The 70,655-nt window shown below is 52.5% G+C and overlaps 3 protein-coding genes across 8 annotated transcripts in view; 1 reads left to right on the plus strand and 2 right to left on the minus strand.

Moving 5' to 3' along the window:
• psme1 (proteasome activator subunit 1) overlaps positions 1 to 4,600 on the plus strand; it is a 15,768-nt gene extending 11,168 nt beyond the window's left edge. For both annotated transcript variants that reach the window (XM_063060115.1, XM_063060114.1), the window contains exon 11: positions 4,388 to 4,600. In XM_063060115.1, coding sequence (XP_062916185.1) covers positions 4,388 to 4,468 — 81 coding nt within the window. In that variant the 3' untranslated portion in view covers positions 4,469 to 4,600. The remainder of the gene's footprint in view (positions 1 to 4,387) is intronic.
• Positions 4,601 to 8,476: 3,876 nt separating this feature from the next.
• LOC134353250 (fat storage-inducing transmembrane protein 1) lies at positions 8,477 to 13,838 on the minus strand. The gene is made up of 2 exons (XM_063061283.1): positions 13,409 to 13,838; positions 8,477 to 10,203 (listed from the first exon to the last, which is right to left on the minus strand). Exons 1-2 carry the CDS (start codon positions 13,645 to 13,647, stop codon positions 9,126 to 9,128), a joined length of 1,317 nt encoding a protein of 438 aa, XP_062917353.1. The 5' UTR covers positions 13,648 to 13,838; the 3' UTR covers positions 8,477 to 9,125.
• Positions 13,839 to 29,395: 15,557 nt separating this feature from the next.
• On the minus strand, positions 29,396 to 60,058 carry dcaf11 (ddb1 and cul4 associated factor 11). 5 transcript variants are annotated; one of them, XM_063060119.1, is made up of 14 exons: positions 59,923 to 60,058; positions 58,275 to 58,402; positions 56,338 to 56,456; positions 54,306 to 54,370; positions 51,241 to 51,341; positions 50,651 to 50,797; positions 48,493 to 48,547; positions 44,505 to 44,573; positions 43,995 to 44,052; positions 43,644 to 43,829; positions 41,813 to 41,966; positions 40,834 to 40,986; positions 40,345 to 40,451; positions 29,396 to 30,039 (listed from the first exon to the last, which is right to left on the minus strand). In XM_063060119.1, the coding sequence occupies exons 1-14, from the start codon at positions 59,964 to 59,966 to the stop codon at positions 29,917 to 29,919; spliced, it is 1,509 nt and encodes a 502-aa protein (XP_062916189.1). In that variant the 5' UTR covers positions 59,967 to 60,058; the 3' UTR covers positions 29,396 to 29,916. The 5 variants fall into 5 exon arrangements, with proteins under 5 accessions (XP_062916189.1, XP_062916191.1, XP_062916187.1 ...); XM_063060121.1 differs by lacking the exon at positions 59,923 to 60,058 and adding an exon at positions 59,232 to 59,563; XM_063060117.1 differs by lacking the exon at positions 59,923 to 60,058 and adding an exon at positions 59,209 to 59,449.
• Between the last annotated feature and the right edge of the window lie 10,597 nt (positions 60,059 to 70,655).

The raw sequence follows: 70,655 nt of genomic DNA on the forward strand, positions 1-70,655 counted from the left end.
GTTAAATCTGTGCATTGCTGGGTGGTTTTACTCTCCTTCAAAATAAAATGAAGTACTTCTGACGCCTCTGTCAGAGAACCGTATTCTTATACTGCAAGGTCCCCCTGTTCTACAGCACACCTCAGGGCCTTACCGTTGACTCTGAAAGCCCTACGTTGGTTTGACTTTACAAGCTACGTACAACACCTTGTATTTACCTGAACCAAACTCCATTTGCCTTTCCCCGGCCACTGACCCAGCTGATCAACGTCCCGCTGTAAATCCTGATAACCATCTTCACTGTCAACGACAGCACCGATTGTAGTGTCGTCCGCAAACTTACTAACCCTGCCTTGTAGCTGCTTGTACAGATGACAAACTTACTAACCCTGCCTTGTATTTGCTCGTACAGATGACAAACAGCAATGGGCCCAGCTCCGAACCCTGGGGAACACCGCTAGTCACGGGGTCTCCAGTCCGAGAAACAACCTCCCACCCTCTCCCTCTGATTCCTTCCATCGAGCCCGTTGTGTGTCCAGTTGTCCGGCTCCCCTGTGACTGAACCTTCCAGAGCAGCCGGCCATGTGGGACCTCAGCAAAGGCTTTACTGTGAGCTCCATAAGATATAGGAGCAGAATTAGGCCATTTGGCCCATCAAGTCTGCTCCATTTCATCATGACTGATCCAATTTTCCTTTCAGTTGTAATAACCATTTAACAATTACAGCACGGAAACAGGCCATCTCAGCCCTTCTAGTCCATGCCGAATGCTTACTCTCACCTAGTCCCACCGACCTGCACTCAGCCCATAACCGTCCATTCCTTTCCTGTCCATATACCTATCCAATTATATAGTCCTTAACTTCCTTTGTCAGCCGCGGTAGCCTAGCCCCGCCGTTTGAGAACGACTTCTGTGGGACATATCTGTCCTGTACATTATGAACTATTCCCAGAACTGTCAGCCATTTCTGCTCTGACGTTATCCCCACCAGTATCCTTCTCCAATCCTCCTGGGGAATCCCCTCTCTCATGCCTCTGTAATTCCCTTTATTCCATTGCGATACTACGCATGTGACCTATGCTTCTCCCTCACAAATTGCAGTAGGAATTCAATCATATTATGACAATCTCCTGCCTTCTCCCAGTATTCCTTCATGCCTTGACCAATCAAGAATCTATCAACTCTGCCTTAAATATACATAAACACTTGGCCTCCACAGTTACCTGTGGCAAAGAATTCCACAGATTCACCACTCTCTGGCTAAAGAAATTCCTCTTCATTTCCATTCTAAATGGATGACCCTCTACTCTGAGGCTGTGTCCTCTAGTCTTAGGCTCTCCCACCACAGGAAACATCTTCTCCAAATCCACTCACATCAAGGCCTTTCACCATTCGATAGGTTTCAAAGAGGTCATCCCTTATTCTTCTGAATGGTAGTGAATACAGGCCCAAAGCCATCAACCATTCTTTGTATGAGAAGCCATTCAATTCTGGATTCATTTCGTAAACCTCCTTTGAACCCCCTCCAGTTTCAGCACATGCTTTCTAAGATAAGGGACCCAAACCTGCTCACAATACTCCAAGCGAGGCCTCACCAGTGTTTTATAAAGTTTCAACATTACATCCTCGCTTTATATTCCAGTCCTTTTCAAATTAATGCTAACATTGCATTTGCCTTCCTCACCACAGACTCAACCTGCAAATTAACCTTTAGGGAATCCTGCACAAGGACTCCCACGTCCCTTTGTGCTTCAGATTTTTGTATTTTCTCTCCATTTAGGAAATAGTCAACCCTTTCATTTCTGCTACCAAAGTGCATGACTATACACTTCCTGACACTCTATTCCATCTGCCGTTTCTTTGCCGATTCTCCTCATCTGTCTAAGTCCTTCTGTGGCCTCTCTACTTCTTCAAAATTACCTGCCCCTCCACCTATCTTCAGATTGTCCGCAAACCCAGCAACACAGCCGTCTATCCCATCATCCAAACCATTGACATGTAACGTAAACAGAATCGGTCCCAACACAGACCCCTGAGGAACACCACTAGTCACTGGCAGCCAGCCAGAAAAGGCTCCCTTTAGTCTCACTCTTTGCCTCCTGTCAATCAGCCACTGCTTTATCCATTCTAGAATATTTCCTGTAATACCAAGCAGCCTCATGTGTGGCACCTTGTAAAAAGCCTTCTGAAAATCCAAGTGCACAACATCAACTGATTTTCCTTTGTCTTTCCTGCTTGTTATTTCTTCAAACAATTCCAACAGATTTGTCAGATATGATTTTCCCTTGAGGAGTCCATGCTGACTAAAGCCCATTTTATCACGTGCCTCCAAGTACCCTGAGACCTCATCCTTAATAATCGACTCCAACATCTTCCCAACCTCTGAGGTCAGACTAACTGACCTATAATTTCCTTTCTTTGGCCTCTCTCCCTTCTTGAAGAGTGGAGTGACACATTTGCAACTTTCTAGTCTTCTGGAACCATTCCATAATCTAGAGATTCTTGAGAGATCATTAATAATGCCTCCACAATCTCTTCAGCCACCTGTTTCAGAACCCTGGGGTGTAGTCCATCTGGCCCAGGTGACTTACCCACCTTCAGACCTCTAAGTTTCTCAAGAATCTTCTCTCTAGTAATGGTAAATTCACACACTTCATGACCCCTGATACTTGGAACTTCTATCGTACAGCTAGTGTCTTCCGCTATGGACTGATGCAAAATTCTTACTCAGTTCATCTGTCATTTCCTTATCCCGCATTACTACCTCTCCAGCATCGTTTTCCAGTGGTCTGATATCCACTCTCACCTCTCTTTTACACTTTATGTGTCAGAAGAAACTTTTGGTATCCTCTTTAATATTATTGGCTATTTTACTTTCATATTCCAACTTTACCTTCATAATGCCTTTTTAGTTGCCTTCTGTCGATTTTTAAAGCTTCCCAATCCTCTAACTTCCCACTAATTTTTTGCTCTATTGTATGCCCTCTCTTTGGCTTTTATGTTGGCTTTGACTTGTCTTGTTAGCCACGGTTGTGTTGTCTTTCCTTTCGGATACTTATTCCTCTTTGGGATGTATATATCCTGTGCCTTCTGAATTGCTTCCAGAAATTCCAGGCTTTGCTGCTCTGCCGTCATCCCTGCCAGTGTTCTTTTCCAATCAATTCTGACCAACTCCTCTCTCATGACTCTGTAATTCCCTTTACTCCACTGATACATCCTTCTCAAATTTCAGGGTGAATTCGATCATGTTATGATCACTTTCCCTAAGTGTTCTTTTACCTTAAGCTCTCTGATTAATTCCAGTTCATTGCACAACACCCAGTCCAGAATGGCAGATTCTCTAGTGGACTTAACCACAAGCTGCTCTAAAAAACCATCTCTTAGGCACTCTAGAAATGCCCCATCCATAAATCCAGTACCAACCTGATTTTCCCAATCTTCCTGCATATTGATATCTCCAAGACTATTGTAACACTGCTGTTTTGGCATGCACTTCCTATCTCCTGTTGTAATTTGTAGGCCACATCCTTGCTACTGTTTTGGGGGTCTGTATTCAACTCCCACCAGGGTCTTTTTACCCTTGCAGTTCCTTAGCTCTATCCACGAATCTTCAACACTTTCCCACCCTATGTCACCTCTTTCTAAGGATTTGATTTCACTTTTACTAACAGAGCAACTCGACCCCCTCTATCTGCCTGTCCTTTCAATGCAATGTGTGTCCTTGGACCTCGAACTCCCAGCTATAATCTTCTTTCAGCCACGATTCAGTGATGCCCACAATGACATACATGCCAACCTGCAGCTGTTACAAGTTTATTTAGCCTATTCCGTATACTGTGCACATTCAAATACAACACCCTCATTCCTGTATTCACCCTTTTCAATTTTGTCTGGCTCTGGTGTTGCAACTCACTTGCCCTGTCAACAGCCTCTCCTCACTACACATTGCCTCTGTTTGTAAACCAGCTGCCTCGTCTTCGGCGCTATCATCCACTTTTTGTACGATACTTCCGTGTAGAAGTCCATCGCGTCTACCGCCCTGCCCTTGTCGACCCTCTTGGTCACTTCTTCAGTAATCCACATTCAGATGCTCGACCCATGATTGCCCCCCACACATGGTGTTGGGCTGACTGTCTCTGACCAGCCCCTATCTTTCCAGATGCTTGTAGGCCTTATCCCTCAGAATTCCCTTCAGTAACTCCCTACCACAAGGATCAGTGTAGGCGGGTGTGTGATTAGCCAAAGGGCACATCGCCCTTGTTCTTGTGATGCTGAAGAGGGAAGGGAAGAGGTTGGGACCGGTGTGGTGGGTTGGGTTGGAGGGGTGAGATACTTTGGGGGGGGGGTTGCTGAAAGGTGATGGATTACTGATCCCCTTCCCTGTAATATTCCACCCCCCCCTTCCCAGGCTCTGCTCTACGACCTCATCAGCAAGAACTTCGACAAGATCAAGAAACCTCGAGGCGACTCGAAGGCGCTGATCTACTGAGGGAGGGGATGGTCCCCATCCCCTCTGATCTGCCACATCCTCTCCCCCCATGCTGTCTACTGTGGGTCAAATATACCCGCCCCTGGGTGAGAGTACTATGGACTTAACTTGTTAATAAACGCTCTAGGTTTATCTTTGTTGGATTCCTCCATTCGTTCTCCCCTCCCTCCATCTGCCCTCCTCTCTTCCCCCTCCATCCCTCCGCTTCCCCTCCCTCCATCCCTCCTCTTCTCCTCCTGTCCTCGCCCTCCATCTCTCCTCCTCTCTCCTTACCATCCCCTTCATCCATCTCTTCACCTTCCCTCCTCCTCTCCATTTCTCTTCACTCTCTCCCTCCTACCTCTTCCTCTGCATCTTCACCTCCCCTCTCCCTTCACCTCTTCAAAACCCTTCCTGCCCTTGCGTCTCTCCCCCCGCTCCCTCGCCCCCTCGCCCCTCTCCCTCTGACCTCTCTGCTATTTTTCGGATGGAATTCTGTCGCCTTCACTCCAGAGCAGCCAACGGGAGTTGGAATCCCGGACCAAAATATCAGAACCAGGAGACCAGGGGACCAGGGGGAGGGACGGCCGGGAAATCCTCTCCACTGACTGAGCATCTGATTGGGGGGGGCATAAAGTGAGTGGGTGATGTGGGAGGAGTGGTGAGATGGGAGAGTATGCAAGAGAGGATGGGGTGGGTGGGGGCAGCCCAAGTGGCACAATACCTCCCTGCCACCACCCTCCCGACATCACCCTCCCCTCCCTGACAACACTCTCCCCCCATACTACCACCACCCTCCCCCATACCACTCCCCACCCGACATCACCCTCCCCCCATACCACCCCCCATACCACTCCCCTCCTGACAACACCCTCCCCCCATACAACTCCCCTCCCGACATCACCCTCCCCCCACCACCCTCCCGACATCACCCTCCCCTCCCTGACAACACTCTCCCCCCATACTACCACCACCCTCCCCCATACCACTCCCCACCCGACATCACCCTCCCCCCATACCACCCCCCATACCACCCCCCATACCACTCCCCTCCTGACAACACCCTCCCCCCATACAACTCCCCTCCCGACATCACCCTCCCCTCCCTGACAACACTCTCCCCCCATACTACCACCACCCTCCCCCATACCACTCCCCACCCGACATCACCCTCCCCCCATACCACCCCCCATACCACCCCCCATACCACTCCCCTCCTGACAACACCCTCCCCCCATACAACTCCCCTCCCGACATCACCCTCCCCCCACCACCCTCCCGACATCACCCTCCCCTCCCTGACAACACTCTCCCCCCATACTACCACCACCCTCCCCCATACCACTCCCCTCCCGACAACACCCTAACACCCTCCCGACATCACCCTCCCGACATCACCCTCCCCTCCCTGACACCACCCTCCCGACATCACCCTCCCCTCCCTGACAACACTCTCCCCCCATACTACCACCACCCTCCCCCATACCACTCCCCTCCCGACATCACCCTCCCCCCACCACCCTCCTGACATCACCCTCCCCTCCCTGACACCACCCTCCCGACATCACCCTCCCCTCCCTGACAACACTCTCCCCCCATACTACCACCACCCTCCCTCCATACCACTCCCCACCCGACATCACCCTCCCCCCACCACCCTCCCGACATCACCCTCCCCTCCCTGACAACACTCTCCCGACATCACCCTCCCCTCCCTGACAACACCCTCCCGACATCACCCTCCCCCCATACCACCCCCCATACCACTCCCCTCCTGACAACACCCTACCCCCATACAACTCCCCTCCCAACCACACCCTGCCAACATCACCCTCCCCCCACCACCCTCCTGACATCACCCTCCCCCATACTACCACCACCCTCCCTCCATACCACTCCCCTCCCTGCCACTCCCCTCGAGAACAACACCCTCCCCTCCCTCCATACCACTCTCCCATACTACCACCACCCTCCCAACATCACCCTCCCCTCCCTACCACTCCTCCCGTATTCCCACTCCCCCATACTACCAGCACCCTCCCGACATCACCCTCCCCCTCATATCACTCCTTTCCCCATATCACTCCCCTCCCGACAACACCCTCCCACCATACCAGTCCCCTCCCAACATCACCCTCCCTCTCCCCCTCAAATCACTCCTCTGCCTTTCTCCCTAATAATCCACACCTACCACCCCTCTCCTTCCCTACCAACCCTCGAACTCTCCGTAATCCCTCACTGTCTCCACACTTGGAAATGAGACACTTGATCCTGCCCCTCCAAACATTGGGTCCCAACTGCCAACCTTCTCTGCCACTGCATGCTGGCCCATCTCCACTCCCACCCACAAATCTCCTTGATAGTGACTCCCACCCGACCAACTACACACACCCTGGCCGTGCCCCGATCCCCAGCTCCCATGACACCGATTTACTGCTGAGAGTGGCTCGGTACCTCACATTGACAGGGTCACCTACATTGATCCTCACAAGTAGTAGTGTGTCTCAGTCCCTGACCAGCTCCACTCGCACCCCACACTCTCACACACTCCTCGCCCTGAGTAACGATCCCCCCACGCCCTGAGTAACAATCGCCCTGGCTCTGAGTAACAATCCCCCCTCGCCCTGAGTAACGATCCCCCCACGCCCTGAGTAACAATCGCCCTGGCTCTGAGTAACAATCCCCCTTGCCCATAACATCCCCCCTCACCCAGAATAACAATCCCCCCTCTCCCTGAGTAACAATCCCCCCTCGCCCTGAGTAACGATCCCCCCTCGCCCTGAGTAACGATCCCAGTCACACTGAGTAACAATACCCCCTCACCCAGAGTAACGATCCCCCCTCGCCCTGAGTAACTATCCCCCCTCGCCCTGAGTAACGATCCCCCCTCGCCCTGAGTAACAATCCCCCCCTCACCCTGAGAACGATCCCCCCTCGCCCTGAGTAACGATCCCAGTCACACTGAGTAACAATACCCCCTCACCCAGAGTAACGATCCCCCCTCGCCCTGAGCAACAAACCCCCTCGCCCTGAGTAACAAACCCCCCTCGCCCACAATACCACTCACCTTCAACAAACCCACTCATCCTCAACAACTCCCTCTATCCCCGAACAACACTCTCACCCTCTGCAACCTCCCTTTACCCTCAACAACCGCCCCTCTCCCTCAACAACCCTCCCCATCTTCAACAAACCCCTTGACCTCAACAACCCTCCCTGCCTTCAGCAACAACCCCCTCACCCTCAGCAACCTCTCCTTTGCCCTCAACAACCCCCTCTTTTTCTACCACCCCACTCTCCCTCAAAAAACACCTCAACCTCAACAACCACCTGACCCTCAACAACTGTCCCCGCCCACAATCCCCCCAGCCTCAACAACCCCCTCTTGCCTGCAAAATCCCACCTCACACTCCGCTGCAACCCCCCTCTCTCCCTCAACAACCCTCTCACCCACTATTCCCCTCTCTCCCTCAATAACCACCTGTCACTCTTAACAACTCCCTCGCCCTCAACAACCCTCACTCTCCAGCAATTCCCCCTTTCTCCCTCAGCACCCCCCTCGGCCTCAACAACCCTCCCGCCCTCAGCTGCAGATCTTCCCTCACACTCAGCACCCTCCCCTTTTCCCTCAGCCACCCCCCTCTCCCTCAAAAACCACCTCGGCCTCAACAACCACCTTGCCCTCAGCAACAATTCCCCCGCCCTCACCCTCAGCATTCCCCTCGCCCTCGGCACCCCCCCTCGCCCTCGGCACCCTCCCCTCACCCTCAGCACCCCCCCTCACCCTCAGCATTCCCCTTGCCCTCGGCACCCCCCTCACCCTCGGCACCCTCCCCTCACCCTCAGCACCCCCCCTCGCCCTTGGCACCCTCCCCTCACCCTCAGCACCCCCCTCACCCTCAGCATTCCCCTCGCCCTCGGCACCCCCCCTCGCCCTCGGCACCCTCCCCTCACCCTCAGCACCCCCGTTGCCCTCAGCCACAGAACCCCCCCACCTTGCCCCAGCACAAACACCAGGCAGTAACAGGTCGATCCCAGCTTTAATTTCGGTACATTGCGTGCTTCGGTTCTGTTGGGCAGGTGGGGAACAGGTTTTTGCTCCGCGTCCACCTCCTTGTCTGTTCCAGCTGGGCGAGGGAGGTGTTGGAACGGGTGGAGCCCTCTGTCCTCGGGAGGGACTTCGCTTGGCTGCTCGTTGAGTTTCAGGGTTCTTGTGTCCAGAGTTTGAAGCCTCCCCCGGGTACATGTTAGGGTCACTCGTTCCCTGGGGTCCACTGGAGATCCGTGGGTGCCTACGTCCCACGTCTGGGGCTGTGGCCTCCTGTGGGTCTCTCAGTCCCATGTCTGGGCTCGCTTTGGGTTGGACGACCCCTGTGGTCCAGTCTCTAGTTGCCTCTGGGGTTGTGTCTGAGGCCAAAGCCTTTCAGATGTCCCTGGGTTCTGATGTGTGGGCCGCTGTGATCCAGTGTCCACATCCGACTCACAAGGGTCTGCTGCCAAGATCCGGGGGTCCCCATCGTCCAAGTTCTGCAGCCTCCTGTGTGTCAGAGTCCAAGGCCCTGTGATGCTGGTCCACGCCTCCTCTCCCCCCCAACTCGCGGTATCACAGGGTTTGGCAGCTCGTCGATCCCGAGGGAGGGGGGGGGTTAAAAATCCTGTTCCCTCTCCTCCCCTCCCCTCACTCCCGATAGCACATGGTCTCTGAGGCCGGATCCCACCTGCTCTGCAGCGCCCCACAGATGCACCTGCGGCCCACCTGTCGGTATCCGGGCCCAGGCCCAGGCCCCGCTCCCCAGTCCCCTCTGAGACCACGGTCCTCTAGGACCCTCTCCCTTCCGGGAACCCAGGCGCACGGGATCCGCTCAGACCCAGGATCCCAGTCCCCAGGGGCCCTGTCCCTCCCTGGGCCCAAGGACCACGGCCCCGGCCCCCAGCTCCCTGTCATCCGTGCCCCTCCAGGACCCCTATCTCCCGGGCCCTTCCCTGCACCCGGACCCCAGGACCAGGGGGCTGTCTCCCCTCCTGAACTCCAGGCTGCCGGACTCCAGTCTCCAGAGACCCTCCGCACCCCGGGACACCACTCATCCTGTCCCCAGCTCCCAGGGCACTTCTCCTCCGAGCCCCTCCTCGGCCTGGTGTCCAGCTCCAGCCCCAGGCCTTGCCCGGGCGGGCCCGGCCCCCACAGCCAAGGGTACCACAGACGGTAGGTGAGCCGCCAGCAGAGCTGAGCGGCGCTGGCGCCCGCCAGCTTCTCCGAGTAGCGGTGGAAGAGGGCGGCGGAGAGGACGAGCAGGCCGCTCCACAGGCCTAGCAGGGTGGCGGCCAGCAGGAAGAGGAGCCGGAGGGGGGCCGGCGCCGGGCGCCCGGCTCGCAGGTAGGCCCGGAATGGGGCCAGCTCCTCGGCCAGCACCAGCGAGCTGTAGCTCAGCAGGAAGCAGGGCGTCGAGACGGCGTAGCCGCGCCACTGGCGGCCCGGCTGGGAGAGGCAGGCCGCCTGGCCCAAGGCCCCGGCCTCGGCCTCCGGCAGGAGCAGCAGCAGGCCGCCCTCGGCCGGCGCCAGGCAGGTGCCACTGGCGTCGCGCAGCAGGCCGAAAACCCGCAGGCAGACCAGCTGCAGGCCGCTGGCCAGGCCCAGGCGCAGCAGGGGCCGCGGGGACGGAGCCGCCCGGCCTCTCTCCCGGCTCAGCACTGAGAGCGGCAGCAGGAACCCGGCCGACAGCAACAGCGTCCAGCCCCAGGCCGAGTCCACGAAGCGGCTGTGACAGTGGGGGGGGGGTGGGAAAGGAGGGGAAGGACAGGGAGAAGGAAGGAGGAAGAGGGGTTGAATGGAGAAGGGGACAGGAGAGAGAAAAGAGACAATGGGTTGAATTAGATGAGGCAGCAAAGGTTTCAAGAGTTTAGCTTCAGTGAGAGGGGAGGGTTTGCAGGGGCCGAGGGTGAAAATACAGGTCAGACGGGCTGGGGGTGGGGGGGGTGAGGATATCACAGGTCAGACGGGCTGGGGGGTGACGATAGCACAGGTCAGACGGGCTGGGGGGGTGGGGTGACGATATCACAGGTCAGACGGGCTGGGGGGGTGGGGTGACGATATCACAGGTCAGACAGACTGGGGGGGTGACGATAGCACAGGTCAGACGGGCTGGGGGGTGACGATATCACAGGTCAGACAGACTGTGGGGTGACGATAGCGCAGGTCGGATGGGCTGGGGGTGTGACGATAAGCCAGGTCAGACGGGCTGGGGGGGGTGAGGATATCACAGGTCAGACAGACTGGGGGGTGACGATAGCACAGGTCAGACAGACTGGGGGGCGATGACATCACAGGTCAGACGGGCTGTGGGGGTGAGGATTTCACAGGTCAGACAGACTGGGGAGTGACGATAGCACAGGTCAGACAGACTGGGGGGTGACGATAGCACAAGTCAGACGGGCTGGGGGGGGTGAGGATTACACAGTTCAGACGGGCTGGGGGGGTGACGATATCACAGGTCAGACAGACTGGGGGGTGACAATAGCACAGGTCAGACGGGCTGGGGGGGGTGACGATTACACAGGTCAGACGGGCTGGGGGGGTGATGATATCATAGGTCAGATGGGCTGGGGGGTGAGGATTATACAGGTCAGACAGACTGGGGGGTGACAATATCACAGGTCAGACGGGCTGGGGGGGTGACGATTACACAGGTCAGACAGACTGGGGGGTGACGATATCACAGGTCAGACAGACTGGTGGGGTGACGATAGCACAGGTCAGACGGGCTGGGGGGGTGAGGATTACACAGGTCAAACGGGCTGGGGGGATGACGATATCACAGGTCAGACAGACTGGGGGGTGACAATAGCACAGGTCAGACGGGCTGGGGGGTGGGGTGACGATACCACAGGTCAGACGGGCTGGGGGGGGGTGACAATATCACAGGTCAGATGGGCTGGGGGGGTGATGATATCACAGGTCAGACAGACTGGGGGGTGACAATAGCACAGGTCAGACGGGCTGGGGGGGTGGGGTGATGATATCACAGGTCAGACGGCTGGGGGGGTGACGATATCACAGGTCAGACAGACTGGGGGGTGACGATAGCACAGGTCAGACAGACTGGGGGGTAACGATTACACAGGTCAGACGGGCTGGGGGGTGATGATATCACAGGTCAGATGGGCTGGGGGGGGTGAGGATTATACAGGTCAGACAGACTGGGGGGTGACGATAGCACAGGTCAGACAGGCTGGGGGGGGTGGGATGACGATATCACAGGTCAGACGGGCTGGGGGGGTGACGATATCACAGGTCAGACAGACTGGGGGGTGACGATTACACAGGTCAGACGGGCTGGGGGGTGATGATATCGCAGGTCAGATGGGCTGGGGGGGGTGAAGATTATACAGGTCAGACAGACTGGGGGGTGACGATAGCACAGGTCAGGCGGGCTGGGGGTGGGAGGATTACACAGGTCAGACGGGCTGGGAGGGTGAGGATTACACAGGTCAGACGGGCTGGGGGGGTGAGGATTACACAGGTCAGATGGGCTGGGGGGGTGAGGATTACACAGGTCAGATGGACTGGGGGTGGGAGGATATCACAGGTCAGACGGGCTGGGGGGGTGAGGATTACACAGGTCAGATGGGCTGGGGGTGGGAGGATATCACAGGTCAGACGGGCTGGGGGGGGTGACGATAGCACAGGTCAGACAAACTGGGGGGTGACGATAGCACCGGTCAGTCAGACTGGGGGGTGACAATAGCACAGGTCAGACGGGCTGGGGGTGGGAGGACATCACAGGTCAGACGGGCTGGGGGGGTGAGGATTACACAGGTCAGACAGGCTGGTGGGGGTGAGGATATCACAGGTCAGACAGACTGGGGGGTGAGGATAGCACAGGTCAGATGGGCTGGGGGGGTGATGATATCACAGGTCAGACGGGCTGGGGGGTGGGAGGATATCACAGGTCAGATGGGCTGGGGGTGGGAGGATATCACAGGTCAGACGGGCTGGGGGTGGGAGGATATCACAGGTCAGACGGGCTGGGGGTGGGAGGATATCACAGGTCAGACGGGCCGGGGGGGTGACGATAGCACAGGTCAGACGGGCTGGGGGTGGGAGGATATCACAGGTCAGATGGGCTGGGGGTGGGATCACAGGTCAGATGGGCTGGGGGGGTGAGGATTACACAGGTCAGACGGGCCGGGGGGGGGGTGACGATAGCACAGGTCAGATGGGCTGGGGGTGGGAGGATATCACAGGTCAGATGGGCTGGGGGTGGGAGGATATCACAGGTCAGACGGGCTGGGGGGGTGAGGATATCACAGGTCAGATGGGCTGGGGGTGGGAGGATATCACAGGTCAGACGGGCTGGGGGGGTGAGGATATCACAGGTCAGACGGGCTGGGGGGGTGATGATATCACAGGTCAGACGGGCTGGGGGGGTGATGATATCACAGGTCAGACGGGCTGGGGGGGTGATGATATCACAGGTCAGACGGGCTGGGGGGGTGAGGATATCACAGGTCAGACGGGCTGGGGGGGTGAGGATATCACAGGTCAGACGGGCTGGGGGTGGGAGGATATCACAGGTCAGACGGGCCGGGGGGGGGGTGAGGATATCACAGGTCAGATGGGCTGGGGGTGGGAGGATAGCACAGGTCAGACGGGCTGGGGGGGTGAGGATATCACAGGTCAGACGGGCTGGGGGGGTGATGATATCACAGGTCAGACGGGCTGGGGGGGTGAGGATATCACAGGTCAGACGGGCTGGGGGTGGGAGGATAGCACAGGTCAGACGGGCTGGGGGGGTGAGGATATCACAGGTCAGACGGGCTGGGGGTGGGAGGATATCACAGGTCAGACGGGCTGGGGGTGGGAGGATATCACAGGTCAGACGGGCCGGGGGGGTGACGATAGCACAGGTCAGACGGGCTGGGGGTGGGAGGTGGGATAAGAGGTTGAACGGGGGGAAGACTCACACGTAGAAGTAATTGTTCCTGTTGGCGAAGATGATCCGCGGGCTGATGTGAAACTGCAGCAGCGGCCCGAAGACAACCAGGGTGGCCAGCCAGAGGTGGTAGTGCGACAGCACCCACGGGTGCCCCAGGAAGTTTGCCAGATGGTCGGTGCCCACCACCAGAGCCGCGCCCAGCACCCTGGCAGCCGTGGACAGTCCCGGGAGCGGCCAGAGCCGGGCCGGCCATTTGCCCTCCCACATTGCCAGGACCCTCTCAAAGCCCAGTTACCCTCTCTCCCCTGACCCTTTCTCTCCAGTCTCTCCTGGCCCTCTCTGGCCTCGCTCAGTTTCCCCCTCACTCTCCACCAGCCTCCGTTGCCCTGTCACTGCTAGGCCTGTCCACCAGCTCCGGTTGGCCACAGACTGCAGCCCAAAATAGCAGCCGCAGGCCCGGCAGCTGTTGTCATCCTCCCGGGACGTGGGAGGGGGTGGGAACTCTGCCCGGGACACGGGAGGGAGGGGAGAGAGAGAGAGAAAGAGAGAGCCCCACTCGAGTTCCACCCCTTCCCCCGATAGGTCGCGAGTGAGGGAGGTGAGGGGTTTGAGGGTGCAAGGACTGCGGAGAGCAGGGAGAACAGCGGGGGGTGGGGGGAGGCCAGACAGACCCATCCTCTCGTTCAAACGTCGAAATCTTCACTGGGGCGTTCAATATCCCGCTAGAGCCCCCGTCCCTGCCCCCACCCCACCGTACTCCATAAAACCATCAGATAGAGGAGCAGAATTAGGCCCTTTGGCCCATCGACTCTGGTCCGCAATTTCGTCATGGGCGTCCATCTCTCTCTCTCAGTCCCAAACTCCCGCCTTCATCCCAGATCCCTCCATGCCTTGACTAAACCTGAATCTATCAAGCAACGACTTGGCCTCCACAGCCAGCTGTGGCAATGAATTCCACAAGCTCACCACTCTCGGGCTAAAGAAGATCCTCCTCATCTACTGTTCTAGAGGAGGAGAAGATGGCGACACGACGGCAGCGTGCGCGGCCTCTCCGGTGAATGATGTCTATTATCTGTCAAGTAGGGGACCGTGCACAATCCTGATTTGATGGAGACGGACGTGAGAGTGTGGAGGAACATCTGGAAAACTTCTGGAATGCCCGCTTTGCTGCCGCTGCTACTGTGTGGTAACCGGAATCTCCGGAGCAGAAGGCCCTGAAATCCTCGGCTTTGCATGTTTCAGTGGCTGGGGAGAGGTCGAAGGCGCTCGGCAGGCTGTATCGGAGGGGCTGGTCAGAGGCTCGAAGTTTTCGGACGGATGGACTCAGTGTCTGCTGTGGTCGGCTGCTTCCAAGGCATCGGCAAGTTGACGGTGCCTGGAGGTTTATGGCAGGGAGTTTCTCCCTTTTGCCGCCTGCTATTGGGGACTCGGGAGTTGATCAACTCGGGGACTTTGAGACTTTTTTTACCGTGCCCATGGTCTGTTCTCCATCAAATTACGGTTCTGTTAGTGTTAGTCTTTGGTTTGTCCTGTTTTCTGTGATATCACTCTGGAGAAACATTGTATCATTGCTTAATGCATGTATGCATTTCTAAATGACAATAGAAGAGGACTGAGTGTCCTCATAATCTAAAAGGCCCTCTATTCTGAGCCCGTGTACTCCGGCCTTAGGAAACATCCACTCTATCCAGGCCTTTCACCATACCACGGGTTTCAATTAGGTCACCCATCATTCTTCTGAACTGTGGGGGCTCCTGTCCCAGCGAGCCTTCCACCCTCCCCCAAAGGGCAGCAGTTTTCAGACACAGTTTGTGGGGTGGGGCCGGGAGGGGAGGGGGACACAGGTAAAAGGGGAGAGGGCTGGGGGGAGGGGGACACAGGTAAATGGGGAGAGGGGTGGGGCCGGGAGGGGAGGGGGACACAGGTAAAAGGGGAGAGGGCTGGGGGAGAGGGAGACACAGGTAAAAGGGGAGAGGGCTGGGGGGGAGGGGGACAGGTAAATGGGGAGGGGGTGGGAGGGAGGGGGACACAGGTAAATGGGGAGAGGGGTGGGGGAGAGGGGGACACAGGTAAATGGGGAGAGGGGTGGGGGAGAGGGAGACACAGGTAAAAGGGGAGAGGGGTGGGGGAGAGGGGGACACAGGTAAATGGGGAGAAGGGTGGGGGAGAGGGGACACAGGTAAATGGGGAGAGGGCTGGGAGGGAGGGGGACACAGGTAAATGGGGAGAGGGGTGGGGAGAGGGGACACAGGTAAATGGGGAGAGGGGTGGGGGAGAGGGGACACAGGTAAATGGGAGAGGGGTGGGGGAGAGGGGGACACAGGTAAATGGGAGAGGGGTGGGGGAGAGGGGGACACAGGTAAATGGGGAGAAGGGTGGGGGAGAGGGGACACAGGTAAATGGGGAGAGGGGACACAGGTAAATGGGGAGAGGGGTGGGGGAGAGGGGACACAGGTAAATGGGGAGAGGGGTGGGGGAGAGGGGGACAGGTAAATGGAGAGAGGGCTGGGAGGGAGGGGGACACAGGTAAATGGGGACAGGGGTGGGGGAGAGGGGACAGGTAAATGGGGAGAAGTGTGGGGGAGAGGGGACACAGGTAAATGGGGAGAGGGCTGGGAGGGTGGGTTTGGGGCGGGGGAAGGGAGACGCAGGTTGGGGGGGAGGGGACGGAAAGGAGAATGTAGGAGCCATAGATCTTTTATTAAAAATCTGTATTGTATTTTGTGGCGCGTTTATCTGTCACGGGGCATGGTAGAAGCAAATGAACATAGTTGCATATTGACGCTTATCATTAGTTAGGTTAGAGTAGTCCAGTTGAGAGCCACGGGGTGATATCTTCTTTTGTTGACCACTAATTATGTCCAACTTCGTTACTTCGCTAATTTGATCGCTATATCGATAACCTAGTTTCATTAGTTCTTTCATGGCTGCAAGGTTGTTCGTCTTTGCTGGTTCCGTAATAAAGGATTTAACTTTTCAACTTTAGAACTTGGTTATTTTTGGAAGTGTGTCACACAAGTCTGTCAATCTCCTGCCTTTAGTCTCTCGGTGGTTTCGGGGTTGTTTTAAAGTGACGGCCACATCTTGCCAACAACAAAAAAAGGAGTTGTACCAAACGAACGCCAGGACTGCCTCAGACCCGCTGGTGAAGTTGCAACCAGCACACAGAGAGCGCGTCGGAAAGTGAAAACGCAGGATTATCTGTGACCTTTCCTTGGTTCGGGCTGTGTGTCTGCGGTCTGAACCCGCGCACCTGGGCACCGCCGCTCAATCGCGCCGTGTTGCCCCACCGGTTCGTTCCTTTCTGTTACTGAAGTGTTGAAATATTCTGGCTGCCGACGTTTGAACTGAAGGCTGGCTGTTTAAGCACTGTGGATGCACGGACAGTTTATGGAATCAAATATCACCGGTGCTGCGGGCGAACAAAGAGTTAATTGCCAGTCTCACGACTAGAGAAAGTAACACGCGTGGATTAAGCGTGGAGCCGGCGCCAACGAGCCTGCAGCCGGGGCTTGCAAAAGAGAAGCTAAGGTTATTAAGTCTTCAAAAGGAATATGAAAAATGTGACCAAAATTAACGTTTAATACCGACCATCAGTATGTGAAGCTGTTGCCAAAGCGACATCACACGCTGCTCTTATTACTTCCCAAGGTCGAGCAGGAAAGACAAAAGGGTTGTTTTTCAAACACGGATCGCTATGGCAGTGTATTCATTGAGAATACAAAACAATGGTTGACCCAAACACGTTATATTAAACATAAGAAAGAGTAGGCCATCCGGCCCATCGAGCCTACCCCGCCATTCAATAAGATCATGGCTGGTCTGTCCGTAAACTCAGCTCTGTCTACCAGCCTTTTCCCCATAACCCTTAGTTCCCTTACTATGTAAAAACCTATCTAACTGTTTCTTAAATATATTTAGTGAAGAAGCCTCGACTGTTTCCCTGGGCAGAGAATTCCACGGATTCACCACTCTCTGGGAAAGAACGGTTTCTCCTCATCTCCATCCTAAATCTTCTCCCCTGAATCTGGAGGCAACGTCCCCTAGTTCTAGTCTCACCTACCAATGGAAACAACTTTCCTACTTCTATATTATCTATCCCTTTCAAAATGTTGTATGTTTCTATAAGATCCTCTCTCATTCTTCTGAACACCAGAGAGTATAGTCCCAGGCGACTCAATCTCTCCTCATAGGTTAACCTCTTCATCCCCAGTATCAACCTGGTGAACCTCCTCTGCACTGCCTCCAAAGCCAGTATATCCTTCCTCAAGGAAGGAGACGAGAACTGCACACAGTACTCCAGGTATGGCCTCATCAGTACCCTGTATAGTTGCAGCATGACCTCCCTGCTGTTGAATTCAATCCCTCCAGCAATGAAGGCCAAAATTCCGTTTGCCTTCTTAATAACCTGTTGTTCCTGCAAGCTAACTTTTTGCGATTCATGCACAAGCACTCCCAAGTCCCTCTACACAACAGCATGCTGCAATCTTTCACCATTTAAATAATAATCTGCTCTTCTATTATTCCTTCCAAAGTGGATGATCTCACATTTACCAACGTTGCATTCCATCAGCCAGACCTTGGCCCACTCACTTAACCTATCTATATCCCTCTGCAGACTCTCCACATCCTCTGTACAATTTGCTTTTCCACTCAGTTTAGTGTCATCAGCAAATTTTGCTACGCTACACTCAGTCCTCTGTTCCAGATCATCAATGTAAATGGTAAACAGCTGCAGGCCCAGCACCAACCCCTGCAGCACCCCACTCACCACTGACTGCCAACCAGAGAAAAACCCATTTATGCCAATGCTCTGCCTTCTTTTGGTTAACCAATCCACTATCCATGCCAATACACTTCCTCCAACTCCATGCATCTGTATCTTATTTATAAGTCTCTTGTGCGGCACCTTATCGAACACCTTCTGGAAATCCAAGTGTACGACTTCCACCTGTTCCCCTCTATCCACTGCACTCATTATGTCCTCAAAGAACTCCGGTAAGTTTGTCAAACAGGACCTGCCCTTTCTGAATCCATGCTGCGTCTGTCTAATGGAACCACTCCTTTCTAAATGTTTCGCTATTTCTTCCTAATGACAGCTTCAAGCATTTTCCCGACTACAGATGTTAAGCTAACTGGCCTATAGTTGCCCATCTTCTTCCTACATCCTTTTTTTAAAAAGTGGCGTGACATTTGCTGTCATCCAATCTGCTGGGACCTGCCCAGAGTCTAGAGAATTTTGGTAAATGATTCCCAATGCATCTACTATAACCTCCGCCAATTCCTTCAGTACCCTGGGATGCATCCCACCAGGACCAGGGGACTTATCTACCTTCAGGCCCTCCAGTCTTCTCATCACTATCTCTTTAGTGACAGTGATATTATCAAGGTCCTTCCCTCCCATTTCATCCATAACATCCTTCTTTGGCATATTAGAAGTGTCCTCCACTGTGAAAACCAACACAAACTGGTCATTCAATGCCTCAGCCATTTCCTTATCACCCAATATCAATTTCCCCTTCTCGTCTTCCAAGGGACCTATGTTGGCTTTAGCCACCCTCTTCCACTTTATGTATTTATAAAAACTTTTGCTATCTGTTTTTATATTTTGTGCTAATTTACTTTCATAATCTATCTTCCCTTTCCTTATTTCTTGTTTAGTTGTTCTCCGTTTCTTTTTACAGTTTTCCCAATCCTCCAGTCTCCCACTACTCTTTGCGACTTTGTTCACATGAGCCTTTAATTTGATAATATCTTTTATTTCCTTAGTTATTTAAGGCTAGCTCTCCCCACATTTACTGTCCTTACTTTTGACTGGAATATATTTTTGTTGAGCACTGTGAAAAATCTCTTTGAACGTATTCCACTGTTCCTCAACTGTCCTCCCAAATAGCCTGTGCTCCCAATCCACATTAGCCAACTCCTCCCTCATCCTGTTGTACTCTCCCTTGTTTAAGCATAATACACTAGTTTTCGATCTAACTATTTCACCCTCCATCTGTATGTGAAATTCAATCATACTATGATCACTCTTTCCAAGAGGATCCCTGGCTACAAGATCGTTAATCTTACCTGTCTCGCTACACAGGACTAAATCTAAGGTAGTGTTTTCCCTTGTAGATCACTAACATGCCGCTCAAGAAAGCTATCACGGATGCATTCTATGAAGTCCTCCTCAAGACTTCCCTGACCAACCTGATTCACCCAATCTATGTGGAAGTTAAAATCCCCCATGACAACTGCCGTTCCGTTCTTACAAGCCTCAGTTATTTCTTGGTTGATCACCTCTGCCACTGCAATATTTTTATTAGGTGGTTAATAGACAACACAACCAGCGATTTTTTCCCTTTACTATTCTTAATCTCTACCCAGATGAACTCAACATTCTGCTCCGTAGTTCTTATATCGTCTCTCACAATCACCCTGATCTCATCCCTAATCAACAGCGCCACCCCACCTCCTCTGCCTTCCTGCCTGTCTTTCTGTATTACCTGATACTCTTGGATATTTAATTCCCAGTCATCTCCACCTTGCAACCGGGTTTCTGTAATGGCCGCTAAATCATATGCCTTGGTACTGATCTGTGGCACAAGTTCACTAACCTTGCTTCTAATACTGCGGGCATTTAGATAAAGAGCCCTTATACTCACTGTCCTTTTAGAATCTAGAGCCCTATGCGATTTTTGCTTTATACTTTTATGCACTCTACGCTTACTTTTTTCTTCGGTAACTCTAGTTTGGGTCTCTGCATCACTTCCCTCTTCTTTTCTATGTGGGTTCCCATCCCCCTGCCATATTAGTTTAGAGCCTCCCCAACAGCACTAGCAAACAATCTCGCTAGGACATTAATCCCAGCCCTGCCCAGATGTAGACCGTCCGGACGGTACTGGTCCCACCTCCCCCAGAAGCGGTTCCAGTGCCCCAAGAATCTGAAACCCTCCCTCCTGCACCACTGCTCAAGCCACATGTTCATTCTAGTCATGTTGCTGCAACAAGTGAATATATGTGTCTCTTCCACCATCAGATAACGTGTCTCAAATTCCAGGGCATGTTTTCACTACGTGTATAGCAGGTGTGAAACCGAACAACGATGTGTCAAATGTGAGCACTCGAAGTTCTGTTGCAGGAAGAAAATCTTCTGTATTTACTACCTCCTCTGCACACATTAAAATAGACGCTGATTTAGCTACGTTATGGCACATCAACAATTATTGAAGGACAAACATGCACTGGAAAACGGCAACAAAATAGGAAGGAACAGCTTAGGTTGGAGGAAAGCAATTGTCGCACAGACAGCTGAAGTTAATATGTTAAGGGCTTCAGGTGTGGCGAGTGCAAGAGGCGCTGCAGTGGGACGGTCCTATGGTGTGAGTTTGTGTATTGAAAAGGCACAGAGAAAAACAAAAACACTTTATTATCAAAGTTTGCATGCAGTATACAACCCTGAGATTCTCCTTCCCCGCAGACAGCCAAGAAACACAGAAAACCATGGAACCTGTTCAAAGAAAAACATCAAACCTCTCCCCCCGCCACTCGACATATGCAAAAAACAAACAAATTGCACAAACAGCAAGAACAGCAACCCCTCAATGTGTGAAAAAAACAACTCAAGCAGACGGCAACAAGAAGGAATAAGCGAAACACAGAATGCAAGTACAAAATTGGAAAAGTCCATATTCAGTTCGACAGTGTTCGTTGTCTGCAGGTCTCCAACAGCAGCATAGGGGGAGGGGAGAGGAGAGAGGGAGAGAGGAGAGAGGAGAGAGGGGAGGGTGGAGGGGGAAGGGAAGAGGGAGGGGGTGGAGGGGAGAGAGAGGGGAAGGGAAGAGGGAGGAGGGAAAGGGAAGAGAGGGGAAAGAGAGAGGGAGACAGGGGAAGGAGAGAGGGAGGGAGACCCCTATGTACCAGACCCCTAAGAGGTAGTTCAGGGTCTTTGTTCTCTGCCTGCACTAATGAGGCACTCTGAACTCATGTCTTATCTAACGTCACCATTTTACACTGTCTACACAACTTTCATGAGGGATGTCATCTCCAAAGATTATGCCAAAAGAGTGCTCGTGGGGACGTCAATTTACAGCACGGGAATACTCTTGTTTTGGATGATAAAAGTCAAAATTGATGTAATGAGAAAGCAAAATGAAATAACAGTGTTATTGGTACAATAGTAGCACATTTCATCTTTGCCTAAATTCAAATATTCAACACAGATCTATTGCTGTATCGTGTGTTCATGAGGGCTTTTGTAAACAGTGTTGGAGGCAAGACGAACAGCTAGACAGACTACCTCTATTTCCTTGAATAGAGCACTAGAGGCCGCCCTAGAGAACTTGTCGGAAGTTGTCAGCACGTTGACCCTAAGGAAGGATGTCTAAAGGCTAAGGCTTTACTACAGGAGCATTTTGGCGGTATTTCACGTGAAGCTTGTGCATGTGCCGGAGATTGATTTAGAAACTGAGCTGCTAATAGGGGAGCGTGTGCCTAACGCATTGGAGCAGTTGCAAGTGATTTACAGTGTTGATGATGCACCCTATGCAATTGGAACAGAGTTGGGTTGGAGTATGAATAGACTACTGAAAGAGACCATCGTGATGGAACAGACTGTGCACAGCCAGAGCGGACAGTTAACAGGATGCCCATTTTGAACTTGGATGCGCTGTGGCAGCAGCAGTTCAACGCAGACTTCCCTGAATGCAGTCAGGATGAACAACCAAGAGAGGATCACAAGCTCATGGAGCTGAGAACAAACTCTACAAAACTGGTGGATGGCCGCTACCAGATTAGTTTACCTTTGAGAAAGAAGGAGGTTAACATGCCAAATAATAGGAAGCTTGCTGAATGACGTGCTGTAATTCTAAGGAAGAGGTTTAAGGATTTGTTATTTCACATTGAATACACAGCTTTTCATGAAGGATGTCATCCCCAAAGATTTTACCAAAAGGGTGTCAGTGGAGGATCTGGAATGCAGTGATGAGAAAATCTGGTATATTGCACATAGAAACATAGAAACATAGAAAATAGGTGCAGGAGTAGGCCATTCGGCCCTTCGAGCCTGCACCGCCATTTATTATGATCATGGCTGATCATCCAACTCAGAACCCCGCCCCAGCCTTCCCTCCATACCCCCTGATCCCTGTAGCCACAAGGGCCATATCTAACTCCCTCTTAAATATAGCCAATGAACTGGCCTCAACTGTTTCCTGTGGCAGAGAATTCCACAGATTCACCACTCTCTGTGTGAAGAAGTTTTTCCTCATCTCAGTCCTAAAAGGCTTCCCCTTTATCCTCAAACTGTGACCCCTCGTTCTAGACTTCCCCAACATCGGGAACAATCTTCCTGCATCTAGCCTGTCCAATCCCTTTAGGATTTTATACGTTTCAATCAGATCCCCCCTCAATCTTCTAAATTCCAATGAGTACAAGCCCAGTTCATCCAGTCTTTCTTCATATGAAAGTCCTGCCATCCCAGGAATCAATCTGGTGAACCTTCTTTGTACTCCCTCTATGGCAAGGATGTCTTTCCTCAGATTAGGGGACCAAAACTGCACACAATGGTCTTTATCACCCCAGAAAAGGGAAAAATTTGTGTTGTGTTTGACTGTGGAGCAACTTTTCAGGGAATATCACTTAATGCTCAACTTTTACAGAGATCAGATCTCACTAGCTCACTGACTGGAGTCATAACCGGATTCAGAAACGATCCAGTGGTGATCATGCAGATATGAATCAATGTTTCATCAGGTTAAAGTGCCAGCAGAAGGTACAGATCTGCTGACAGTCCAGCTGCGAGATGGTGGATAAGGTTTTGCTTCTGTGTTGATGTCTGCCTTGTGTCAGCGTCCTCTGAGGAAGAAGCGGTGTCTCTCTATCGTGACCTTGTATGCATTTGTGCTAAAGGTGGGCTTTCGAGTCACAAGGAGGATAAGCAATCTGAGACAACAGAGGAGCAGTGAGTGAAGGATATGAGTGATTTGGATTTGGATTAAGATATTCCTTCAGTGGAGGGAGCACTGGGTGTGCAACGGTACATTCAGTCCGATACTTTCAAGTTTAACTTCACTTATCAGTAGGGAGATCCCCTCCACAGTTGGTTCCATCTATGATCATTTAGGAATCCTGAGTCTGGTGGTGCTATCTGCTATGAAGACCCAACCAGGTCTATGTAAGAATGGGCTTGGCTGAGCTGACGTCAGTTGCTCAGTCCTTCCAGGTGAGGCAACACTTCACTTGTGAGTCTGTTGGGGTCATCTATTGCATCCGGTGCTCCCGGTGCGGCCTCCTCTAAATCAGTGAAACCTGACGCAGATTGGGGGACCGCTTTGTCGGACACTTCCACTCTGTCCGCCACAACAGACATGATCTCCCGGTAGCCACCCACTTCAACTCTGCTTCCCATTCCCATTCAGATATGTCCATACATGGCCTCCTCTACTGCCATGATGAGGCTGAACTCAGGTTGGAGGAGCAACACCTTATATACCGTCTAGGTAGTCTCCAGCCCCTTGGTATGAACATAGAATTCTCCAACTTCCGGTAATTCCCTCCCCCTCCCTTCCTCTATCCCTATGTCACCCTACCCCCTCCCCCAGCTCCCTCATGGTTCCGCCTCCTTCTTCTACCACCCATTGTTTTCAGGGCTATGACGTCAATGCTTCCCCTCCCCCACCCCTTTGTCTTTCAAATTACTGGTCTATCAACTGAAGCTACAAGCATTCTTCAAATCCTTCCCCATCTTTCATTCTTCATTCCTGATGAAGGGTTCCAGCCCGAAACGTCGACTCATCGTTTCTGACTGATGCTGCCCGGCCTGCTGAGTTCATCCAGCGTACTGAAAGTGTTGCTTTGATCACAGCATCTGCAGATTATTTTGTGTTTACGATCAGTTGCTCATGAGTAGACAAGCTGGCTGGAAGACTTTAAACTTGTTAGATGTTGGAAACCCATGGGTTTTGGGGGAACTATGCTGCACAGGTGCAAGCGAATATGGTTATGGAGCTGTGACCTGCCTATTGTTGCACAACACGAGCTCTCAGCTGCACAGAGCTTTTACCCATGGGAAAATCTAGGGCAGCTCTGTTGAAATCAGTTTCCATCCCTTGTATAGAGCTCACTGCTGCTACGAGGCAGGCTGCACGGAAACCTTGTGGAGGAAGGAACTGCACGAGCTTCGAGACTCAGTGTTTTGGACTGATAGTACAGTGGTACTGGGAAGTTTGTGAACCCTGTAGAATTTTCTCTATTTCTACATAAATATGACCTAAAATGTGATCAGATCTTCACCCAAGTCCTAAAACTAGCTAAAGAGACCTCAATCAAATAAGTAATACAAAAAAATTATACTTATTTATTTATTGGGAAAAATGATCCAATATTACATGTTTTTTTTTCAGAAAAAGTACACAAACCTTTGCTTTGAGTAACTGGTGCTTTCAGGAACATCCAGGAGGTCTTTTGCAAACTTGAGATGTGCAGCAATGTTTTTTTTTTGAAGAGCAGTGGTTTCCTCCCATGGTGTTTTTCTTATAGTGATTCATGAACTGAGACTTTAGCAAGTTCTAGAGATTTCTGCACGTCTTTTGCTGTTAACCTTGGCTTCTTTCTCACCACCTTTAGCATTGCACGTTGTGCTCTTGGTGTGGCTTTTGCAGGATGGCCACTTTGAGGGACAGCAGCAACAGAACTGAATTTCCTTCTTTCTTTCAGACAATTTCCGTTACTGTGGACTGAAGAACACTCAGGTCCTTAGAAATGCTTTTGCAGCCTTTTCTTGCTTCATGCATCTCTACAATTCTTCTTCTAATGTCCTCTGAAAGTTGTTTTGACTGAGGCATGGTGCACCTAAAAAGATCTTTCCTGATAAGAGCGGGCTCTGTCAGTAACCTAACTTTGTGTGACTTTTTAATATATAGGTCAGGGCACCTCTACAACCCACACCTCCAATCTCATCTCATTGATTGGAATACCTGACTCCAAATAGCTTTTGTAGAAGGCATTAACACAGAGGTTCACATACTTTTTCCAACAAATACATGTAATATTGGATCATTTTTCTCAATACATAAATGAATACGTATAATGTTTTTTTGTGTTACTTAATTGGGCTCTTTTTATCTAGTTTTAGGAGTTATGTGAGGATCTGATCACATTTTAGGTCATAGTTATGCAGAAATAGAGAAATTTCTCTACAGGGTTCACAAACTTTCTAGCAGCACTGTACTTCCGTGCTGAAGAATATCAAGAATTAAACTTCTAGATTCCAAACTTTCGTTGCAAACAGAGCTTCAGAAATTCTGAAGGTGTCACAAGCATCTCAATGGAGCCTTGTAAGCACTTCACACAACCGGGTTGAAGCTTGAAAGCATTTCCAAGGAATGGGACATGGGTGTCACGGCCTCAGTATCTTCTTTACCAGCCTGTGAAACCCTATTGTTCTGGAGAGCTCCTGCTAGATGATCCAGGAGTCAAGAGGAGTTTTACAATGAATGCCATGCAGACTGAAGAGGAGTTAGACCCAGGAACATGTATCATCCATCACTTCTCATCTTAGATCCATTTGAGAAAGACGACAGCCTGGATCCTTAGATTTAAGGACCTGCTCTTGTTTCTCAGAAGAGGAAGCTAGTCAACATCTCCCTTGCTCAGTTTGACTTGGGTGAAGAACAAGGGTATTCTTTGGAGAGAGAGTCTTGAGAGTTGGTGGACTGGCTCAGTAGGGCAGCCATGCCTGAAGAGTCTAAACATCCTGTTATGCTGGCAAAGCAGCTTCGTATCTCAGCCCTCATTCTGAGGCATGTGAGAGGTGGGACATGGTGGCCGTAACCACGTTAACCAGGTTGCGTGGAGTATACCGGATTCCCAGTGCGAGTATAGCTCTAAGAAGAATCATTCTCTAGGTGCTGTTTGTCGATGGTCACGCGCAGCTTCAGGATGCCAGCACGTGACAGATCTACCTCTGGACAGGGTCTCTCCAGATGAACCTCCATTTACATGTGTAGAAATGGACTACTTTGGACCTTTTGACATGAAGAGCAGAAGCAGTCCAGTGAAGACGTGTAAGGTCATGTTTCCCTGACTAGCTATACGAGCTGTTTGGATTGAGGGGGAATTAAGGGTTACGGGGTGGAGATGAGTCCATGGCCAGATCAGCCACGACCTTATTGAATGGTGGAGCAGGCTCGACGGGCCAGATGGCCTCCTCCTGCCCCTATTGCTTATGCTCTAATGAGATGGCATCTGCTTTGGACACAGATTCCTTTGTTAATGCACTTTGATGCTTCATAGCAAGACGAGGACAGGTTCCTGAACTGTGCTCTGATAATGGGACAGGCTTTGTTAGAGCTGAGTGTGAGTTCTGAGAAGCCATTGGGAAGTGGAATTGTTAACGGATCAGTGACGTCTTTCTTCAGAAAGGAATTAAATGGACTTTTAACCATCCAGCTGGTTCACATCATGAGGAACACAGTGGACATTGATCAGGTCTCTGCAAAACGTCCTCAATTCCACCATGAAGGTACAGGATATTGACAGAGGATTTCCACACAGTCCTTTGTGTAGTAGAGGCTGTTATCTATGGTTGTGAAATTCCTAAAGCATCCTCCGATCTCAGTGATTTGGAAGCATTAACACCCAACTATCTGTTCCATTTGAGGCCTCAGCATCCCTAACACCAGGAGAGTTCCAAAAGGGAGACAATTATGCTCATCATAGATAGAAACAGGTCCAATGCATGTCAAACCTGTTTTGGAAATGGCAGGTCAAACAGTATTTAGCAGAGTTACAGAAGTCAGAACTGGTCAGGTATAAAAGGCAATCTCCTCCCAGGAGACATTGTGCTTTATAGTAGATGACACAGCTCCTCAAAACTAAGGCCATAAGATGAGATATAGGAGCAGAATTAGGCCATTTAGCCCATTGAGTCTGCTCCACCTTTTCATCATGGCTGGTCCATTTTCCTTCCCAGCCCCAACGTCCTGACTGATCAAAAATCTACCAACCTCCTAAATATACCCAACAACTTGGCCTCCATAGCCACCTGTGGCGATGAATTCCACAGATTCACGACTCTCTGGTTAAAGAAATTCCTTCTCATCTCTGTTCTAAAAGGACACCTATCCTGAGACTGAGTCCTCTGGTCTGAGAGTTTCACACCAGTGAAAACATCTTCACCACATCCACTCTACCGAGGTGTTTCACCATTCAACAGGTTTCAATTAGGTCACTCCTCATTTTTCAGAAGTCCAATGAACACAGGCCCAGAGCCATCAAACGCTTCTCACATGACAAGCATTTCAATCCCAAAATCATCTTTGCAAACTTCCTTTGAACCCTCTCCAATGTCAGCACATCTCTTAGATGAAGGGCCCAAAACTGCTCACAATACTCCAAGTGAGGCCTCACCAGTGCTTTATAAAGCCTCAACGTTACATCCTTGCTTTTATATTCTCGTCCTCTCGAACTGAATGCTAACATTGCATTTGCCTTCCTCACCACCAACTCAACCTGCAATTAACCTTTAGGGAATCCTGTGTGAGGACTCCCAAGCTCCTTTGGACCTCAAATTTTTGAATTTTCTTTCCATTTAGAAAATACTCTTTGCTTTTATTTATTTTATCAACGTTTATGGTCATACACTTCCCGACACTATTCCATTTGCCACTTTTTTGCCCATTCTCCTCATCTAAGTCCCTCTGTAACCTCTCTACTTCCTCAGCACTACCTGCCCATCCATCTATCTTCATATGGTCCACAAAGCCATCAATTTCATCATCCAAATAATTGACATATAACGTAAAAAGAGGCGATTCCAACACCTGTGGAACACCAGTCACCAGCAGCCAAACAGAAGAGGCTCCCTTTATTCCTACTCTTTGCCTCCTGCCAATCATCCACTTTACCCATGCTAATGTCTTTCCTGTAACACCAATGGGCTCTTACCTTGTTAAGCAGCCTCATGTGTGGCATCTTGTCAAAGGCCTTCTGAAAATCTAAGTACACAATATCCACCAATTCTCCTTTGTCTATCGTGCTTTAGACCTTCAAAGAATTCCAACCGATTTGTCAGGCATGATTTGCCCTCAAGGAAACCATGCCTACTATGGCCTATTTTAATAAGTGCCTGCCTCGAAGTACCCCAAAACCACATCCTTAACAATAGTCTCCAACATCTTCCCAACCACTGAGGTCAGACTAACTGGCCTATAATTTCCTTTCTTCTGCCTCTTTCCTTTCTTGAAGAGTGGAGAGACATTTGCAATTCTCCATTCCTCTGGAACCATTGATTCCTGAAAGATCATGCATCGTGAGAAGTGCCATTCCAAGTCTTTTCAGACAGAAGTGTGGTAGGTGTGCATCAAGGCCAATACCAGCTGTCTGGACAGGCCTGTAACCAAGATCTGTCTTCTACAGAAGGTGGAGGTTTGAGGGGGCACAGCTCGAGAAGATTCATGACTTTGACTAGAGAGAGAATGGTGGTAAAGACCACTCTGTACTGGGGTAAATGCTGATAACTTCTGCCACAGGTGACTGCTGCACGACTTGACTGAAAGAAAGAGGCATTTGTATAAATGTTAAAATATTTGTCCTTGAAGGTTTCATGTCTGCTATTTTAGAAGTATCGAGTTGTAATTATTACAGGGTAATAATTAGGGGCTGGGATGTTCTATTTTCTTTCAGTATTGTGTTTTGTTATGCATTTCTTATGGCAATATATTCGTGCTTGGGGTTAGTTAGTTTAGTCTAGTTGATTCTTTTTGTTGACTGCTAATTTAGTTCAGCTTCTTTACTACTCAAATTTGAAAGCCATATTTAGTTTCGTTAAGTTTTTTATCGCTACAAGGTTGTTCATCTTTGCTGGTTTAGTAATAAAGGATCGAACTTTGGAACTTCGTTATTTCAGAAGTGCGTCATACAGTCTCAATCTGCTGGCTGAGCCTCTCAGCGGTCTTGGTTTTTGCTACGGGGTGGAGGAGGGATTTGCACGGGTGGGGGTGTAAGAAAGAGCCACACACTGAGACATGCATAGAGGTATAAAACTTTAATACACTGCCCTGAGTCTGGGCTGCCGAACTGCGCATAGACTGGAACACGCTGAGTGGGGTGGGCGTTCACTGAGGAGGGTTGGAGAGGTGAGGGAGGCAGGGACGAGAGGTGGGAGGAAGGAGCAGGCGGGGAATGCTGGCAGAATACTGTCTGGTACGCGGTGCAAAATGGGGTCTGGAACGGGGAGGAGGGATCATCTCCAAGCCCCTCCACCAGCAGTCGATCCCTGGGGATCAGAGACACAGGAAAGATACCCCACCCCACAAGAGAGCTGTGGGGGGGTGGGTCTAGAAGTCCAAGACTGGGTGAAAACCCTTCCCTGGGTCTGCAGCTGGACCCAGCAGAGAGGGGAGGGGTGCGTTCACTCCCGCTGGGCCGCGAGTGAGGGGGAGCAAGTCGGGAGAGCCAGGATTCTTCTTTCTTTCCACAACCCCACCCCCAATCTGTGGGTCGGGGTGGGCGTGTCGCAGGGGAGGGGTTGTGGGGGGGGGCAGGTGTTGATCAGGTTTCCTTGCCGGTCTCCAGGTTCCTGCGGCGGGTGTATCGGGAGGTCACTTGATCTGGGAGATCATCAGCGAAGTACTCGGAGAGCTGGTAGTCCCACTGACACACCGCTCCGTCCCACTGTGGGGTGGGGAGACAGGAAGACATGGGGTCAGCAATGGAATAACACCCCTGTTCCCCACCATCTACTCTTCCTCTCTCCCCAACCACCTTCACCACTCACCTCCACCCCTTCGCCCCACCCTTCCCCTCGCTGGTAGGCTGATCTAGACCTTGCGATCCATGTTGGGCTGGCCACTTGGATCCAGAATTGGCTTTCCGGCCGGATGCAGAGCATACCGGTGGATGGAACTTTTCATGGGGGGAGGTCCGTGACCCAGTGGTGTTCTGCACTGGGGCCTCTGCTCTTTGTGACAGACTGGTGGGATGGGTGGGATGGGTGAGATGGTAAGTTCACATGGAGATTGGTGGAGTTGTGGACAGTGTAGAGAGCTGTCAGTAGATAAGAAATGTGAATGATTGTGTAGGTAGTGCATCACACGGTTACCGTACCATGGGACGAGCGAGAGAAAGGAAAAACAACCCACCAATCAATCTCCGGCACTGTATATCGGGCTCAGTGATTGGTCGATAAGTATTCTTTTCTGTCTTTCGCTACCCAGAGTCATAGAACACCACTGTTTCTAGCCCCTGCTGAACTAGTAACCTGTCTACTCTTGTTGGTCTGCAACGGGACGGACCCCAGCCCTTCCTACCCCTCCCACCCATGTACTTATCCAAACTCCCCTTAAATGCTGAAATCAAACCCACATCCACTTCTGCTGCCAGTTCATTCCACACTCTCATAACCTTGAGTGAAAAAGTTCCCCTTAAACCTTTCACCCTTAACCCATGACCTCTAGTTCTAGTCTCACCCAACTTCAGTAAAAAAAAAGGCTGCTTGCTTTTACCTTATCTAAACCCCTTATAATTTCATATAGCTCTATCAAATCTCCTCTTGTTTTCCTACATGCTAGAGTGTAAAGCCCTAATCTATTCAATCTTTCCCTATAACTCAGGTCCCCAAATCCTGGCAACATCATTGTAAATTTTCTTTGTACACTTTCAATGTACACTTTGTACACTAACAAAGTTCCAAAGTTCGATCCTTTATTACTAAACCAGCAAAGACAAACAATCTTGTAGTGATAGGTGACCAACACTGCACATAATACTCCAAATTACGCCTCAGCAACACCTTCTACAACTTCAACATAACATCCCATCTCCTGTACTCAAAACATTAATTTAGAAGGCCAATGTGCCAAAAGCTTTCTTCACGACCTTATCTACCTCTGATGCCATGTTTAAGGAATTATGTATCTGTATTCCCAGATCCCTCTGTTCTACCACACTCCTCAGTAGAAGGATAGTATCAAAGGTCAAAAGGTTTAAGTTCCTTGGGGTCAATATCACAAATGACCTGACTTGGTCCAGCCAAGCAGAGTTCACTGTAAAGAAGGCCCACCAGTGCCTTTACTTCCTGAGAAAACTAAAGAAATTTGGCCTGTCCCCTAAAACCCTACTAATTTTTATAGATGCACCGTAGAAAGCATTCTTCTAGGGTGCATTACAACCTGGTATGGAAGTTGTCCTGTCCAAGACCAAAAGAAGCTGCAGAAGATCGTGAACACGGTGCAGCACATCACACAAACCAATCTTCCGTCTGTGGACTCACTTTACACTGCACGCTGTCAGAGCAGTGCTGCCAGGATAATCAAGGACACAACCCACCCAGCCAACACACTTTTTGTCCCTCTTCCCTCCAGGAGAAGGTTCAGGAGCTTGAAGACTCGTACGGCCAGATTTGGGAACAGCTTCTTTCCAACTGTGATAAGACTGCTGAACGGATCCTGACCCGGATCTGGGCCGTACCCTCCAAATATCCGGACCCACCTCTCAGTTTTTTTGCACTACCTTACTTTCCATTTTTCTATTTTCTATTTATGATATACAATTTAAATTTTTAATATTTACTAATTTTTACTATTTTTAACATTTAATATTTGTAATCCAGGGAGCAGGAAGCACAGAATCAAATATCGCTGTGATGATTGTATGTTCTAGTATCAATTGTTTGGCGACAATAAAGTATAAAGTATCTTACAGTCTTTTAAAAGACTCCTGGATAGGTACATGGAGCTTAGAAAAATAGAGGGCTAAGGGTAACCTGAGGTAATTTCTAAAGTAACGACATGTTCGGCACAGCTTTATGGGCTGAAGGGCCTGTATTGTGCTGTAGGTTTTCTATGTTTTCCTACCACTCACTGTGCAAGATCTATCCTTTAGGATTCTCCTTCAGCTTGCCTGCTAGAGCAAACTCATGCCTTCTTTTAGTCCTCTTAATTTCCTTCTTACCACCAAGAGGCCCAAAGCCTTCCCGTAGAGGCTGGAGGCTTGTGTGCCTCAATGACCCCGACAGCTATGTCGGGGCTATAAGCTTTGGCTCTTGGGAGGGTCACCCAGGTCAAAGGGTAGAGGCCAGAGTAAGAGAGGTCCACCAGTCCTCCAGGTTTGGGGGTTCACCTCAGGGCTAACGGCCCCGACTGGCCGAACAAACTGTTACGGAAACAGCAGTGAAGAATCCTTCTGCATCTGAGTGCAACAGTATTCCTGAGTCTGCACCCGGGACTTGCACGACTGACAGTAGTGAGAACTGGGAGGAGATTCTGACATGATAAAGGATGCCCTGAACACCAGCAGAGATGGAGAACCTTCACTGCTACCCAAAACAGGCAAAAGAAGAAGAAGAAGAATTTCCTTCTTAAATGTTCTCTTGCATTTTTAATACTCCTCCAGTATCTTATTTGCTCCTTCCTGCCTATACCTGCTATGCATCTTCTTCTAAACTAGAACCTCAATATCTCTCGAAAACCAAGGTTCCTGCACCTGAAATCCCTGCCTTTTATAACCTGATATCCTTGCCTTGTATTCTTCATTCATTAATTTTCTTTCTGTATTTTATTCTTTATATTATTCTAATAAAGCAGTCTCTAAAATTTGAATATAGGTGGATGAGCTTAGAGCATAGGTTGATACCTGGAAATATGACGTTGTAGCGATTAATGAAACATGGTTGCAGGAAGGGTGTGATTGGCAACTAAATATTCCAGAATTTTGTTGCTTCAGGTGTGATAGAATAGGAGGGGCAAGAGGAGGAGGTGTTGCATTGCTTGTCAGAGAATATATAACAGTGGTGCTCTGGCAGGATAGATTAGTGGACTCGTCTAGGGAGGCTATCTGGGTGGAATTGAGGAAAAGGAAAGGTGTTGTGATGCTTATGGGGGTGTATTATAGACCACTTAATGGGGACCGAGAACTGGAGGAGCAAATTTGTAAGGAGATAGCAGATATTTGTAGTAAGCACAAGATTGTGATTGTGGGAGATTTTCCACACATAGACTGGGAAGCCCATTCTGTAAAAGGGCTGGATGGTTTGGAGTTTGTCAAATGTGTGCAAGATAGTTTTCTGCAGCAATACATAGAGGTGCCCACTAGAGAAGGGACAGTGTTGGATCTCCTGTTCGGGAATGAGACAGGGCAGGTGATGGAGGTATGCGTTGGGGAGCACTTCGGGTCAAGTGATCACAATGCCATTAGTTTCAGTGTAATTATGGAGAAGGATAGGACTGAACCTAGGATTGAGATCTTTGATTGGAGAAAGGCTAACTTTGAGGAGATGCGAAAGGATTTAGGAGGAGTGGATTGGGACAATTTGTTTTATGGGAAGGATGTAATACAGAAATGGAGCTCATTTAAAGGTGAAATTTTGAGGGTTCAGAATCTTTATGTTCCTATTAGGTTGAAAGTTTGAGAGAGCCATGGTTTTCGGGGGATATTGGAAGCTTGGTTCGGAAAAAGAGAGGGATCTTCAATAAAAATAGGCAGCTTGGAGGAATATAAAGAATGTGAAAAGAATCTTAAGAAATAAATTAGAAAGGCTAAAAGAAGATACGAGGCTGCTTTGGCAAGTAAGTAAGGTGAAAATAAATCCAAAGGGTTTCTACAGTTATGTTAGTGGCAAAAGGATAGTGAGGGATAAAATTGGACCCTTGGAGAACCAGAGTGGACAGCTATGTGCAGAGCCAAAAGAGATGGGGGAGATTTTGAATAATTTATTTTCTTCGGTATTCACGAAGGAGAAGGATATTGAATTGTGTAAGGTAAAGGAAACAAGAAGGGAAGTTATGGAAAGTATGACAATTAAAGAAGAGGAAGTACTGGCGCTTTTAAGGAATATAAAAGTGGATAAGTCTCCAGGTCCGGACAGGATATTCCCTAGGACCTTGAGGGAAGTTAGTGTAGAAATAGCAGGGGCTATTTCAAATGTCATTAGAAACGGGGATGGTGCCGGAGGATTGGCGTATTGCCCATGTGGTTCCATTGTTTAAAAAGGGTTCTAAGAGTAAACCTGGCAATTATCGGCCTGTGAGTTTGACGTCATTGGTGGGTAAATTGATGGAAAGTATTCTTAGAGATGGTATATATAATTATCTGGATAGACAGAGTCTGATTAGGAACAGTCAACATGGATTTGTGCGTGGAAGGTCATATTTGACAAATCTTATTGAATTTTTTGATGAGGTTACTAAGAAAGTTGACGAAGGTAAAGCGGCGGATGTTGTCTATATGGACTTCAGTAATGCCTTTGACAAGGTTCCACATGGAAGGTTAGTTAGGAAGGTTCAATCGTTAAGCATTAATATGGAAGTAGTAAAATGGATTCAGCAGTGGCTAGATGGGAGCTGCCAGAGAGTAGTGGTGGACAACTGTGTGTCAGATTGGAGGACAGTGTGTAGCGGTGTGCCTCAGGGATCTGTACTGGGTCCAATGTTGTTTGTCATATATATTAATGATCTGGATGATGGGGTGGTAAATTGGATTAGTAAGTATGCAGATTATACTAAGATAGGTGGCGTTGTGGATGAGGTAGGTTTTCAAAGCTTGCAGAGAGATTTAGGCCAGTTAGAAGAGTGGGCTGAAAGATGGCAGATGGAGTTTAATGCTGAAAAATGTGAGGTGCTACATTTTGGTAGGACTAATCAAAACAGGACATACATGGTAAATTGTAGGGCATTGAAGAATGCTGTAGAACAGAGGGATCTCGGAATAATGGTGCATAGCTCCCTGAAGGGGGAATTTCATGTGGATAGGGTGGTGAAGAAAGCTTTTGGTATGCTGGCCTTTATTAATCAAAGCATTGAGTATAGGAGTTGGGACGTAATGTTGAAATTATATAGGGCATTGGTAGGCCAAATTTGGAGTATTGTGTACAGTTCTGGTCACCGAATTATAGGAAAGATGTCAATAAAATTGAGAGAGTACAGAGAAGGTTTACTAAAATGTTGCCTGGGTTTCATCTCCTGAGTTACAGAGAAAGGTTGAAAAAGTTAGGTCTTTATCCTTCGGAGTGTAGAAAGTTGAGGAGGGACTTGATGGAGGTGTTTAAAATTATGAGGGGGATTGATAGAGTTGACATGAATAGGCTCTTTCCATTGAGAGTGGGGAAGATTCAAGCAGGAGGACATGAGTTGAGAGTTAAAGGGCAAAAGTTTAGGGGTAACATGAGGGGGAACTTCTTTACTCAGAGAGTGGTAACTGTGTGGAACGAGCTTCCAGCAGAAGTGGTTGAGGCAGGTTCGATGTTGTCATTTAAAGTTAAATTGGAAAGCTATATGGACAGGAAAGGAATGGAGGGTTATGGGCTGAGTGCAGGTCGGTGGGACTAGGTGAGTGTAAGAGTTTGGCACGGACTAGAAGGGCCGAGATGGCCTGTTTCCGTGCTGTAATTGTTATATGGTTATATGTGCAGTGCCTCCTTTGTTTGCAGAAACATCCCACTGTTGAATTGGGAAGGAGTAAGGATCGAATTTCAAAATATTTATGTTACATGCGGGATGTAGATCAGCTTAACCCGGGCAAGTGTGAAGTATCGTACTTTGGAAGTGTCGATTCTGGAAAGGTATAATAATAATGGGGTTGTCGTAGTGGGAGATTTTAATTTCCCAAATATCAATTGGCAAGTCCCTAGAGCGAGGGATTTAGGTGGGGTGGAGTTTGTTAGGTATGTTCAAGGTGGTTTCTTGACACAATATGTAGATAAGCCTACAAGAGGAGAGGCTGTACTTGATCTGGTATTGGGAAATGAAACTGCTCAGGTATCAGATCTCTCAGTGGGAGAGCATTTTGGAGATAGTGATCACAATTCTATCTCCTTTACCATAGGATTGGAGAGGGATAAGAACAGACAAGTTAGGAAAGTGTTTAATTGGAGTAAGGGGAAATGTGGGGCTATCAGGTAGGAACTTGGAAGCATAAATTGGGAACAGATGTTCTCAGGGAAATGTATGGAAGAAATGTGGCAAATGTTCAGGGGATATTTGTGTGGAGTTCTGCATAGGTACGTTCCAATGAGACAGGGAAAGGATGGTAGGGTACAGGAACCGTGGTGTACAAAGGCTGTTGTAATTCTAGTCAAGAAGAAAAGAAGAGCTTATGAAAGATAATGACAGAGATCCAGAAGATTATAAGGCTAGCAGGAAGGAGCTTAAGAAAGAAATTAGGAGAGCCAGAAGGGGCCATGAGAAAGCCTTGGCGGGCAGGATTAAGGAAAACCCCAAGGCATTCTACAAGTATGTCAAGTAAGAGGATAAGACGTGAGAGAATAAGACCAATCAAGTGTGGCAGTGGAAAAGTGTGTCTAGAACCGGAGGAGATAGCAGAGTTACTTAATAAGTACTTTGCTTCAGTATTCACTACGGAAAAGGATGATTTACAATGGACTGAAAAGTTTGAGCACGTAGATATTAAGGAAGAGGATATGCTGGAGCTTTTGGAAAGCATCAAGTTGGATAAGTCACCGGGACCGGACGAGATATACCCCAGGCTACCGCGGGAGGTGAGCGAAGAGATTTGCATCATCGATGGGGATGAGAGAAGTTCCAGAGGATTGGAGGGTTATGGATGTTGTTCCATTATTCAAGAAAGGGAGTAGAGATAGCCCAGGATATTATAGACCAGTGAGTCTTAAGTGGTTGGAAAGTTGATGGAGAAGATCCTGAGAGGCTGGATTTAGAAACATTTGGAGAGGCATAAAATGATTAGGAATAGTCAGCATGGCTTTGTCAAAGGCAGGTCGTGTCGAATGAGCCTGATTGAATTTTTTGAGGATGTGACTAAACACATTGATGGAGGTAGAACAGTAGATGTAGTGTATATGGATTTCAGCAAGGCATTTGATAAGGTACCCCATGCCAGGTTTATTGAGAAAGTAAGGAGGCATGGGATCCAAGGGGACATTGCTTTGTGGATCCAGAACTGGCTTGCCCACAGAAGGCAAAGAGTGGTTGTAGTCGGGTCATATTCTGCATGGAGGTCGGTGACCAGTGGTATGCCTCAGGGATCTGTTCTGAGACCCCTACTCTTTGTGATTTTTATAAATGACCTGGATGAGGAATGGAGGGATGGGTTACTAAGTTTGCTGATGACACAAACATTGGAAGTGTTGTGGATAGTGTGGAGGGCTGACAGAGGTTACAGCAGGACATTGATAGGATGCAAAACTGGATTGAGAAGTGGCAGATGGAGTTCCACCCAGATAAGTGTGAGGTGGTTCATTCTGGTAGGTCAAATATGATGGCAGAATATAGTATTAATGGTAAGACTCTTGGCAGTGTGGAGGATCACAGGGATCTCGGGGTTCGAGTCCATAGGACGCTCAAAGCAGCTGCGCAGGTTGACTCTGTGGTTTAGAAGGCATATGGTGCATTGGCCTTCATTAAGCATGGAATTGAATTTCGAGCTAAGTGGTAATGTTGCAGCTATATAGGACCCTGGTCAGGCCCCACTTGGAGTACTGTGCTCAATTCTGGTTGCCTCACTATAGGAAGGGTGTGGAAACCATAGAAAGGGTGCAGAGGAGATTTACAAGGATGTTGCCTGGATTGGGGAGCATGCCTTATGAGAATAGGTTGAGTAAACTCAGCCTTTTTTCCTTGGAGTGACGGCGGATGAGAGGTGACCTGATAGAGGTGTATAAGACGATGAGAGGCATTGATCGTGTGGATAGTCAGAGGCTTTTTTCCCAGGGCTGAAATGGCTAACACGAGAGGGAACAGTTTTAAGATGCTTGGAAGTAGGTACAGAGGAGATGTCAGGAGTAAGTCTTTTTACGCAGAGAGTGGTGAGTGCGTGGAATGGGCTGCCGGTGACGGTGGTGGAGGCAGATACAATAGAGTCTTTTAAGAGACTCCTGGACAGGTACATGGAGCTCAGAAAAATGGAGGGCTATGGGTAGCCCTAGGTAATTTCTAAGGTAAGGACATGTTCTGCACAGCTTTGTGGGCTGAAGGGACTGTATTGTGCTGCAGGTTTTCTATGTTTCTGAATGTAAAGGGACATCACACAGTTAACGGCAGGACCCTTCACCGTGTTGATGTACACAGGGATCTTGGAGTCCAAGTCCACGGCTCCCTGAAAGGGGTCGCGCAAGTGGTAGGATGGCAAAGCAGTCTTTATTAGCCGAGGCACCGAGTTCAAGAGTTGGGAAGTTACGTTGCAGCTTTGTAAGACTTTGGTCAGGCCAGACTTGGGAGTATCGTGTGCAGTTCTGTTTATCCCATTACAGGAAGGGTGTGGAAACTTTGAAGACGGTGCAGAAGAGGTTCACCAGGATGGGTTCAAGCTACAGGGAGAGGTTGAACAAACATGGGTTGTTTTCTCAGGAGCACCAGAGGCTGCAAGGAGTCCTGGTAGAGGTTTATAAGATTATGAAAGGCTTTGAGAGCCCTTTTTTTTGCCAGGCAGGTGATGTCTACATACAAGAGACTCTGCAGATGCTGGAAATCCAGAGCAACATGCACAAAATGCTGGAAGAGCTCAGCAGGTCAGGCAACATCGATGGAAATGAATAAACAGCCGACGTTTTCAGGCGAGACCTTTCTTCAGGACTGGAGAGGAAGGGGGAAGATGCCAGACAAGCTAGGAGGTGATAGGGTGAAGCCAGGTGGGTAAAGGACTGGAGAGGAAGAAATTCCCCTTTCTCAGTTCCTTCATCTCTGCTTCCTTTCCAGGATATCAGAGATGTTCTCCTTCTTCAAAGTATGGGGTTTCCTTTTCTCCACCATTGATGCTTCCCTCACCCACATCTCCTCCATTTCCCAAACATCTACACTCACCCCATCTTCCTGCTGCCTTATCAGTGATAAGAGTTCCTTTTGTCATTACCTACCACCCCATGAGCTTCCACATCCAACACATCATCCTCCGCAACTTCCGCCATCTCCAAAGGGATCCTATCCCAAACGTACATTACCTCCCCCCCAACTCTGCTTTCCATTCATCCTTCCCTACTAATCTCCCTCCCGGCACTTACCCCTGCAAGTGGCAGAAGTGCTCCACCCGCCCATTCACCTGCTCCCTCACCTCCATTCAGGGCCCCAAACAGTCCTTCCAGGTGAGGCAACACTTCACCTGTGAATCTGCTGGGGTCACCGATTGTGTCTGGTGCTCCTGGTGTGGCCTCCTCTGCATTCGTGAGGCCCGTTGTAAATTGGAGGACCAGTGTGTCCAGCATCTCCTCTCCGTCTGTCAAAGGCGGAACTTCCCAGCGGCCCAACATTTTAATTCCAATTCCCATCCCGACATGCCAGTCCATGGTCTCCTCGTGGCGAGATGAGGCCACCCTCAGGTAGAGCAGCAACACCTTATATTCCGTCTGAGTGGCTCCAACCTGATGAGATGATATCCATTTCTCCTTCTGCGAAAAGGAATTCTCCCTCCTCCTCCTACTCCCTACTCTGGCTTCTTACCTCTTCTCACCTGCTATCACCTCCCCCGAGTCCTCTCTTCCTTCCCTTTACCTTTACCACCCATCTGGTTTCACCTATCCCCTTTCCCTACCCCCATCTTTCTATTCTGGCCTCTTCCCCCTTCCTTTCCAGTCCTGAAGAAGGGTCTCAGCCCAAAACGTTGACTGTACTCTTTTCCACAAACGCTGCCTGACCTGCTGAGTTCCTCCAGCGTTTTGTATGTGTTACTTTGTAAATATCAACACCAGAGGACGTGTATTTCAGGTGAGGGGGGTAAATTCAAAGGAGATGTTCAGGCGAGCTTGCTTTTTTTTTTACACAGAGTGCTGGGTGCCTGGAATGTGCTGCTTGGGGTGGCGGGGGAGGCTGTTATGTTAGAGGCTTTTAGGCACACAGACATGGAGGGGCAGAGGGGTTAGATATGACTGGAGAATACTCCAAACATGGAGGGGCTGTGCAGGTAGAAGGGACCGAGTTTAAATCAGCAGCGTTGTCCGCCAAAGGATCTGTCCCAATGCTGGATTGTTCTGCCCTCCATCACCCTCACCCCCACCCTTCCTCCTCCGCGTCCCCTCACCGAGGTGCTGATGATCCTCTCCTCAAATGGGTGCCAGCTGACGTCACGGACGCAGGCCCGGTGTTCTGACAGTTTGCTCACGATCTTTCCCGTTAGGACGTCGTAAACTGGTGGGAGAAAGAGAGAGAGAGAGAGAGAGAGAGAGAGAGGCAGCCAGGCTGGGGACCCGTCCTAGATCACCTCCTCCCCACCCCTACACACACCCAACTCCTCCAACCCAGTCTGGGACCCCTCAGGCAAAGGGGAGTCAATGATAGTCCCCTGGGTACAACCTGGTACCCATCCCCGCAACATCTCAGTCAGGGGACCCCACTTACCCTCAGCCTGCCCCAGCCCACTCGGGGTAGCGGGGAGAGGACAACCCCTCCCCCGTCCCTCCGTCCCAGCTCGCTCTGGGAGGCGGGGTGGGGTTGGGAGGTGAACACGCCAAAGTCCCTCCCTCTCTCTGTCCCATTTTGCTGACGGCTGGGTGGGGGTGATGACACTCACTGACAACGCTGCCGGTCGAACAGCCGCTGTAGATGAACCGCTGGCCGGTGGTGAAGGCGGGTGAGAAGCGACAGCGGATCAGGGTGTGTAAGACGCCGTGGCCCCTGTATGTCATCAGCGAGGTGTCTCCGGGCAAGCGGTGCTTCTTGAAGGCTGTGGAGGGAGGGGGGAGAGAGTCGACACCCCTGTCAGACCACCAGCCACACCCCCAACCCACTGTGGGGAGAGATCTCCCTCCCCTCCCTTTTCCCCTCCCCAAACTCCCACCCCTCTTCCCTACACACGCCCATCCCTTCCCTCTATTTCCTCTCCCTTTCCCACCCTATCTTCCCCTACCCCTCTCTCCTTTTCCTTGTTTCCCCTCATCTCCGTCTCCTACCTCTACCACTTTCACTCACTCCCACTCCTCTCTACTGCCACCCGCCCTTCCATCTCGCCCTCCTACCCTCCCCATCTCCCCCATCATCTCCTCCCCTCTTCCCCTTCCTTTCTTCCAACTCCCCCTACAAACCAACCACCTCTACCTCCCACCTCTTTCCCCCTTCTCCCTTGCCCACACCCCTCTCATAAATACCCCCTACCCTCTCCTCTCTCACATGCTCTGTCTCCCTGTCCCTTTCATTCCCTCTTCTCCTACGTTCCTCTCTCCCTCACTGCCTACCCCTACTGCTGGAACTGGATAACTCAGGCCCCGTCCTGCCATGTGAGACTCTGGCACCAGGCTGTTGTAGGGAGGGGGCCGTTCTCCCCACCAGCCAGGCAGGGACGGGGGAAGACCCCCGGGCTCGGCCATAGGCTGCCGGGGGAGGCCGGCCATCCACAGCAGTGCCCCTAGTGGCTGGAGGGCTTCACCGCACTGTGGTGGTGTTGTAGGATTTTCCCAGTGCAGGGGCCAGATAGATGTTTCTCCAGCTGCTGGGGGTTGGGGGTGGACAGTAGCCCTGCCCTCTGCCCTCCAGCCAACCCAACCCCACCTCACCTCTCTTGGGCACCTGCTGCCACCGGTAGTCCCAGTTCTGTTGGGTGACGGCCTGCCGCGAGGCATCGAGGCCCTCTTTCGGGGAGAACCGACGGACGTCCCACAGCTTGATGGTCTGGTCCTTGGAGTTAGAGACCAGGAAGCGGGCGTCACCCTGGCAACAGAAGGGAAGGGGTCAACGCACAGGGCTCCCTCAGCACACCCTCCCTCCTCTCACACCCTCCCACACTCCTCTCTGTCCCTCCTGCCTTCCAATTCTCCTCACTGCCCCTCCCAGAGTGCTCCCCACCTCTCCACCCTCCCATCCTGCCTCGAGACCCCTCTCACTGTGCTTCCTCTCTCTGCTCCATGCCCCACCCTTCTCAATTCCCCTCCCCCTTCCTTCTCTCTGTACCTCCCACGGCGCTCCCTCCTGCACCTCTGCCCCACCCGCCCCTCCCCTCATCTCCTCCCTCCTCATGCGCCCCTCCCACAGTGCCCTGACCTAGGGAAGAGGAGGTGAAAGAAAGACAGTTCTTTGTGATGTCCTGGACGAATTTGTGGGTTAGTAAGATCACAGATGGGAGGGCAAGTTCGCAGATGACACGAGGATTGGTGCAGGATACAGCGGGATAGGGTGAGAAGTGGTAGGGACAGTTTAACCTGCCAGAACTTTGGAAAATCAAATGTCAGGGGACCCTTCACAATATTGATGTACAGAAGGATCTTGGGCTCCTAGGAATAGGAAGTCATTCCTACCTGTGGCCATCAAACTTTACAACTCCTCCTTTGGAGGGTCAGACACCCTGAGCTAATAGGCTGGTCCTGGACTTATTTCCTGGCATAATTTACATATTACTATTTAACTATTTATGGTTCTATTACTATTTATTATTTATGGTGCAACTGTAACAAAAATCAATTTCCCCCAGGATCAATAAAGTATGACTATGACTATGAGTTCTTGACACTGGCTGCACGGAGCGATACGCTTTACAAAACTCTAATTCGGCCACATCGGGAGCATTTCGGGCAGCTCCGGTCGCCCATCGCAGGAAGGGTGTGGGGGCTTCGGAGAGGGTGGGGAAGAGGTGGATTAGAGGGCAGGAGCTACAGGGAGAGGCTGGACAAACCCGGGTTCTCTGGAGCAGCGGAGAGGTTTTTGAGATTTTCAGAGGCACAGATGGACAGCTGGAATCTTTCCCCCCAGGGTGGAAATGTCTAATACTAGAGGGCGTGTATTTAGAGCGAGAGGGGGCAGGTTTATCATGGAGAGAATGGGTGGCGGGGACCTAGAATGTGCTGTAGGGCTGCTGGTGGAGGCAGATGTGTTAGACAGAGACATGAACGAGCAGGGAATGGAGGGACGTGAATCACGCGCTGGCAGAAGGGATTAGATGTTATTAATAGCTTTCTCAAAACGTTGCCTGGACCTGGGGGCCTGAGCTAGATGGTTGTGTAGCTTCGGGCTGTATTCCCTGGAACACTGGTGATTAAGGGGTGACCTGACAGAGGGGCGGGTGGGTGACCGAGGGGTTTTTCCCCCGGGAGGACAAGAGGTGAGAGGTTTAAAAAAAGACGCCAGAGGCAGCTTCTTCAGGCAGAGGGTGGTGCATATTTGGGATGAGCTGCCAGAAATAGTGGCTGAGGCAAACACGTGAGCAACATTTAAAGCTGATTTAGACAAGTGGACAGAGAGCGGAGGTTTAGAGGGCTGTGGGCCAAACAGGGCTGGGGGGGTGGGGGGGGGGGTGAACGAGCTCACTGGGCAGCGCGGTCAGCAGGGAATGCCTGTTTCCCTGCTGTGCGACAGCCGCTGTCCCCGATCGTTGCGCGATGCCCGTCGGCGCACCTTGCTGTCGATGAAGGTGATTCCGTCGCGGTGGCCCGCCAGCACCCCCACGGGCTGGGGGTAGTCCTCCCGCAGCGTCCGCCGGTCCCACACCTTGCACAGGGCGTCGTCGCCCCCTGAGAACAGGATCTGGGAGCCCAGGTCCGCGAAGGAGACCGCGTTCACGTCGTCCTCGTGGGAGTCGATCTGAGCCGGGTGGATAGAGACAGAGGGGTTGGCGTCAGGGAGACGGGGAGAGAGGCACAGGGGAGGGTCGGGTTGCACGGGAGGGGGGAGTGGGGGTCTCGGAGACGGTGGGGTAGGGGGAGACAGTGGGGGTAATTATTGGAGAAGGGACATAGGGGACGGTACCTTCAATGTCCGTTTGTTGTGTTCCAGGTCGTACACGTACAGGCAGCCGTCATTCGCTCTGGGAGGGGGTGAGAAAGAGAGGTGAGTGGGGGGGGGCATGAGAGGGAGGGGGGAGTGAGGGGGCAGCTCCGGCCAATGGGCAATCCATGGGACTGTGAAGGTCCTCCTGGGCTCCCTTCCCACCCACGAACACATCCCCTCCACTCCAACCCCTCCCTCCCCATGCGCAGAGTGCGATGACAGTGCTGTCAGTGTGGGGCGGGCCACCCTTCACAACCCCCACCCCTGTAGAGATGCCCACTCCTGACGAAGGACGGTGCAGTCAGAGGCCAACCCTCGCCAATCCGTCAACTCCTGGCTCCGGGAATCATACCCACCCCCACTGGCACCTTCTCTCCGTCTCCCCCCCCCCGTACCCCTTAATCTCTACCCATCCCCCCCCTCACCTTCTCCCAGCACCCCCCCACTACCCTCCCCCACCACGCGCCTTGCACCCCCGCTGCTACCTACCCGCCCAGTACCTCCCGTCCGTCCGAGGACACGGTCAGCGAGAACACACAGAACCTCCGCTCGTCCGGGCTGGAGGAGGAGAAGGGAGAGAAGGGAGAGGGAGGGGAGAGTCAGTCAATGGGACGGCACCACAGTCACGTTCCTGGCAGAAGCGGGCGAAGTCCCTCCGCCCATCTCTCCCTGCTGGCCCACATATCCCAGTTTTCCATTGCTCCCTGCCCTGTGTGTGCCCACCCCTCTGAACCCCCCACTCCCCGACACTTTCCCCGTCACCCTCCCCACCCCTCCTTTGCCTGCTGAGGCTACTTGGCCAGTTGCACCCTGCCCTCTGTCCCGTTCCACCCTGGCTCTCCCTCCCAACCTGAGGCCAGACTGGACATCAAACCCCTGTTGGCTCTCTCCCCCACCTTCGGATCGCGGGCAGGCAGCAGCAGGTCGTTCAGCCCCTTTCCCAAGCCTACCCCGCCGCTCAGCGTGGCCGCAGCAGATCTACACCTGCCCCGGGTCTCCAGATCCCTCAGTTCCTCCCCTCGCCAATCACTTATCCGCCTCCCTCCTTCCCCTCAATGTCTCCGACTCTCCACGCTCCGGAGGGGGCAGAGGACAAGGCCAAAGACCCATCGCCACGAGAAATCCTCACTCTCCTCGGCGTTAAATCCTTGGTCATGTGCCTCGTCGATGTGTTTCCCTGTTTGAGTCTCTCCTGCTGGTGGGAACTTCCCAGCACCTTGGTGGGACATCATTAGGAGTTTGAGTAAGTTTCTACAGGTGTACAGTGGGGCACGTTCTTAGAAACATAGAAAATAGGTGCAGGAGTAGGCCATTCGTCCCTTTGAGCCTACACCGCCATTCAGTATGATCATGGCTGATCATCCAACTCAGAACCCTGTACCAGCCTTCCCTCCATACCCCCTGATCCCTTTAGCCACAAGGGCCATATCTAACTCCCTCTTAAATATAGCCAATGAACTGGCCTCAACAGTTTCCTGTGGCAGAAAATTCCACAGATTCACCACTCTCTGTGTGAAGAAGTTTTTCCTCATCTCGGTTCTAAAAGGCTTCCCCTTTATCCTCAAACTGTGACCCCTCGTTCTGCAATTCCCCAACATCGGGAACAATCTTCCTGCATCTAGCCTGTCCAATCCCTTTAGAATTTTATACGTTTCAATAAGATCCCCCCTCAATCTTCTAAATTCCAACGAGTACAAGCCTAGTTCATCCAGTCTTTCATCATATGAAAGTCCTGCCATCCCAGGAATCAATCTGGTGAACCTTCTTTGTACTCCCTCTATGGCAAGGATGTCTTTCCTCAGATTAGGGGACCAAAACTGCACACAATACTCCAGGTGTGGTCTCACCAAGGCCTTGCACAATTTCAGTAGTACCTCCCTGCTCCTGTACTCGAATCCTCTCGCTATGAGTGCCAGCATACCATTCGCCTTTTTCACTGCCTGCTGTACCTGCATGCCCACTTTCAATGACTGGTGTACAATGACACCCAGGTCTCGTTGCACCTCCCCTTTTCCTAATCGGCCACCATTGAGAGACTTGTTCTGTCTGGTGTGGACGCTCCAATGCAGAGGATTGCAAGAGGTAGTAGGGGGTGTGGGGTTTCTCAGCCTGCTCCATCACGGGCTCAACCCTCCCACCACCGAGGGCATCTACAAGGAGGCATCATCCACCACTGAGGGCCTTCCCCCTCCAGGACACTCCCTCCTCTCATTCCTACCACCGGGGACCGGGGAGGAGGTGGTACAGGAGCCTGAAGGCACACACTCAATGACTCAGGTCAGATTTCTGACCGGTCGACATACACAAGCTCACCACTGCTCTTTGACAATATTTATTTGTCTGATTAATCACTTACCGCTGACTACAATTCACAGTGTTTTTCATGCCGTGTGCCGTACTGCTGCTGATTTCACGGCATGTCAGAGGGAATAAACCTGCTCCCCGGTAATCAGTCTGGTGAGCTTCCTCCAGCAGACCACTGGAGGGAGACCCGAGGGGGCAGGCAGCGGCCGCGGTGGGAAGAGGGCAGTCGGAGTTTCAGGTACAGAGGGCCCGCCTTGAGGGCAGGTGGCCTGCCTTCCAAAAGACTCGCTGGACCTCAGTGCCTTTCCCCCAACCTCCACCCATGGGAATCCCGTCACTGTCCTCGTTCCCCCACCCACGGGAATCCCGTCACTGCCCTCGTCGCCCCCCCCAACCCAGGGGAATCCCGTCACTGTCCTCGTTCCACACCCATGGGAATCCCGTCACTCCTCGTCCCCACCCCACCCACAGGAATCCCGTCACTGTCCTCGTTCCCCCACCCACGGGAATCCCGTCACTCCCCTCGTCCCCCCCCCAACCCACGGGAATCCCGTCACTGTCCTCGTTCCCCCACCCATGGGAATCCCGTCACTCCTCGTCCCCACCCCACCCACAGGAATCCCGTCACTGCCCTCGTCCCCCCACCCACAGGAATCCCGTCACTGCCCTCGTCCCCCCACCCACGGGAATCCCGTCACTGTCCTCGTTCCACACCCATGGGAATCCCGTCACTCCTCGTCCCCATCCCACCCACAGGAATCCCGTCACTGCCCTCGTCCCCCCACCCACAGGAATCCCGTCACTCGTCCCCACCCCACCCACAGGAATCCCGTCACTGTCCATGTTCCCCCACCCACGGGAATCCCGTCACTCCCCTCGTCCCCCCCCAACCCACGGGAATCCCGTCACTGCCCTCGTCCCCCCACCCACGGGAATCCCGTCACTGTCCTCGTTCCACACCCATGGGAATCCCGTCACTCCTCGTCCCCATCCCACCCACAGGAATCCCGTCACTGCCCTCGTCCCCCCCCAACCCATGGGAATCCCGTCACTCCTCGTCCCCACCCCACCCACAGGAATCCCGTCACTGTCCTCGTTCCCCCACCCACAGGAATCCCGTCACTGTCCTCGTCCCCCCCTCACCCACGGTAATCCCGTCACTCCGATTGTCCCCCCCACCCACGGGAATCCCGTCACTGTCCTCGTCTCTGCACCCACGGGAATCCCGTCACTCCCCTCCCCCCCACGGGAATCCCATCACTGTCCTCGTTCCCCCCCCCCCACGGGAATCCCATCACTGTCCTCGTCTCCCCCCTCCACGGGAATCCCGTCACTCCCCTCCCCCCCACGGGAATCCCGTCACTGTCCTCATTCCCCCCCACCCATGGGAATCCCGTTACTGTCCTCGTCCCCCCCTCACCCACGGGAATCCCGTCACTGTCCTCGTTCCCCAACCAAGGGAATCCCGTCACTTCACTCCCCCCCCACCCACGGGAATCCCGTCACTGTCCTCATTCCCCCCACCCACAGGAATCCCGTCACTGTCCTCGTCACCCCCCACCCACGGGAATCCCGTCACTGTCCTCGTTCCCCAACCAAGGGAATCCCGTCACTTCACTCCCCCCCCACCCACGGGAATCCCGTCACTGTCCTCATTCCCCCCACCCACAGGAATCCCGTCACTGTCCTCGTCACCCCCCACCCACGGGAATCCCATCACTGTCCTCGTTCACCAACCAAGGGAATCCCGTCACTTCACTGCCCCCCCACCCACGGGAATCCCGTCACTGTCCTCATTCCCCCCACCCACAGGAATCCTGTCACTGTCCTCGTCACCCCCCACCCACGGGAATCCCGTCACTGTCCTCGTCACCCCTCACCCACGGGAATCCCGTCACTGTCCTCGTTCCCCCCACCCACGGGAATCCCATCACTCCCCCCCCCACACCCACGGGAATCCCATCACCGTCCTTGTCTCCCCCCTCCACGGGAATCCCATCACTCCCCTCGTTCCCCCCCACCCACGGGAATCCCGTCTCTGTCCTCGTTCCTGTTCCCCCCCCGCCCCCCAACCAGCACTGGTTCACTCTCGGGAACAGGACAGGATCCCAGAGGGAGGGATGGGGACAGGTCTCCTGGGGGGATGTGGGGAGAGGGTGAGGGGGGAACTTACTTCAGATCCAGGGCAGTGTGAAGTTCACTCTCACTGTCGATGCTGCACAGGTGTACTACAGACAGAGAGGCAGCCGTTAGAGACGGGGCGCGGCGGCTGAGAGAGAGACTGGGAGAGGGATGGGGCAGGGAGAGGAGGGGTAAGGAGAGATGGGGTGAGAGAGAGACTGGGAGAGGGATGGGGCAGGGAGAGGAGGGGTGGGAGAGACGGGGTGAGAGGGGGTGAGAGAGAGACTGGGAGAGGGATGGGGCAGGGAGAGGAGGGGTAAGGAGAGGGGGTGAGAGAGAGACTGGGAGAGGGATGGGGCAGGGAGAGGAGGGGTAAGGAGAGGGGGTGAGAGAGACTGGGAGAGGGATGGGGCAGGGAGAGGAGGGGTAAGGAGAGGGGGTGAGAGAGAGACTGGGAGAGGGATGGGGCAGGGAGAGGAGGGGTAAGGAGAGGGGGTGAGAGAGACTGGGAGAGGGATGGGGCAGGGAGAGGAGGGGTAAGGAGAGACGGGGAGAGAGGGGGTGAGAGAGAGACTGGGAGAGGGATGGGGCAGGGAGAGGAGGGGTAAGGGGAGGGGGTGAGAGAGAGACTGGGAGAGGGATGGGGCAGGGAGAGGAGGGGTAAGGAGAGGGGGTGAGAGAGAGACTGGGAGAGGGATGGGGCAGGGAGAGGAAGGGTAAGGAGAGGGGGTGAGAGAGAGACTGGGAGAGGGATGGGGCAAGGAGAGGGGGGTAAGGAGAGACGGGGTGAGAGGGGGTGAGAGAGAGACTGGGAGAGGGATGGGGCAGGGAGAGGAGGGGTAAGGAGAGACGGGGAGAGAGGGGGTGAGAGAGAGACTGGGAGAGGGATGGGGCAGGGAGAGGAGGGGTAAGGTGAGACGGGGCGTGGCGGGTGAGAGAGACTGGGAGAGGGATGGGGCAGGGAGAGGAGGGGTGGGAGAGACGGGGTGAGAGAGAGACTGGGAGAGGGATGGGGCAGGGAGAGGAGGGGTGGGAGAGATGGGGTGAGAGGGGGTGAGAGAGAGACTGGGAGAGGGATGGGGCAGGGAGAGGAGGGGGGGAGAGACGGGGTGAGAGGGGGTGAGAGAGAGACTGGGAGAGGGATGGGGCAGGGAGAGGAGGGGTAAGGAGAGACGGGGAGAGAGGGGGTGAGAGAGAGACTGGGAGAGGGATGGGGCAGGGAGAGGAGGGGTAAGGAGAGGGGGTGAGAGAGAGACTGGGAGAGGGATGGGGCAGGGAGAGGAGGGGTAAGGAGAGACGGGGTGAGAGAGAGACTGGGAGAGGGATGGGGCAGGGAGAGGAGGGGTAAGGATAGACGGGGTGAGAGAGAGACTGGGAGAGGGATGGGGCAGGGAGAGGAGGGGTAAGGAGAGGGGGTGAGAGAGAGACTGGGAGAGGGATGGGGCAGGTAGAGGAGGGGTAAGGAGAGGGGGTGAGAGAGAGACTGGGAGAGTGATGGGGCAGGGAGAGGAGGGGTAAGGAGAGACGGGGAGAGACAGGGTGAGAGAGAGACTGGGAGAGGGATGGGGCAGGGAGAGGAGGGGTAAGGAGAGACGGGGTAAGAGGGGGTGAGAGAGAGACTGGGAGAGGGATGGGGCAGGGAGAGGAAGGGTAAGGAGAGACGGGGTGAGGGGGTGAGAGAGAGACTGGGAGAGGGATGGGGCAGGGAGAGGAGGGGTAAGGAGAGATGGGGTGAGAGAGAGACTGGGAGAGGGATGGGGCAGGGAGAGGAGGGGTAAGGAGAGATGGGGTAAGAGGGGGTGAGAGAGAGACTGGGAGAGGGATGGGGCAGGGAGAGGGGGGTAAGGAGAGACGGGGAGAGAGAGACTGGGAGAGGGATGGGGCAGGGAGAGGAGGGATAAGGAGAGACGGGGTGAGAGAGAGACTGGGAGAGGGATGGGGCAGGGAGAGGAGGGGTAAGGAAAGACGGGGAGAGAGGGGGTGAGAGAGAGACTGGGAGAGGGATGGGGCAGGGAGAGGAGGGATAAGGAGAGACGGGGTGAGAGAGAGACTGGGAGAGGGATGGGGCAGGCAGAGGAGGGGTAAGGTGGGGGAGAGAAGGGAAAGAGAGGAGAGATGGGGTGGGGGGTAGAGAGGAGAGAGGAGTGGGGGGAGGGGTGAGGGAGGGTATAGGAGAGGAGGAGTTGGGGTCAGGTTTAAGGGTGACTCACTGTAGTCTGACCAGCTGGAATAGAGCAGGTTGCCCCCGTCCGGGGTGAAGACCACGTCGAGAATACTCCAGCCCACGTCCCGGGCACGGATGGTCTTGAACTTCCGCAGGACCCCTCCCCTGGCCCGGTACAGGCGAATGTTCTGGTCTGGGAGCAGGGGGAATGCGAGGGAGGGGCATGTCAGTGCAGGTAAATCCCCAATACCTTCTCGTCTGTCTCTCCCTCCTCCCCTCCGCCGTCCCCTCGCTTGATACTACCTCCTGTCCCACATCCCGACCCCTCACCCCCTCCCTCCCTCCTCTCCCCCTCGCCCTACCCATCCTCATCTCACAGCCCACGTCCCAACTCCCCCTCCGACACTGCAGCCTCTCTGCTGTCCATCCACCTGCCCGTCCCTCCTTGCTCTCTGCACCGTCTCCCACTCTCTGACCCTGTCCCTCCTTCCTCCCCCTCTCTACGTGTTTCCTTTTCTTTGCCCCAGTCCCCTCCACCCTGACCTATCCCCACTCCACTCTGCTCATCCCGCTCTCACCCTCCCGCCCATATCCCCCTCCCCCATCCCCCCAATCATACCCCCCCCACTCGCTCACCCTGACAGGCCGACATGAAGATGTTGCCGTCGGAGGAGAAGATGCCACAGAAAGCCTTCTGCTGGAACGAGTCAACGGGAGACATGTGGTTGGGCAGGAAGCTGGCCGGGGGAGGTGAGTGGGGAAGTTAGACATGGCCAAACAGAGTTGTCCCACCAACCGCCCTCCCCTCACCCAACCCAGGGTCAACAACGCCTACCATGGCGGAAACCCCAAGGGCCTCGGCCCAGGTTAACTCTTCCCCCACTCAGTGACCTTCCACACTCCTGCAGCTTCGTAATCTCCTCCCTGATCCCCCCTCTCTCTCTCTGACTGTCCTCATCAACCTGCCGACCAGGTTACCCCAACTATTTTATACGCCTGTGTGTGCGTGGGTGTCTGCGTGTATGTGTGCGTCTCCACGCAATTCTGGTCAACCGATGACGGGAAGGATGTGGAGGCTGTGAGGAGGTTCCCCAGGATGCTGCCTGGGTTGGAGAGCAGGAGTTACAAGGAGGTTTTTTCTGGAGTATAGTGCAGGCTGAACTCCAGCTGCCACTTGTCAGCCCAGCTCTACATCGCGTCAACGTCCTGTTGTAACTTACAATCTCCAACACTATCCACAACGACACCAACCTTCATGTCACCTGCAGACCTACTAACCCACCCTTCCACTTCCTCATCCCAGTAGTTTACAAAAGAAATCACTAAGAGCAGGGGTCCCAGAACAGGACCCTGAAGAAAGCCACTGGTCACCGATCCCCTGGCAGAATTTCCTCCATCTACAACCACCCCCTGCCTTCTGTGGGCAAGCCAAGTCTCCCTGGATCGCATGTGTCTCGACATTGTGAAGGAGCTGACCATGGGGAACCTTGCTAGAATCCAAATTATACTAGGGTCAGAAGGGGCACAGGTTGGGTAGATAGTCTTTATCCCCTTGACAGGGGCATCAGCAGTAAGAGGGAGCAGGTTTAAGATGGGAGGCAGGAGCTGTTCTGGGGGGATCTGGGGGACACGTTTCTTTCTCGACACACAGCGTGACCGAGATCGGGAACTCACTGCCAGAGGAGGCGATCTAGTTGGACAGATTCTCTGCAATTGGGCAGACAATTTTTCTGGAAAGGGAGGAGGAGGGAGCGGTTCCAGCTTGGGTGAGGGAGATGGGTCAGCATGGGCGTGTTGGGCTGAATGTCTGTACATCTTTAGGAACTGCTTGATCCTCACGACGAGACCGGCCTCGCCGTGCCTCAGCTGGGGGAACACATCCCACCAGCCCCATCTCCCTGTCAGCGGGACACACCCTTCCCATTTGCCTTGAATTACATCTCCCTCACTCCTTAATCTCCACCTCGCACCCAACTCCTGTCCACGCCAACAGTGCTGAGGTCGAGAGGGTTCAGAGCTTCAGTTTCCCAGGACTGAATATCACCAACAGCCTGACCTGCTCGAGAGACGGACCACGGACATGAGCCACGGTCAACACCACGACTTCCTCGGGACCCTAAGGAAACTCGGCGAGCTCCCACTGACCCTCCCCAATTTCTACCGATGCACTGTTGGAAGCGTGCTGTGCAGAGGCGTCGCAGCTCGGTACGGCATCCGCTCCGCCCGTGACCGCAAGGAGCCACAGAGAGCTGTGGACACAGCTCATGACTCAGCCGTCTCTCCCCGGACTCTGTCCGTTCTTCCTGCTTCCTTGGCAAAGCAGCCAGCAACATCAAGGACCCCACTCACCCACCCCAGACATTCTCTCTTCCCCCCTCGCCCATCGGGCAGAACATGCAAAGCCTGAAACATGAACCACCAGGCTCAGGGACATAAGACTATAGTTATAAGACTCTGCAGCAAATTAGAGTCTTCATTCCACAATCTACCTCGTTCTAATCTTGCACCTTATTGTCTGCCTGCACCTGCACGTTCTCTGTAGCAGTTACACTTTATTCTGTATTCTGTCGTTGTAGCTCAATGCTCTGTGTAAAGATCTGATGTGTGTGAACAAGACAAACTCCTCACTGTAATGGTACACGAGACAATAACAAACCAATTCCAATGCTCTCCCCCACCCAGCCCTTTGCTGTGCACATCCCATGGACACTTGGCTTCGGGGCCTTGGGTTATCGGTCTGGCAGGTGGGGCAGCCTCACAAGACACAGCATCGACATCCCCACCCCACAAACAGATCACTCCCCAGATGCAGTGTGAACCGGAGTCCTGGATGGGAGCCGTGTCTGGAAGCGGTTCCAGAACCGAAGGTCGGGAGACGGCCCAATCCGGCTCCTGTTACCTCCCCGAGAGCTAAATAAATCCCTGGCCCCGCGCTGTGCAGTAAAGTGATAGCAGGCAGGGAGGGGCTGTGGGAACAGCTGCCCAATGTTCCACTGTGGCAGGAGAGACTCCAATGAGGGAGGGAGGGAGAGAGAGAGAGAGAGAGAGACAGAGGGGGAGAGGAGAGAGAGAGTGAGAGAAAGAAAGGGAAAGAGAGAGAAAGAAAGATACAGATAGAGAAAGGGGGAGAGGGGAGGGGGAGAGAGGAGAGAGAGGCATGGAGGGTGCAGGGAGATGGAGGGTTGGGGTCACAGAGACAGGGAAGGAGATATAGAAGAGGGAGAGGGGGTGGGAGATGGGGAGGGGTTGTAGGGGGTCACAGAGATGGGTAGGGGATGGAGCGAGGGAGACACGGAGATGGGGAGGGTGTGTGGAGGAAGGAAGGGGTCACAGGGATGGGAGGGGGTGTAGGAGAGGTTGAGAGAGGATCACAGAGATGGGGAGGGGGTGTAGGGGTGCGAGAGGGGTCATGGGGTTGGGGAGGGTGTTTATGGAAGGGAGGGAGGGAGTGTAGGAGAGGTTGAGAGGGGATCACAGAGATGGGGAGGGGTTGAGTGAGGGGAAAGAGGGAGTCATGGAGATGTAGGGGAGGGGAGGGGAGGGAGGGAGGGGCATGGGGAAGGGTTCACGGTTTGGGGAAGGGGTGTGGAGGAGGGAGAGAGGGGATCACAGAGATGGGGAGGAGGTGTAGGGGATTTGTAAACTGTCAAGGGTGGGGACAGGTAAGATGGGGTGAATGAGAGGGTGGGGGTTAGACTCACTGTGAGGTGATACGGGAACACTCCCCATGCGAGAAGCCTCCGTTACAGCACATCCCGTGTTCCCTCTGTGGATGGAATGAGAGTGGGTTATATCGCACAGCAAGATCCCACAAACCAGCCAGGGCCGGGTGGGGGAGATAGGGGGGAGTGGCGATGGTCTCTCATTTCCCTTGCCCCCCACCCACACCTGGTCACGCCAGTCCTCCCTCCTTCCCCCACTGCCGCGCGCACAATACGATCTCACGCACCTGGGCCTGGGGTTGTCACCACCAACGCCCACCTTCCCCTCCACCCTGTTCACACATCCCTCGTCCCCCTCCCTCCACCCTCACCACCCACCCTGTTCACACACCCCTCACCCCCCTCCCTCCACCCTCACCCCCCACCCTGTTCACACACCCCTCGTCCCCCTCCCTCCACCCTCACCACCCACCCTGTTCACACACCCCTCATCCCCCTCCCTCCACCCTCACCCCCCACCCTGTTCACACACCCCTCGTCCCCCTCCCTCCACCCTCACCCCCCACCCTGTTCACACACCCCTCATCCCCCTCCCTCCACCCTCACCCCCCACCCTGTTCACACACCCCTCGTCCCCCTCCCTCCACCCTCACCACCCACCCTGTTCACACACCCCTCACCCCCCTCCCTCCACCCTCACCCCCCACCCTGTTCACACACCCCTCGTCCCCCTCCCTCCACCCTCACCACCCACCCTGTTCACACACCCCTCATCCCCCTCCCTCCACCCTCACCCCCCACCCTGTTCACACACCCCTCGTCCCCCTCCCTCCACCCTCACCCCCCACCCTGTTCACACACCCCTCATCCCCCTCCCTCCACCCTCACCCCCCACCCTGTTCACACACCCCTCGTCCCCCTCCCTCCACCCTCACCACCCACCCTGTTCACACACCCCTCGTCCCCCTCCCTCCAACCTCACCCCCCACCCTGTTCACACACCCCTCGTCCCCCTCCCTCCACCCTCACCACCCACCCTGTTCACACACCCCTCGTCCCCCTCCCTCCAACCTCACCCCCCACCCTGTTCACACACCCCTCATCCCCCTCCCTCCACCCTCACCCCCCACCCTGTTCACACACCCCTCATCCCCCTCCCTCCACCCTCACCACCCACCCTGTTCACACACCCCTCGTCCCCCTCCCTCCACCCTCACCCCCACCCTGTTCACACACCCCTCGTCCCGCTCCCTCCACCCTCACCCCCGTCCCTGTTCACACACCTCTCGTCCCCCTCCTTCCACCCTCACCCCCCCACCCTGTTCACACACCCCTCGTCCCCCTCCCTCCACCCTCACCCCCCCACCCTGTTCACACACCCCTCGTCCCCCTCCCTCCACCCTCACCCCCCGTCCCTGTTCACACACCCCTCGTCCCCCTCCCTCCACCCTCACCCCCCGGTCCCTGTTCACACACCTCTCGTCCCCCTCCCTCCACCCTCACCCCCCACCCTGTTCACACACCCCTCGTCCCCCTCCCTCCACCCTCACCCCCGTCCCTGTTCACACACCCCTCGTCCCCCTCCCTCCAACCTCACCCCCCACCCTGTTCACACACCTCTCATCCCCCTCCCTCCACCCTCACCCCCCACCCTGTTCACACACTCCTCATCCCCCTCCCTCCACCCTCACCCCCCACCCTGTTCACACACCCCTCGTCCCCCTCCTTCCACCCTCACCCCCGTCCCTGTTCACACACCCCTCGTCCCCCTCCCTCCACCCTCACCACCCATCCTGTTCACACACCCCTCGTCCCCCTCCTTCCACCCTCACCCCCCACCCTGTTCACACACCCCTCGTCCCCCTCCTTCCACCCTCACCCCCCGTCCCTGTTCACACACCCCTCGTCCCCCTCCCTCCACCCTCACCCCGTCCCTGTTCACACACCTCTCGTCCCCCTCCTTCCACCCTCACCCCCCACCCTGTTCACACACCCCCATCCCCCCACCCTGTTCACACACCCCTCGTCCCTCTCCCTCCACCCTCGCCCCCCCCATCCCTGTCCCCCTCACCCTGCGCAGCAGCTGGGCGAAGTTCCTGGCAGGCGATGACTGCAGTGAGCCGGTGGCTAGCTGGATCTGGGTCCGGATCTCACTGCTCTCGATCTCTCGGGTGTCGGGACTGGCGTCCACTGTGGGCAAGGAGGAGCACAGAAGTCAGTGCAATTTTATGCCAACCCTCCCTCCCTACTACACAACACCCTCCAGCAATCCCTGACCCTCCAACCTTCACCTCTGTACTCCGCAAACCACCCACCAGTCCAGCTCAACCTTTGAGCCTTCACCCCCTGAACTTTCACCGTGCAATGCCTGATCCTACACCCCTGCACAGCCAGAATCCCTCCTGTGCTGTCATCCCTTGCACTCTCATAACCCTTGACCCTGCATTCTTGTACCCTCACTCCTGCATGCTTTTAAGCTTGACCTTTTATCCCTGCACCTTCAGTCCTGCCTTCTCATGACCCTTGACCCTTCATGCTTGCACCCTCATCCCCAAGTCCTCACAATCCTTGACCTGTCACCTCCAGAACCCTCAGCCCTTCACCCATACCCTTCATAACCTTGCCCTGTTACCTCTGAAACCTTTGACCCTTTACCCTCACAGCCCCATAACCCCTGACCTGTCACCCCCTCCAAAACCACTGACCCTTCACCTCTGCTTGTTACCCCTGGTGAGACCATCTTTGGTTGTAGGGAGATTCCTGGAGCGAATAGATCCTCCATTACTTGAACAGTCAAAGCCTAATTAGTAGCAGTAGTTGGCACGGTTTTGTGCGTGGGAGGTGACATCAGGCAAATCTTGAGAGTATTTTGAAGAGATAACTAAGACGACAGATAAGTTACGGCAGCAGATGCTGGCTGTACGGACTTTTGTAAGGCCTTTGACAAGTTCGTAAAACCTTTGAAAGATTAGGTCACAGGGGAGTTAGTGGAGCCAGCAAGGTGGATTTAGAATTGGCTTGAAGACAGGAAGCGAAGGGTAATGGTTGAAGATCGATTCTCTGACTGGAGGACTGAGACTAGTGGTCACCAGGGGTCAGTGTTGGGAACTTTGTTATTCACCATTTGGGTATATTATTTGGAATGCGAATGTACAAGGCACGATTAGCAAGTTTACTGATGAAACTAACTGAGGGGGCCTTGTTGACAGTGAAGCGGGTTACAATAGATTATCATCAGTTAGGGAGCTAGTCTGAGGATGGGGCAAACGCATTTTAGCTTCAATAAGTGTGGGGTGGTGGACTTAGGACGGGGTAGGACCAATAAGGCGCTGATTCAGGTGTGATGGGAGAACCAGGTCACAGTGCACTGAAGGCAGCTGCACAGGTAATCAGGGTGGTGAAGAAATCACTTAGCCCACTGGCCTTCCATCAGTCAGGACAGGGAGCACTGATACAAGTCCTGGTCAGGACGCACTTGGAGTATTGGGACCCTGGTGTAGGAAAGACATTGTCAGACTGGAAAGGCTGCAGAACAGATTTACAAGGATGCACCCTGGAAGAGAAGGCCTGAGGGCTGGTTCTTTTGTTCCTTGGGTATGGATAAGGTGGACGGACGCAGTCTTTCCCTCAGGGTCTGGGGAGCCCAAACCTAGAGGGCACAGGGACACAAGGGGAGGGACTGAAGAGGGATCAGAGAGGTGACAGTTTCTTTACACACAGAAAGACCCAGCACCAGCTGCCAGAGAAGGTGACCCGAATGCAAGTGGGGAAAATGAGTACAATTACAAGACTTAACCGGAATTTGGATAGTTGTATCTTGGTGGATCAAAGGCGTCTGGGACTATAGCAGGGAGCGTACTGTGATCAGAAGGGACCGGTGGGCTCGATGGGCCTGGTGCTGATGGCTCTGCGACCCTACGATGTCACCCCTGCACTCTCGCAACCCCCGCGACCCGTCAGCTGGCGGGGAGGGCTGCCGGTCTGGAACGAGAGGGCTGAGGTTCCTACCTGGGGGGTGGTAGCGGTCCCCAAGGCACCCGTCCCAGGCACTGTCACTGTCGTCATCATCGTCCGAGTACGCCTGCACGAGCTGCAGGCCCGTAGCTCTGCCCCGGTTCACCAGCTGGACCTGACCCCTGGGGAGAGACGGGGTGGGAGCACCTCAGGATGGAGGGTCAGCACTGAGTGGCGAGTGTTGGAATAGGGCGAGGAAATGCCCCGTAAACCCGCAGCAGCACCTGGGAGCCTACCCGTACGCTGGCACCCATTAGCACCCAGCGGTGCCCATCCTCTGCGGGACTCATCATCCACATCTCAGTGGGAACAGGACCCCTGGGTGAGCCTCTGCCAGTCTGACCCCTCCCCATCCAACGTTCTGCTCTCAAGGGTACAATACTCACTCTCCAGAGCCCAACGGTGAGGCGCTCTCTCCCCGGCACCCGAGGGTGAGGCCCACCCTCCCCGGCACCCGAGGGTGAGGCAATCTCTCCCCGGCACCCGAGGGTGAGGCAATCTCTCCCCGGCACCCGAGGGTGAGGTCCACCCTCCCCGGCACCCGAGGGTGAGGCAATCTCTCCCCAGCACCCGAGGGTGAGGCACTCTTTCCCCGGCACCCGAGGGTGAGGCACTCTCTCCCCAGCACCCAAGGGTGAGGCCCTCTCTCCCCAACACCCAAGGGTGAGGCCCTCTCTCCCCTAGCACCCAAGGGTGAGGCCCTCTCTCCCTTGCACTCAAAGCGAAAGTACTCACTCACACGCACCCAAAGATGAGGCAATCTCTCCTCTGCACCCAAGGGGTTTCCATGGACTACCCAAAACCCATACCCAGGCACCGATGGGTGTCACTGGCTGACACTAGGGGGCGGGACTAACGCCTACGCTGCACCCGGGCGGCGGGACAGGCCACCCCTTCTCGCCCCTGCACCCAAGGGTGCCCGGTCTACCTGCGTAGGAGGTGGGCCAGGACCTGAGCCAGGTTGGAGTCCTGCTGCTCATCTCTGTGTCGCCTTCTGTCCCCCGCCGACGCCGGGGCGGAGCCGAAACCAGAACCGGAGCTGGAGCTCCGAGAGCCCATCCGTTGCTATGGGGACCCCGGCTCGGGGTCCGCGGTGGTTGTTGTTGTTGTTGTTGTTGACCGGGACACAGGAAGCAGCCAGATGGGGGCGGAGTCCCGATCCGATGACGTAACCAACGGGGGAACGGGGTTTGGGGAAGTGACCAATCGGCGAACAATATGGCCGGCCCCGCTCCGCACGTACTCGTCCCCCACCAATCACTGACCTCGGCTCCCACGTGGGGAAGTCGGCACCAGTAAACCAATCACCTTTCGCCTGGCCCACCCCCCCCTCCAGGATTTGCCCCGCCCCCCCTTCTCCGCGCTTAACGGCCGTCTGTCACTTGACGCACGGAAAGAGGAAAGAAGGGTTAGGAACAACCAATCAGCGCTTCGCTCACAGTTGCCGCGCCAGCCGAACGCCCAATGAGGCGCTTGTGCTCCGCCTTGCCGATTGGCCGGTGGGGGGGGGAAACGCACTCGCGACCAATCCCGGCTCGAGGCCGCTCGTGAAAGTAGGAGGAGGCCGAGCGAATGGGCGCCGTCTCTACGCCGGGACGAACGGCGGACCGGTGGTGCGCTGACATCCGAGGGAGAGAGTTACCTCCCTCCGCCGCCGAGCGCCGCCTTCCCCCGCAGTCGCCTCATTCTCGGTCCGCCAAGTCCTCACTGACACAGGTAAACACTGGCGCCATTGGCATACGGAGTAAGCGTCACAGCTCATTAGCTCCGTCAGACCCGCCCCCTGATCCGTGCGTGCTGGATGCGTCATGACGTCACACCCAATGTCATCGGAGAGTTGGCGCTGCTCGACTCGCCGGGTCTTTCCTCTGATTCTTGGTTCAGTAGCAGATGGCCAACAGTTGAGCGGGTGGCGGGGTTAAATCATTAATTCCTCTCTTTAACCTTCCATCCCTCTCTCCCTGCAATCGCTCCTTTCCTCCATTAACTCTTCCTCTCTCCTCTCCCAACCAATCATTCCCCCCACCAACCATCCTGTATTCTGTCAACTCTCCCTCCCTTTACCGACCGACCCTTCACTCCTGCACCAACTTTCAACCCCTCCTCTGTCTCTCCCTTCAGGCAGCCCCTTCCTCCACCGACTCCCCCAGCAGTTTCTGTTCAGATTTTGGATCTCTCCCTTCCCTTTCCAGCACCCACCTCCATTAAACAGAAGAATACCCAACAAGAGCATAGTCATAGTCATACTTTATTGATCCTGGGGGAAATTGGTTTTCGTTACAGTTGCACCATAAACAATTAAATAGTAATAAAACCATAAATAGTTAAATAGTAATATGTAAATTATGCCAGGAAATAAGTCCAGGACCAGCCTATTGGCTCAGGGTGTCTGCCCCTCCAAGGGAGGAGTTGTAAAGTTTGATGGCCACAGGCAGGAATGACTTCCTATGACGCTCTGTGTTGCATCTCGGTGGAATGAGTCTCTGGCTGAATGTACTCCTGTGCCCAACCAGTACATTATGTAGTGGATAGCGGACATTGTCCAAGATGGCATGCAACTTGGACAGCATCCTCTTTTCAGACACCATCGTCAGAGAGTCCAATTCCATCCCCACAACATCACTGGCCTTACGAATGAGCAGGGGTTGGGGACACCGCCCCACCATTTCATGTGGACATCCGCCTCTTCTGTTCTAATTTTCAATTGGCCTCAATTCCCTGATCTCTGAAATACGTACTTCCCTCCATCTTCTCTCCTTCCAATGATCCTCCCTAGGGTAGAGCATTCCAAATATTCACCCCTCCACCCTGTCCCTGCAAGAAGTCCCTAAGCACTTAAGTTGTATATGACTGCCCATAAGCTTGTAACTGTCTCCTCAGTCGAAGGGACTTCAACATGTACCCTTCTCTGGGTCTGGTAACTGTTCAATATGGACACTCCAAACTCCAAAAGGATACAGATCCTTTTGGGGCTTCCCAGCAGTCGCTTGTTTGTGGGGAGCGAGTGTGAGGTTTGAGTACAGGAGATGGGGTGCTGTGTTGAAGTTGTACAAGTCATTGGTGAGGCCTAGTTTGGAGTATTGTGTGCAGTTTTGGTCACCTTCCTACAGGAAAGATGTAAATAAGGTTGAAAGTGTACAGAGACAATTTACAAGGATGTTGCCAGATGAGGAAAGATTGAGTAGGTTATTCCATAGAACATAGAAATGTAACACCCTGGGAAAGGTTTCACTGCTAATGTAATGGTCTTTCTGTAGCAGCAATGTTTGGGTTATGGTTAGAAGTAACGGATACTTTGGAATGTGAGGCATTCAATGAGGGGAGTGTGTTTTTGTGTTGTGTGCTTGACATCGAGCTGATCTGGGTCCTTTGTTTGGTGGAAGATGGAGAGAGAAGATGCCAGAAAGAGGTGGACTTGGAGTGGGGCTGGGAGTCGATGAAGCCCAGGGAAATCGATGGAGGATTGGCGAAAGGGAAACCATGAGCTCCAACATGTGCGTATTAGACTGTTTCATTAAAATGGGCCCTTTTCTTTTTGTTTTTCTTTACTAACCCTTTAGTCAAATTAAGAACTATAAAACTAAATAATTTAATTGTATATGGTGTACTGTCTGTTATTTCACGGTACTGATTTGTGACGGCGTTTCACATCACACAGCATCCACACAAACAGGAAGTTTTTTCACCTCAGATTCACACGTTTGGCGGGGCCAGAGTTTCTCTTCCCTAGACTTACGATGCCGACAGAACCTGGGGGTTACAGAAGATTGAGGGGAAATTTGATCGAGATATACAAAGTTGTGAGGGGTACAGATAGGGTAAATGCAAGCAGGCTTTTTCCACTGAGGTTGGGTGGGACTACAACCAGAGGTCATGGGTTAAGGCAACATGAGGGGAAATGTCTTCACTCAGAGGGTGGTGAGGGTGTGGAATGAGCTGTCAGCACAAGTGGCGCATGCGAGCTGAATTTCAACATTTAAGCAAAGTTTGGATGGGAGGGGTATGGGCTGGGTGCAGGTCGATGGGAGTAGGCGGTTTAAAATGGTTTCAGCATGGACTAGAGAGGCCGAATGGCCTGTTTCCATGCTGTATTCTTATGACTGTGATTTTGAAAAGCGAGTTAGGCCTTTTGGAACTTTTCAGTGACATGGGATATCACGGTTTATCAGGAACTTGGCAGAGGCCTTTAAAAGTGAGCTTGAGGTGGACCATTAAGCATTGTTGGGGTGGAGAGAGTTAGACTAGAGAGCAGAGGCAGAGTTTCCAGCAAGTTTCTTTCCTCCTTTGTCCAGAGTAGCGGGAAGGGGTCCAGAGACAGTAGTGTGATCTTCATGTCAGATGTGGGAGATCTGTGAGACCTCCAGTCTCCCTGATAACTACACTGGCATGAAGTGCATCGAGCTGCAGCTCCTTACAGACCCACGTTAGGGAACTGAAGCTGCGGCTCAGTCAAGAGACTGCGGAGGTGATAGATAGAAGCTGCGGGGAGGTAGTTAGTCCAAAGTTACAGGAGAGGGAAAGGGAATAGACAGACAATGCAGAGTACTAAGTGGCTGTTCCCCTCAATAGCAGGATACCGTTGTGGGGGGAGGATGGAGGCCTGGTGTGCTGAAAGCTACAGCGACCAGCTCTTTGGCTCAGAAGGGAAGGGAGAGAAGTGGAGAGCGGTGGGGGTAGAAGGGTTCAGTCGTTAGGGAAGCAGACAGCAGATTCCTGTTGATGTGAAAGAGACTCCCAGGTGCCGGGGTCGGGACGTCCTGGGTCAGGTCCACAACATGCTAAAGGGGGAGGGTGACAATCATGGTACACATTGACACCAGTGACGTGGGTAGGTAAAGGGCTGAGGTCCTGAAGAAACAATATCAGAGCCTGAAAAGAAGGACCTCAGGGGTAGTAATCTCGGACGTGCCACAGAAGGTAAAGATAAGGTGATTTGGCAGATGAATATGCAGTTGAAGAATTGGTGCAGGAGATTTGTGGATCATTGGCTACGCCTGAACTTGAGGCCGTCTAATATCCTTGTGGGCAGGTTTTCTAGAGATGTTGGAGAGGATTTAAACTCATTTGACAGGGATGGGAACTGGAGTGATAGGTCTGAGGATGGGGTAGTTGGTACACAGGTAGATGCAGCGTGTAGCGGCTGTGAGGTGGGGCAAAATTGTAATCAGTGGGATGGTTTGAAGTTTGCCTTTTTTAATGCAAGTAGTATCAGGTGATAGATCCTGGGCCAGTACATGGAACTACAGTGTTGTGGCCATCATGGAGACTTGGCTGTCACAAGGGATGTTCCAGGGTTCGGACGTTTCAAAGGGGAGAGGATGACGCCGCGCAAAACAAGCTGGATTTGCTCCAGCATATTGATGTTCAAAAAGAGGGCACACTAGAACCTTTGAAAATATTAGGATCGCTAAGTCCCCAGGACCGGACAGAATATACTCCAGGTCACTACAGGAAATGAGGGAAAAATTGTTGCATCCTTGGCAATGATCTTTGCGTCCTCACTGGCCACTGGAGTCGTACCAGATGATTGGAGGTGGCAAATGTTATTCCTTTGTTCAAGAAAGGGAGTAAGGATAACCCCGAGTATTATAGACGAGAGAGACTGACTTTATTGCAGAAAATTCTCAGAGGAGGGATTTACGAGAAATTGGAGAAACTTAGTCTGATTAAAGATAGTCAGCATGGCTTTGTGAGGGGCAGGTCATACCTCAAGAGCCTGACTGAATTCTGTGACGGTGTGAGAAAGCCCATTGGTGAAGGTAGAGCAGTGGATGTGGTGGATATGGATTTTAGTAAGGCATCTGACAAGATTCCACATGGTAGGTTCATTCCTGGAGGCATGAGATCTGGAGAAACCTGGCTGTGTGGATTCAGAATTCGCTTGCCGTAAAAGGCAGAGGATGGTCGTGGATGGAGGGTATTCTGTCTGGAGGTCGGTGACCAGCGGTGTTCCGCAGGGATCTGTTCTGGGACAGAACTCCCCTTTGTGATTTTTATAAATGATTTGGATGAGGAAGTGGAAGGGTGCATTAGTGAGTGAGTTTGCAGATGACTCAAAGGTTGGTGGTGTTGTGGATAGTGTCGAAGTTTGTCAACAGGACATTGAGAAGAGGCAGAGCTGGGCTGAGAAATGGCAGATGCAGTTTAATCCAGAAAAATATTAAGTGATTCACTCTGGAAGGTAGAAAATGAAGGGAGAATACGGGGTAAATAGTAGGATACCTAGCAGTGTGGGAGAACAGAGGAATGTTGGGTGTTGGCTTTTATTATTCGGCAGATTGAATTCAAGCACCTTAAGGCATTGTAGCAGCTCTGCAAAAACCTGCTCAGACAACATTTGGCATATTGTGGTGTGTTCTGGTTGCATCATTACAGGAAGTATGTGGAAGCTTTAGAGAGGCTGCAAAGGAGATTTGGCAGGATGTTGTCTGGATTAGAGAGCATTTGTGAGAATAGGCTTTGGCAAGCTAGGGCTTTTCTCTTTGGAGTAAAGGTAGATGAGAAGTGACAACAAAGGTGTGCACGATGTAAAGAGACATTCAGTAAATAGTATGGACAGCTAGCAACACACATCAAAGTTGCTGGTGAACGCAGCAGGCCAGGCAGCATCTCTAGGAAGAGGTACAGTCGACGTTTCAGGCTGAGACCCTTCGTCAGGACTTTGATGTGTGTTGCTTGAATTTCCAGCATCTGCAGAATTCCTGTTGTTTGCGTTTTTAAAATGGACAGCTAGCGTCTTTTTTCCCCAGAGTGGAAATGGCTAAGACGAAGGCAAGTTCAATATGAGCATTCATTTTGAGAGGACTAGAATATAAAAGAAAGGATATCATGCTGAGGTTTTATAGTCATAGATATAGTCATACTTTATTGATCCCGGGGGAAATTGGTTTTCGTTACAGTTGCACCACAAATAATAAATAGTAATAGAACCATAAATAGTTAATTAGTAATATGTAAATTATGCCAGTAAATTATGAAATAAGTCTAGGACCAGCCTATTGGCTCAGGGTGTCTGACCCTCCAAGGGAAGAGTTGTAAAGTTTGATGGCTACAGGCAGGAATGACTTCCTATGACACTCTGTAATGCATCTCAGTGGAATGAGTCTCTGGCTGAATGTACTCCTGTGCCCAACCAGTACATTATGTAGTGGATGGGAGACATTGTCCAAGATGGCATGCAACTTGGACAGCATCCTCTTTTCAGACACCACCGTGAGAGAGTCCAGTTATAAGGCATTGTTCAGACCGCACTTGGAATATGGCGAACAGGTTTGGGCCCCTTATCTAAGAAACGATTGGAGAGAGCCCAGAGGAGGTTCACAAGAGTTATCATGGGAATGAAAGAGTTAACAAGCATTTGATGGCTCTGGGCCTGTACTCGCTGGAGCTCAGAAGAATGAGAGGAATCTCATTGACAGCTATCGAACATTGAAATGCCTGGATAGAGCGGATGTGGAGAGGAGGATAACCAATAGAGGGGGGATCTGGGATCAAAGGGCACAGTTCAGAATAGAAGGATATCCCTTTAGCACAGAGATGAGGAATTTCTTTAGCCAGAGGCTGGCAGGTCATTGCCACAGATGGCTGCAGAGGCCAAGTCACTAGGAGTGATGGCAGAGGCAGATATATTAGGGATATTTAATAAAAACTCCTAGCTAGGGACATGGATGACAGAAAAATGGAGGGCGATGTGGAAGGTTGATCTTGGAGTAGGTTGGAAGGTCAGCACAGCATCGTGGGCAGAAGGGCCTGTACTGTGCTGTAATTTCCCGTGCCCTATTGAGCTCCTTCGACAGCGATGTTGGCAGTAACGCCCTCGCTGCCCACCTCACCACTCTGCATCACCTTCGACTAATCCCCCTTAACTCAAGTCGTTCACTCAACAGGTGCTGGAAATGTGAACCAAACCCAGACAGCGTTGGAAAAACTGGTCGGGCAGCATCTGTGGAGATAAGAAGTGTTGACGTCCCAGGTTCTGAACATTAGGAAGGAGGTGGGGTGCCGAAGGGCAGGGTGTCATGACAACAACCTTTCCCTGATATTAGTAAAACAAAAGAGCTGGTCATTGACTTTGGGCAGGAAGGGGGCGGTGTACACACTCCTGGTTACGTCAATGGTGCTGAGGTTGAGAGTTTCAAGTTGCTAGGAAACATATAAAATTATGAAAGGGATAGATAAGATAAGAGACAGGAAAGTTGTTTCCACTGGTAGGTCGAAACCTGGAGTACTGCGTGCAATTCTGGTCTCCATACTTGAGGAAGGATATACTGGCTTTGGAGGCAGTGCAGAGGAGGTTCACCAGGTTGATTACAGGGATGAAGGGGTTAACCTATGAGGAGAGATTGAGTCGCCTGGGACAATACTCTCTGGTATTCAGAAGAATGAGAGGGGATCTTATAGAAACATACAAAATTTTGAAAGGGATAGATAAGATAGAAGTAGGAAAGTTGTTTCCATTGGTAGGTGAGGCTAGAACTGGGGACATTGCCTCAAGATTCAGGGGAGAAGATTTAGGACGGAGATGAGAAGGAATTGCTTTTCCCAGGGAGCAGTGAATCTGTGGAATTCTCTGCCCAGTGAAGCAGTAGAGGCTACCTCAGTAAATCTATTCAAGACAAGGTTGGCTATTTTTGCATAACAGGGGAATTAAAGGTATGGGGGAAAGGCAGGTGGGTGGAGATGAGTCCATGGTCAGATCAGCCATGATCTTATTGAATAGTGGAGCAGGGTAGATGGGCCAAATGGCCTACTCCTGCTCCTATTTCTCGTGTTCTTATAACAGCCCGTCCCAATCCAACCACTGAGACGCTATGGCCAAGAAAGGACTTCCACTTCTTCTGGAAGTTAAGGAAATTTGGCTTTGACCCTCACCGGTTTTTACTGTTGAACTAGCTGGATGCATCATGGTTTGGCACGTCAACAGCTCTGCCTGTGACCACAAGAAACTGCAGAGTTGTGGACACAGCACATCACAGAAACCAGCTTCCCCACCCCCATGGATGCTGTCTCGGTAGAGCAGCCAGCCCCCAGGACATTCTCTCTCCTCGCCCCTCCCATCGGGCAGAAGATACGAAAGCCTGAAAGCACGTCCCACTGGGCTGAAGGACAGTATGATAAGCTGGGCTGTTAATCTTGCAGTCCATCTCACCGTGGAACTGGCACCTTATTGTCTGCCTGTACTGCACTTTATTCTGCATTCCGTCGTTTTCCCCACACTACCTCGATGCTCCCGATGGCATGCGACTCAAACAGCCTCTGACTACCAAGTCCAGCTCCTGGCCTTCACGTGTGGCTTAGCCACTAAGCCCAGCCAAATCGTTGCTACTGATGTGGGGGGAGGGCAAAGGCGGGTCACTGGCACCTTAAAACCAGTCGCTTCGGGCAGTTGGGGCTCGCCAGCCGTGGTTGGCAGCTCATTTTTTTCCTCCCGGGGGGGGGAGAAGATGGCGGTGCGACAACAGCGCGCGCGGCCACTTCGGTGATGAATATCTGTTATCTGTCAAGTAGGGGACCGTGCACAACCCTAATTTGATGGAGACAGACATGAGAGCACAGCGGAACATCTGGAAAACTTCTGAAATGCCCGCTTCGCTGCCGCTGCTACTGTGTGGTAACCAGAATCTCTGGAGCAGAAGGCCCCGAAATCCTCGGCTTTGCGTGTTTCAGCGGCCAGGGAGAGGTCGAAGATGCTCGGCAGAGGATGGCACTCGGGCGGCTGTATCGGAGAGGCTGCTCGGAAGCTCAGAGTTATCGGACGGATGGACTCAGGGTCGGCTGCTTCCAAGGTATTGGCAATTTGACAGTGCCTGGAGGTTTATGGCAGGGAGTTTCCCCCTTTTGCAGCCCGCTATCGGGGACTCGGGAGTCGATCGACTCGGGACTTTGAGACTTTTTTTTTACCATGCCCATGGTTTGTTCTTCGTCAAATTATGGTATTGCTTTGCACTGCTGTAACTATATGTTATAATTATGTGGTTCTGTCAGTGTTAGTCTTTGGTCTGTCTTGTTTTCTGTGATATCACAGAATGATGGTGCATAGTTCTCTGAAGATGGAATCTCATGTGGATAGGGTGGTGAAGAAAGCTTTTGGTTTGCTGGCCTTTATTAATCAGAGCATTGAGTATAGGAGTTGGGATGTAATGTTGAATTTGTACAAGGCATTGGCAAGGCCAAATCTGGAGTATTGTGTACAGTTCTGGTCACCGAATTATAGGAAAGATGTCAATAAAATTGAGAGAGTACAGAGAAGATTTAGTAGAATGTTACCTGGGTTTCTTCTCCTAAGTTACAGAGAAAGGTTGAACAAGTTGGGTCTTTATTCTTTGAAGCATAGAAGATTGAGGGGGGACTTGATAGAGGTATTTAAAATTATGAGGGGGATAGGTAGAGTTGATGTGGATAGGCTTTTTCCATTGAGAGTGGGAGAGATTCAAACAAGAGGACATGAGTTGAGAGTTAAAGGGCAAAAGTTTAGGGGTAACATGGTGACTCTTGAGAGTGGTAGCTGTGTAGAACGAGCTTCCAACACAAGTGGTTGAGGCAGGTTTGATGTTGTCGTTTAAAGCTAAATTGGATAGATATATGGAGAGGAAAGGAATGGAGGGTTATGGGCTGAGTGCAGGTCGGTGGGACTAGGATAGGGTAAGAGTTCGGCACGGACGAGAGGGGCCGAGATGGCCTGTTTCTGTGCTGTAATTGTTAGATTGTTATATAGTTATATCACTCTGGAGAAACATTGTATCATTTCTTAATGCATGTATGCATTACTGAATGACAATAAAAGAGGACTGAGTGTTCTCATAATCTAAATCTAGGAGAAGGGAAACTCTGATCTCAAACCTCCGCTGTCCTTGCGGCTTCACCCACTCACAGGGAAGACTTCGGGAGTAAACCCCGAGGGAAAAATTCGGAGCTGGAGTACCGAAGGGAGTTTGACGTTGAGCTCAATGCTGACTGGCAACTCCTGCGACGCCGCTGGTGCCAAACTGTATCGGTCTCTGCCGTTCCTCTGGGTTCATCAGACCTGAGGGGTGGCGGATATTGCCACGCGGGCACCAGCTTGCCCTCCATATCGTACTGCCCAGGCTAGTCGACCCTGACCCATGGAGGCCCACACATGCGATACCTCAGTGTACCGGGCAATGAATTGGCCGGCAAAGCAGTGTTTCACCGTACCTCAGTGCGTGATAATAAACCAACTTACATCTTCAGTACCGCACTGAATTAAATCCTCCCCTCCACTAGGTCTTTGCTTTCCCACCTCTTCACTAACCCCAGTCCTTGACAGATAATTAGTGTGTTTGCGTGTGCAGTATTTATACCCCCGAAGGCACTTCCTCCCTCCTCATCATCCCTTCCGCCTCGCCACCCTCTCCAACGCCACTCCCTCCCTCCTGGCCAACCTGTCCAGCACTGTACGTGCCACAGGGCGGTGAGGTTTCAACTGGAGTCATATGACGTGCTGGCATTAGTGTAATGTAATCTGACCTGTTTATCAGCCACAGAGGGATGATACAGTCACCAACAATGTAGTCTGTGTACATCTGGTGCGTGTGTGTTCGAGGAGGCCGGCCTCCCATTCCCTGACCAGGCACAAGGTCACCAAGTTCCTATTTTCTAACCTCCCTCCCAAATCAGTCCAGAGAGCCTTTGGAGTCAGTGGGGGAGGGTGGAGCATTTCACTGCGAGGGTGCTGTCAATACTCAGCTATGCTGTTAACTCATGCACACATCTCTCACAGCCACTAGTCACATCAGAGGGCACAACGCTGTTCTTTTCTGTTTCACCCTCTGAGGCTCTCACTGTCCACATGGCTCACACACAGTCAATGCAGTCACATACACGGTGTGACACGCTCACAGTGTATATAGGTATACAACTACACACACACTTGTTATTCCTCTCCACGCCTTGTGGCACATGGGGTGGCAACTGTGTCATTTTTTATGTGGCCGAGTTGCTAGCTTGACACTCCGCCCAGCACAGATGGGAAGTGTACAATGAGCCGGCCAGATTCGAACCCGGCCCACTTGTCACGAACTCTGGTGCAGATGCCTCTCTACCACCAGCTGCCTAACACACACACACACTCACACACTCACACGCACACAGTTGCACTGACACACACGTGGACATACAGGCCGTATATAGAGCTGCACCCGCACACACAGTGAGACATACAGAAACACAGGCAGACACAGCTGCCTAAAATGACACATCTCCTTGTGCATATATACACACACAAACAGGAGTAAGTCTGAAGATGCTGGAAATCCAAAGCAAAGCCCCCAAGATGCCAGAGTAACTCAGCAGGCCAGGCATCTATGGAAATGAATAAACAGTCGACGTTTCGGGTCGAGACTCTTGATCAGGACA

The sequence above is a fragment of the Mobula hypostoma genome, chromosome 10 (assembly GCF_963921235.1).
Source record: "Mobula hypostoma chromosome 10, sMobHyp1.1, whole genome shotgun sequence".
In the NCBI taxonomy this organism is placed as follows: domain Eukaryota; kingdom Metazoa; phylum Chordata; class Chondrichthyes; order Myliobatiformes; family Myliobatidae; genus Mobula; species Mobula hypostoma.

Excerpts from the sequence above, each read along its gene's own strand:
- dcaf11 (XM_063060117.1), bottom strand. The coding sequence starts at position 59,339 with ATGGGCTCTCGGAGCTCCAGCTCCGGTTCTGGTTTCGGCTCCGCCCCG. Across the intron at positions 50,798-51,240 it reads CTTCATGTCGGCCTGTCAGG|ACCAGAACATTCGCCTGTAC; the intron begins GTGAGCGAGTGG and ends CCCTGCTCCCAG. Across the intron at positions 40,452-40,833 it reads TTCGACCGGCAGCGTTGTCA|TTTACGACGTCCTAACGGGA; the intron begins GTGAGTGTCATC and ends TTCTCCCACCAG.
- LOC134353250 (XM_063061283.1), bottom strand. The coding sequence starts at position 13,647 with ATGTGGGAGGGCAAATGGCCGGCCCGGCTCTGGCCGCTCCCGGGACTG. Across the intron at positions 10,204-13,408 it reads AGGAACAATTACTTCTACGT|CCGCTTCGTGGACTCGGCCT; the intron begins GTGAGTCTTCCC and ends CCACTGTCACAG.